Source organism: Palaemon carinicauda, chromosome 20 (assembly GCF_036898095.1).
Source record: "Palaemon carinicauda isolate YSFRI2023 chromosome 20, ASM3689809v2, whole genome shotgun sequence".
In the NCBI taxonomy this organism is placed as follows: Eukaryota; Metazoa; Arthropoda; class Malacostraca; order Decapoda; family Palaemonidae; genus Palaemon; species Palaemon carinicauda.
Genome location: NC_090744.1, coordinates 121,848,397 through 121,911,283, shown reverse-complemented (window position 1 = coordinate 121,911,283; position 62,887 = coordinate 121,848,397). Strand labels below are relative to the sequence as shown.

At 41.0% G+C, this 62,887-nt stretch overlaps 1 long non-coding RNA gene across 1 annotated transcript; it reads left to right on the top strand.

Moving 5' to 3' along the window:
• The first annotated feature begins 2,441 nt into the window (after positions 1–2,441).
• LOC137614433 (uncharacterized) lies at positions 2,442–30,295 on the top strand. Its single transcript, XR_011039085.1, has 3 exons — positions 2,442–2,537; positions 22,745–22,823; positions 28,194–30,295. It is a non-coding gene; the product is annotated as an uncharacterized lncRNA (long non-coding RNA).
• The last annotated feature ends 32,592 nt before the right edge of the window (positions 30,296–62,887 follow it).

Sequence of the window (62,887 nt, the reverse complement as noted above, 5' to 3'; positions counted from 1 at the left end):
AATGATAATAATAATAATAATAATAATAATAATAATAATAATAATAATAATAATAATAATAATAACTTGGAATCCAATTAGGTGATTATTTTAGCCATTGGATCGTTTATAGTGTTTAGAATCAAAGTTCACAGCAAATGGGGTATTAAGAAAAATGTATTACATGAATTTATTATAGGATGCACATAGCTGAGAAGTAATTGGTTGTTCTTAAGATACAGGAATATTACATGATATGTATTGTCAACTAAAACATGCAGTAGCACGTGAACTAAATAATTTCACAAAGCTGGAATAGTACACCAATCACCTCATATGTAGAAAATTTGTATAAGACTTTCAAAAAAAAAAGAAAAAAAATGGTAGGCCTATAGCTCGTAAGATAAGTTCATCTTGAAAACAAATGAGTTTCAGGAACTGTCACTATGATCATCGTCATTGTTCAGATTGTTGTCATATTAATTTGTCTTTCTTGTTTTCTCTGTTGAATTTTCTTTCACACTGAAGGGTTTCCACAGAAAGGACCACCACCAAAGGTAACCAAAGGTACAGTATATTTCACAGGATAACTGTCGTCCTATACTATCAGTGTTTCCACTTTCCCCTGGTTGCTCTTCGGTAAGTCACAATTGATAAGTTTAAAAGTAACTGGTGCATAAGGAATTCCATCATTCATGTTTCTTAGGATAAGACATTTTTGTTCATGACATCTCGTTCCCATCCATATTCTTCTGGATCCAGAAGATGCAAGTCTCCAGTCAGGGCATTATATCAGTGCCACACTTAATAATGAAGTCTGCATGCATTCTGTTCCAATGCCTCAGTTGTCGGTGGTAGATTGCAGAGTTGTGGTACTGACGTTAATTTTTCAATCTTCTATGCCATGAAATGGTGACAGATTTCTGTCCTAGAAGATGATTTTATTGTAATGGCAAATTCGTCTCCTGATGCAATACTTTGTCAACATTTACTGACTGTTGGCTGAGCTAATCAAGTTTGTAGACTTTTTGTGCCACAGTGATACCTTTTGTTTATCCAACTCCATAGGTTAATGCAACCGTATCACAGCCACTCAGAGCATATAGAGCCAAAGTTTCAGGGACGATTTTCGGATGTCCGAGAACAGTATCCTTTAGGTCAATGCTACATCGATCTTTGATTGGAGACTGCTATGTCAGGGAGGTCTCGAGTTCCTCGTTTAAGCTGAAGTATATAAGAAGTGCATCAATGTTCTCACATATAAATCGAATATGTGACTTTGAGTGTATACCATTGTCAGATGGATTATTTGCTGAGTAATGTTGAAGTATGATTCTTCGTGCGTTGTTTGGAGATCAAACATCTCGTCTAGCAACCCCTTAAGACTTGTGTGAGTGCTGTCTGATCCTAGGAAACCACAAGCCTATGTTTGTTTCTCTCATTCTGCAAACAGCTGTTATCACTCGAGATTTATCCACAGGTAAGCGAGTTCAACTGTTTCTTGTTATCTGGGTTTTTAGGATAACATCTTGTGCACGCAGTTAGTCCTGCAAAAATCAGTCCTCCTATAACATACAAACAATCTTTTTTCTTACCTTTCGCCTTTGCTCCTATATCTTCAGTAATCTCTCTATCTCTCTCTCTCTCTCTCTCTCTCTCTCTCTCTCTCTCTCTCTCTCTCTCTCATGCTAGGAAAGGTATATATCCACCCCTCCTCTCTCTCTCTCTCTCTCTCTCTCTCTCTCTCTCTCTCTCTCTCTCTCTCTCTCTCTCTCTCTCTCTATCTATCTATATATATATATATATATATATATATATATACAGAGAGAGAGAGAGAGAGAGAGAGAGAGAGAGAGAGAGAGAGAGAGAGAGAGAGAGAGTGGGGGTTATATAACTTTCCTAGTACAAAGTAGTCAACTGTATGATATTTTCTAGGAGATATTACAGGAGAAATGGAAAATTTATTTCTTTGCTTTTTTTATATACTGTAGATATTGATGGGTCTGTGTAGTATCCTTACCTTCAATGGACGGGTAAATTATATATGTATTTGTTTGTATATATATATATATATATATATATATATATATATATATATATATATATATATATATATATATACAGTATATAAACGGTGTATAAGAGTGTGATCTGTGCGTGCACTAGGGATTATAAATGTGTGCATTATTTATGCTGGTACCCATGCATTTGCCGGCTAACTTGGCCCGCTTAAAAATTCGAAAAATTCTGGAAAAAAAATGTCAGAAAAGTAGTTCATGATGTCTCTACCGTCTGATCATAAAAATAATGGAATTAAGAATGAATCTACTGTATCTTGTTCTATCTTTATATCATAGTATTCAAAACAGACAGGATTAAATAATGATTGGATAAGGAAAATAAGTTTTTTACATTCCAATAATATTCTTGTCAAATGTATTCTTCCGCAATCTTGTACGTCATTACACTACCGGTTGCTGTTGAAGGAACATTGGACCAGAAATACGTCTTGATTCCGACATTTTTGATAATCAAAAGTTACTCATTTTTCCCCAAAGGTTGGTACCGTTAATTCAGATACCAGGTCATGTATATTGAAGTGTCTTCCGAGTTATTTTCAAGTAAAAAGTGCAAAGTTATGTAAGTGTAGTGTTGGTAGGCCTACTCCGTTTGAGTCGCCATAGGCCAAGGCATTTTACCAATGGTGTAACTTTGTTCAAAACTTATCTACGGCGCAGATGCAAGGTTAATTTCAATGAATATTTGTTTTATTAGGCTATAGAATTTTTAATCTTTTTAAGACTTCTTCAATTATGTGTTTTCCCTTCTGTCTTGGTGAAATTATATTTTGTTTTCGGATTATGAAACGAAATTTTGACAACTAGGATATTGAAGTATTTGACCAAATCTCCGTTAATTGTATGGTACCTATAACTTGAAAAAAAAATTGACAGGCCATGTCTATATTATTTATCCTATTTAAGTTATATGTCACCTTGATTAAACTCGAGTTGCTTGGCCTTTTGAATATTTAAATTTTTTTCCTTCCATTATGTGACGATAACAATTGTTTATGGGTAGTAGGTTGGCCAGGGCACCAGCCACCCGTTGAGATACTACCGCTAGAGAGTTATGGGGTCTTTTGACTGGCCAGACAGTACTACATTGGATCCTCCTCTCTGGTTACGGTTCATTTTCCCTTTGCCTACATACACACTGAATAGTCTGGCATATTCTTTACATATTCTCCTCTATCCTCATACACCTGACAACACAGATTACCAAACAATTCTTCACCACCCAAGGGGTTACTGCACTGTAATTGTTCAGTGCCACTTTCCTCTTGGTAAGGGTAGAAGAGACTCTTTAGCTATGGTAAGCAGCTCTTCTAGGAGAAGGACACTCCAAAATCAAACCACTGTTCTCTAGTCTTGGGTAGTGCCATAGCCTCTGTACCATGGCCTTTCACTGTCTTGGGTTAGAGTTCTCTTGCTTGAGGGTACACTCGAGCACACTCTCCTATCTTATTTCTCTTCCTCTTGTTTTGTTAAAGTTTTTATAGTTTTTATAGGAGATATTTATTGTTGTTACTCTTCTTAGAATATTTTATTTTCCTTTTTTCCTTTCCGCACTGAGCTATTTTCCCTGTTGGAGCCCCTGGGCTTATAGCATACTGCTTTTCCAACTAGGGTTGTAGCTTAGTAATTAATAATAATAATAATAATAATAATAATAAAACTTATTTTTTTTCTTGCCATTACCCTATTAAACTAAGTAGGTGATCGAATAATATTTGTGATGGACTATATTTTTCAAATCTGATAATTCTGGTATTTGGTGATTGTGTACATCTAATTGTCACAGGTTGGGTCATTTTCCAGATCCCTGAAAATATTAGAATAGGTATAAATCATTTAGGTAGCCCAAACACCCCAATAGGGCTTAAGTATGACATCAAAATTCCCAAATTATGGGGGACCCTGGTGGGAAGTCGGGATTGTAGGGTAAAGTAGAACCCTTCTTAAATACAGTGCACTAATAAGGAAAGGAAGAGGGCAATAAATCTTGTCACAGTCTTGACATAATTTATTGCTCATAATGTAGTATTAAGAAAACATGCAGTGTATATGAACACAGAACAATAAGGATGTCTTAGCACCAGGTCCTGACTTAGCTAACCTGAACTCTCCCACTTAGAGTAGAGAAAATGTAAAGTGAATCAAGTTTAATGGGTGCATCCTAACATGGCCTTCCATAATGTACTGTATAGCCTACAATGCTATATACTTCAACCAAAATCTTGGTCCATTTATATATTTGAAGACAACCCTTTCATAGCAATACTGCACAATGCTACCTTTTATGAAAAGACAAAAAGGGAGCTGCCTCGTATGTTTAAACAGATTCTATTCCTTCCGCTACCTAAAAGTTACTAGAATGTGTGCAAACCTTAACCTAATCTAGGGTGCTGAATTCTTACCTAGCTAGACTAAAGGCAGGTTTACACTGTCGAACGCAGTTTGACAGACAAGTCATGGAAGTGATGTTTGAACATGTCAACAGGATACTGTATTTGGTTGTCAAACATGTTCGTCGAGCGGTTCAAAGAAAGTCCTTTCTCTCCTGACTTTTTAGGAGAGGGCTTCATTGTCCACAAACCTTATGCATTTGTGACTGACTCCACCTCTTCGAACCATTTGACAAGCAGGCTCAACAAACGTTCGACCATGTAGACACCTTCCTTCCCACCTCATGTGACTTAATTTTTCCAGGAGATAAAACAAAATTATCAGGATATATCCCACCTTGACATATATTTAAATTATTGAGCTATATTGTAGCTTAACCTACTAAACACATTCCTGTTCAAAACAGAACTCTAACAGCTATCGAAGTTTTACTGTACATTGCTAAAGTTATACAGCTTTGCTTGTCAATAAATAAGGCACAATTAACAGATATACAATATAACACTTGGTAACTATATAATTGTTTAATATGTTGTATATACTGGATTTGTAAGAAGTTGCAGATTGCTGTCTGTTTCTGCATATTTTGTTCTAGATTTAAGGAGGCAACAGAATAATAATAACTTGTATATAATAGACAAATGTGAAAAGAATTGTATTCCCAATCTTTTTATTTTATAAATCTCTGGTGTAAAATTGTGCCTTGCCTGGTGTAAAATTGTGCCTTACCTGTGCTATTGTCATATGGGTTTAGGACCTTTTAATGTGGTAGAATTATAGAACACCACGGGGCAACATTTTGAATAGGCAAAACAGCTTTTCCTACAGTAAATAGTGTGTTTTCAAGGAATTTGACCTTTATTTCCATTGCAAATAGGCCGTTCGATCGTTGTGGACCCCCCCCCCCACTTCCCAACGGACAAAGGTGGGAACCTGAGACTTTGGTTGTGTGAAGACCGGACAAAACGTTATTATAACACTTTTGAGATTTGTAAAAGGCCACAGAACCTAAGAAACCCACCTAACCTAACTTGGTAGTTCTCAGGTCACAGACCTAGCCGGGGGGGGGGGGGGGCAAGCTTCCGGACCCCCTTTCCCAGGTCATAGACCTAGCCAGGGGCCCCTTTCGCAGGTCACCTACCTTCCTAGGTCACATATCAAGTCAGAGGGCTTCCAGACCCCCCTTCCCAGGTCACAAACTAAAGGTAAATCACAAATAAATCCTTACATTATGATAAAGTAAACCCCAAATAAATCCTTACTATAATTGCAGCTGGGACAGTAACCTTTAAAGGATAACACAATGAGCTTTTGAATAATTATGCACTACACCAGCAGCCATTACACTTTGTTACGTTGGGCTCCATAAGGCACACTCAACACGTAACCCATCTACAAAGGAACTGAGGAGTAGTCGTAAGAAAACTGGGTGTGTCACAGAACTGCCTACGTCACACTCAAGCATACGTACCGTACAGGCCCAAATATGGTAAACTTTCTCATATGGTAGGCAAAGGGAGGAGGAGCTACTTACAAATGAACAAACAGGAGGAATTCCATTGGTAGAAAGAAAGTGTAAGTATGGCTTTGTGCCCAGGAAGTATAAAGCCGTTATTGCACAACAAGCTATGCACAAACGTACGAAGAGGAGCAGATACCTCTGACTTGTAAAATTAAACTGAAGAGTGAAATAAATATTTCAGGTGAAGAGTATCCCCATATTTTGTGTTTATATTATACGTCCCAGAGAATAATGTATAGAGAATAAAACGTTAGTTTTTAAATATTAAACTTAGCCGGTGAATATATAATAGCTGACGTTTCGGACGGCTCGACAGAAAAACACAAAAACTCGCGAGCGATCGCCAAGAAGGTTGCGGGTGTGCCCACCAGCGCCAACTATCGGCCAGATACTCGCTGTTGACCTGGAGTTTTTCGTCATTCTTGGTGAAGTACTTCTTTTTGGTTTTGAGCTTTCGCAGTGCAGGTGTTTTTATCTTCAATTAAAACTCTTGAACTCTTTTTTGGATAGATTTTATTGTTGATGACTTTGGATTGTTTTTGGATTTTCTTTGACTTTTCAAAATGGCTGACCCTTCTCCAATTCCTAAATTTCGTAAATGTAATGCTAGGGATTGTAACAAACGTCTTCCAAAGGCCTCTCTCGACCCACATACCGTGTGTTCTAATTGCCGGGGTAAAACCTGTCAATTAGGAGATCGGTGTGATGAGTGCGTGGTACTTTCGGAATTCGACTGGCTAGAGTTTGATAAGTATTCTCGTAAGCTAGAGAGAGATAGGGTGAGGAGAAGTTCCTCTAGATCATTAGAATTTTCCTCCTCCCATGCCCCTGAACCTAATCCTTCCCCAGTAGTAGTTGTGCCTGAACCCTCTACTAGCACTCATGAACCATCAATGCGGGATATGTTGCGTGCCATTCAAGCGTTGGGCGAGAGAGTTGAATCTTTGGCTACGGACCGTAATCAACTCATGGCGGATGTAAAAGTGTTAAAGTGTCAGAGTGCCACATTAGAAAATCGTGGGGATAAAGTGATTAGTGCGCAAAGTGTTATCAGTGTTGCGACCGAGGGTTCGTCTGTTCGTGCTTGTCGTTCGCCTAGTCCGAGACCTCTTGCAAGCTCCCATGCACCAGGGAGAAGTAATGTCGTAGGACTTATGGGGACGAGAGGCTTTAACCAACAAACAGACGTTCCCTCTGTGGTTTCGGGCGTGTCTCGTCAAGACCGCCCCTACCATAAGACGAGCGAGGCGGTTTTCTCCTCGTCATCCGAAGGCTTCTCGCGTAAGAAACCGTGGAGCAAGGTTTCGAGACCCTTAAAGCGGAAGTCAGTCCCTTCAGGACAGGTCCAGCGTCCTGGTTGTAGCCATTGGGACAGCTCTGACCCTGTGCAGTCATCGGAAGACTGCTCGCCGCCTAAACAGAAGCGTAACACGGGCTCCGAGAGTCTTAGTTTAGGCAATGTTTTGCAGTCACAGACGTTACCATCGTCTCGACCCGTACCCACTCCCGTTGATCCTAAATGGGTTGTCCTGCAGGATATGCAGAATAAGCTTGCCTCCCTTATGGAGGAGTATACTGCTGAGCAGGTTCACGATGATCCTCGCCGTTACGCTGATCGAGATCCTGGCCGTCAGCCGCCCAAACGAGCCTTTGCTCGTCCTGTTGACGTTGACATTACAAAGTCACGTCAGTCACGTGACTTAGAGCCTCACTCGATGCAGTCCCGTGTTGACTTTCAGCCGCTTGTGGACGTTCAGCCGCTGCCGCATGCTCGTGTTGACGTTCAGGACGTTCGCCAACCAGCTAAGTTGACTTGTTTTGACGTTGAGCGTCAAGCACCGCAGTCTAGAGTTGTTTTAACTGCTCAATCTAGGCAGTCAAGGCAGTCTCGAGTTGACGTCGAGCGTCCTCCCGCTCCTGTTGTTGTTGCTAGTCAGTCCGTTAAGCAGTTACATGACGTAGCGTCTTGGACTGCTACTGATGCTCCTTTGCGTGTGGACTCTGCTTGTCAAGCATTGCCACCAAGGCAGGTCTCTCCCTTGCTTGAGACTCATCAGTTGTCGGACGAGGTTCCTTCAGATGAGGACGTTGCTGATCCTCCTCCTAATGATAATCCTTTGGACGTTTTATCTGATGTAGAAGAACCTAAGGCTGTACAACCTTCGATGGATTTTAAGAAAATCATGATGATTTTCAAGGATCTTTTCCCAGATCATTTTGTTACTGTTGCTCCTCGTTCACCTCCGTCTGAGTTTGCGCTAGGCTTAGCTGCTACCAAGCCTGCCTTTACTAAGCTAGTGCTTTCTCGCTCTTCTAAGAGGGCTTTACGTCTTCTAGGCGACTGGTTGGTTACCAGGAGGAGTTTGGGGAAGACGGCCTTTGCCTTCCCACCTTTTAAGCTAGCTTCTAGATCGAGCGTCTGGTATGACACGGGAGAAGTTCTCGGCTTGGGAGTCCCTGCCTCTGCCCAGGGTGACTTCTCAAGCCTCGTAGACTCTCCCCGTCGCCTAGCCATGAGACGCTCGAAAATTTGTTGGTCCTCCTCGGACCTTGACCATCTCCTTAAAGGCGTATACAGGGCCTTTGAAGTTTTTAACTTTCTAGATTGGTCTTTAGGAGCATTAAGTAGGAAGATCTCGTCTGCTGACCAAGATGTATCCTTACTTATTGTCTTGTATGGACAAAGCCATCCGCGATGGCTCCAATGAGCTCGCCTCCACCTTTACGTCGGGAGTCTTGAAGAAGAGAGAAACCCTTTGCTCTTTCCTTTCAGCAGGAGTTACTCCCTGTCAAAGATCGGAACTGCTCTTTGCTCCCTTATCAGCTGCCTTGTTTCCACAACAGCTGATTAAGGACATTGCTGCTTCGCTTGTGCAGAAGGACACACATGACCTGATGGCTTCTGCTTGCAAGGGAGCTCCTTCTTCATCCTTTGTTGTGAGACCCAGAATCGAGACTCTTGCGTCTAGGTTTATCCCGCCCTTTCGTGGCAGAGCTCCCAGCAGGGGAGGCTCTCGTGCCGAGGGAAAGAGAGGTAAGAGGAGAGGAGCCAAGTCCTCCCGTGGCAGAGTCTGACTGCCCACGTCCTCAGACAGCGGTAGGGGCCAGACTGAACAACTTCTGGCAGGCCTGGGAGAAGAGGGGTGCAGACCAAGAGTCTGTTCTGTTGCTCAAGGAGGGATACAAAATACCTTTTGTACGCAGACCTCCTCTAGTAACAGTTCCCATAGACCTCTCTTCCAGGTATCGAGAGGAGTCAAAGAGACAAGCTCTACATCACGAAGTGTGTCTGTTGCTAGAGAAGGGAGCGGTGGTGAAAGTCTCGGACCTTCAATCACCGGGGTTTTACAACCGTCTCTTCCTAGTCCCAAAGCATACAGGAGGTTGGAGGCCAGTGCTAGACGTCAGTGCGCTCAACGTTTTTGTTACGAAAACAAAATTTACGATGGAGACCACGAAGTCCGTCTTAGCAGCGGTCAGAGAGGGAGACTGGATGGTCTCTCTCGACCTGCGAGATGCGTACTTCCACATTCCTATACACCCGGATTCCCAACCGTTTCTGAGGTTTGTTTACAGGAATGTGGTGTACCAGTTTCGAGCACTGTGCTTCGGCCTCAGTCCTGCTCCTCTCGTGTTTACGAGGCTCATGAGGAATGTGGCAAAATTCCTTCATTTATCGCGAATTCGAGCCTCCCTGTACTTGGACGACTGGCTTCTCAGAGCATCGTCCAGTCATCGCTGTCTGCAGGATCTACACTGGACGTTGGGTCTGGCAAAGGAGTTGGGACTTTTGGTCAACTTAGAAAAGTCCCAACTGATTCCATCCCAGACGATTCTCTATTTGGGGATGGAGATTCGCAGTCTAGTTTTTCGGGCTTTTCCGTCTGCCACCCGAATAGAACAAGCCCTGCTCAAAGTCCGACTCATGCTGAAAAGAGAACGTTGTTCAGTAAGAAGTTTGATGAGTCTCGTAGGGACTCTGTCATCCCTGGAGCAGTTTGTCTCGCTAGGGAGATTTCACCTTCGCCCTCTCCAGTTCCATCTAGACTCTCACTGGAACAAGAGCAAGACTTTAGAGGCCGTTTCAATCCCGGTCTCCGAACCAGTAAAAGCATGCCTGAACTGGTGGGACAGCAACATCAGTCTGAGAGAGGGTCTGTCCCTAGCAGTCAAGAACCCAAACCACGTGTTGTTCTCAGACGCGTCGGATTTGGGTTGGGGTGCGACTCTGGACGGTCGGGAATGCTCGGGTCTTTGGACCTCAGTTCAGAAGAGCATGCACATCAACGGCAAGGAGCTATTAGCAGTCCACTTGGCCTTGATGAATTTCGAGAGCATTCTTCGAAACAAAGTGGTAGAGGTCAAATCAGACAACACCACAGCTTTGGCATACATCTCCAAGCAAGGAGGCACTCACTCCCACACGCTGTACGTGATCGCAAGGGACCTCCTCATATGGTCAAAAAATCGAGGCATCTCCCTGTTGACAAGATTCATCCAGGGGGACTTGAACGTCTTGGCAGACTGTCTCAGTCGGAGAGGTCAGGTGATCCCCACGGAATGGACCCTCCACAAGGACGTGTGCAAGAGTCTTTGGGCGACTTGGGGTCAACCCACCATAGACCTCTTTGCCACCTCGTTGACCAAAAGGCTCCCTATCTATTGCTCGCCAGTCCCAGATCCGGAGGCGATCTACATAGACGCGTTTCTACTGGACTGGTCTCACCTGGACTTGTATGCATTCCCACCATTCAAGATAGTCAACAAGGTACTGCAGATGTTCGCCTCTCACGAAGGGACAAGGTTGACGTTGGTTGCTCCCCTCTGGCCCGCGAGAGAGTAGTTCACAGAGGTACTTCAATGGCTGGTAGACATTCCAAGGAGTCTTCCTCTAAGGGTAGATCTCTTACGACAGCCCCACGTAAAGGATCTTCATCAAAGCCTCCCCGCGCTTCGTCTGACTGCCTTCAGACTATCGAAAGACTCTCAAGAGCTTGAGGCTTTTCGAAGGAGGCAGCCAGAGCGATTGCGAGAGCTAGGAGAGCTTCTACCATCAAAGTATACCAGTCGAAGTGGGAAGTCTTTCGAGACTGGTGCAAGTCAGCATCTGTGTCCTCTTCCAGTACCTCTGTAGCCCAAATCGCAGATTTTCTCTTACATCTGAGAAATGTTCGCTCCCTCTCAGCACCCACTATTAAGGGCTACAGGAGCATGTTGGCTTCGGTCTTTCGACATAGAGGCTTAGATCTTTCCAATAATAAAGATCTCCAAGATCTCCTTAAGTCTTTCGAGACCTCTAAGGAACGTCGTATGGCAACTCCTGGATGGAACTTAGACGTGGTCCTAAGGTTCCTCATGTCAGACAGGTTTGAGCCATTACATTCAGCCTCCCTGAAGGATCTCACCCTCAAGACACTTTTCTTAGTGTGCTTGGCTTCGGCTAAAAGGGTCAGTGAGATTCATGCCTTCAGTAAGAACATCGGCTTTTCCACAGATAAAGCCACATGTTCACTTCAGCTTGGTTTCCTGGCCAAAAAATGAACTGCCTTCTCGTCCTTGGCCTAAGTCATTTGATATACCTTGCCTGTCAGAGATCGTAGGCAACGAACTTGAAAGAGTACTGTGTCCAGTTAGAGCTCTTAAGTTCTACTTAGCTCGTACTAAGTCCTTACGAGGTGGATCTGAGGCCTTATGGTGCTCAGTTAAGAAGCCATCATTACCTATGTCAAAGAATGCTTTGTCATATTTTATCAGATTTTTAATCCGAGAGGCTCATTCTCACTTGAGTGAAAAAGACCGTTGCTTGCTTAAGGTTAAGACGCACGAAGTAAGAGCTATAGCAACTTCCGTGGCCTTTAAGCAAAATAGATCTCTGCAAAGTATTATGGACGCGACCTTTTGGAGAAGCAAGTCGGTATTCGCGTCATTTTACTTAAAAGATATCCAGACTCTTTATGAGGACTGCTACACACTGGGTCCATTCGTTGCAGCGAGTGCAGTAGTGGGTGAGGGTTCTACCACTACATTCCCTTAATTCCAATATCCTTTTAATCTGTCTCTTGAAATGTTTTTAATCTTGTTTTTGGGTTGTACGGAAGGCTAAGAAGCCTTTCGCATCCTGGTTGATTTGGCGGGTGGTCAAATGTCATTTCTTGAAAGCGCCCAGATTAGGGGTTTGATGAGGTCCTGTTGTATGGGTTGCCGCCCTTGATACTTCAGCTCCTGGGAGTCTTTCAGCATCCTAAGAGGATGGCTGGGCTTCGCGAGGAAAGCAGACTAACAAGGCAGAGTAATCGTCAAAGTCAGCTTCCTTACCAGGTACCTATATTTATTTGGGTTTTGTTATAATATAACTGTCAAAAACTCTAAGCATATACGCCGTAAACTGTATTAATACTGGTCTCTACCCACCACCATGGGTGTGAATCAGCTATTATATATTCACCGGCTAAGTTTAATATTTAAAAATGATATTTTGATTATAAAATAAATTTTTGAATATACTTACCCGGTGAATATATAAATTAAAGGCCCCCCCTTCCTCCCCGATAGAGACCCAGCGGGATGAGAAGAACTGGAGCTGTTTACATGTATATGCGGTATCTGGCCGATAGTTGGCGCTGGTGGGCACACCCGCAACCTTCATGGCGATCGCTCGCGAGTTTTTGTGTTTTTCTGTCGAGCCGTCCGAGACGTCAGCTATTATATATTCACCGGGTAAGTATATTCAAAAATTTATTTTATAATCAAAATATCATTTTACCACTATTTATTGATTTGCCAGTAAATTTTCTCCACCCAAAATCCCCAGTTCCCACTTTGGGCCCCCCATTACCGTAGGATATATTAGGGTATATCTTTTAATTATTAATTGTTCCGTAACTGGAATCCAAACCACGCTATTTATCAGGGGTTTTACTTTCGGCGGAGCTGAAATGACGAGCCATTAAAATTTAGCGAGGGTTAACTACCCACACCACTAGTTAGCGGGGGTAGGGGGGATAGCTTGCTACCACTCGCGTTCACACACTTGTGATTTCGTCACTCTACTTTTGGCTCGGATCGAGAGCGGTTGTTTCCTCTCTCCCTCCTCGCCTATTCTGGACTGCCATTAATTTTTGTCTTTTAACTTTATATTTGTATATATATGAAAACATTCTTCATGTTTATGTATATATTTGTATAGAAATGTGATAAGTTTCCTTGTCAGTGTTTGTGCTGTGTGTGTGATACATATACGACAACGACACTTGCATACATTAGCAAGGCCAGCACAGTTCATCTTCGTGGGGAACGACCTCTCCCTCTCTGGTCCTTCGGTCTTCCTGTCGGCATATAACCGTTAACTTGGCCGCCGCAGGGGAATCGTCATTACCTGGACCCCCTTCATTCAACTATTGTCTTCGCCTTTTCCTTTTTTCTACGGGAAACATGGATTTCTGAGCGAAGGGAATGTGGCCTCTTAAAGATTGACTACGTTCTTTCTCTTCTCGAGGTCGTTCACCTTTACAACATCAGTGTACTATTGGGGAAGCTCCTTTCCCTTGCGCAGGTTAGGTTGCTCTTCCGATTGTTTGTCTCAATTATTTTTAGTGAAAATATAATTGTATTTTAACTTTTCAGCTTTTCTGCGTGGGGAACACTTCCCTTCGAAGGATCAGTGGTTCTCACTATTTGTGAATATTTTTAGCTGATTTAAATAATTGTAATTCTGTTTTTATTACAGTTACTCCTCTCCCCCCTTCTCCCGTGGATGTCGACTGGGGAAGGAAGGGCGCAATACTTAATTTTGTTGTTCCCTCGAGGTTCCTCCCTAGGGAATTTCTGTTAAATAATTATTTTTTCCCAGTTAACTATGCAGTTTTTCTTCGTTCGACTAAGAGTGCCGATGAAGCAGAGCTGTTCTGTTAATGCGTGAGGAATCTGCTGTCACTGCCGTCCCTCAGAGGACGTCGTCATGGGCGTCATCCCTTCTCTTAGAAGTACTCCCGTGACAACATGACTAGCACTTCAGATCATCTTAGAACGCTAAAGGAGGTTCGCCTCCAGGGGTTGGACAACTTCCCTCCCGAGGAAAGTTTCCCCCCAGGTATGAGGTTGTTTCTCCCTTCAGAGGGAGAACTTCCCACATCTTAATAAATTCGTCTCCGACTGCTGTTGCTGCCTTCGCCCAGACTTGTTTCTCTTCCTTCAGGGGCGGAGCACGGTCTTGGCAAGTCTCTTCTACGAAATGGTTACCTCTCTCGTTCGCGAGAGAGGCCACTCCTAGAGACTCCTCTTCGGAGGATCGCTACCATTAAAGGCCAGCTTGCTGATCCACCGGCCCTCAATGGACGTGTTCTAGTCTCTTCTACGAAGTGTTCACCTCTCTCGTGCGTGAGAGAGGCTATTCATAGAGACTCCTCTTCGGAGGATCGCTACTGTTAAAGGTCAGCTTGCTGATCCACCTGCCCTCAATGGGCGCCATCATGGGCGCCTTCTAGTCTCTTCTACGAAGTATTCATCTCTCTCATTCGCGAGAGAGGCCACTCTTCGGAGGATCAAGCAGACTTACCAGCGCAAAGTTCCTGATCGTCCTGCCAGCTGACCTACCGATATACCAGCGCAAACTTGCGCCGCAACGTAATCCTTTGATCTTCGGTCCTGGACTCTTAACGCGGACCTTTTTACGGTCCCCATCGGTGGATGCTTGCCCTTCCAAAGGGCACATCGCAGTTCCTGATCGTCCTGCCAGCTGACCTACCGATCTACCAGCGCAACCTTGCGCTTCAACGTAGTCCTTTGGACTTTGATCCTGGACTCTTAACGCGGACCTTTTTACGGTCCCCATCAGTGGATGCTCGCCCTTCCAAAGGGCACATCTCAGTTCCTAATTATCCTGCCAACCTACTATCGCTACCTTCGCGCGTGTGCCAACAGTCTCGTGCGTGCGCGCACGCCCTCCGACAGTCTTGCGCACGTGTGCCGATGATCTTACGTGCGCGGGCGCCGATGGTCTCACGCGCGCGCCAATAGTCTTCCGCCGCCAACAGTCTTGCACGTGCGATCTTCAGTGCGCGGGCGCTGATTGTCTCTAGCGCGCATGCCAATACTCTTGCGCGCGCGCCAACAGTCTTCCACACGCGCACGCCAACAGTCTTCCACACGCGCACGCCAACAGTCTTCCGCACGCGCACGCCAACAATCTTCCGCGCGCGCACACCGCCTTTCTTCCGCGCACACACACCGCCTTTCTTCCGCGCGCACACCGCCTTTCTTCCGCGCACGAGCGCCACCAGTCTTCCGCGCTCATGAGCGCGCCAACAGTCTACCACGTACGTGCGCCGATGGCCTTCTGCGCGTGTGTGCGCCGACAGTATTCCACGCGCGAGAGCCAATGGTCTCCCGCGTGAGTGCCCGATGGCCTTCTGCGCACGCGCGCCAATGCATTTGCGCTCCAATTATCTTGCACGCACGCAACCTTCCGCGCACGCCGACGGTCATCTGCGCGCGGGCGCCGATGGTCTTCCGCACACGCTCGCCAGCAGTCTCCACGTAGTACTCACGCACGTGCCAATGCACCCGCCCTTGCACAACCAGTCACACGCTTTGGCGCATTCTAGGGAGAATGCACAAAAATACACAGTGCCTTACTGCATGCCAGCGCTCTTCCGCACTTTCCTGCGCCCTCCTGCGCAGTTACGGTCTCAGATCCAATGCGCCAGCTTTTGCCAAAGAGTCAGTTCTTGCAGATCCAATGCACCAGCTCTTGTCTAAGAGCCAGCGCTTGCCTTCTCTCCAGGCAAATTGAGCACAAGCATCATCCTGTGTGCCATCGTTCCAGTACTCTCCTACACACTCGTGCAATAGGCAGTAAAAACGATTAAAAATTTTTGGACAGGTCACCATTGCCCCATTCCTCCCCACAGACACATAAACATTGCCACCGGGAAAGAGGAATAAGGCTTCACAGAAGGATTCAAGATCCTGAGGATTCCATCCTACAATGGGAATCAAAACGGGGAATCCTTGGTCCCTGTCTCTTCTGAAGTTCTTTTTTCCTTGACAGACCCCCGTCAGCAGACAGGAAAGCATTAATATTCTGATCTCTAGATCACTGTTTGCTGATGGCTAGTTCACAGTTTACTGATCGCTAGGTCGCCGATCACCAGATTGCCAATTGCTAGCTCAATGCTGATCTCTGACCTCTAGTCCCTCCAATGACTAACGATCTCCAATTGCTAGCGTTTTCAATCATCGATTGCTAGTCAATAACCAGTCATCAGCTTGCTGATCACTAGATTACCGATGGGCAGCTCATCTTTCATCAATCTTTGAACTCGGCTCGCTGATCTCTGACCAGCCCATCTTCAGCTTGCTTATCTCTGACCAACCAGGGCGCACCATAATCAGCTTGCTGATCTCTAACTCACCATCGGCTCACAGACCACCGATTCATTGGTCATCGGCAATTTGCCAGCAGTTCGTGACTCGAACTTATTAGTCAACCTCTTCCTGTAGTTTCCTAGATCAGAAGGTATACAACATACTTCTCGCTACTGGCCGTTTGCCATCACACTAAAGTGATCGGCAAACGTTCGACAACCCTCATCAACGGCTTGTCGACAGGGAACTACTTACGAGCACTCTCCAACTGCACAGTAACCACGATACCCAACGGTTAACCATTGAATATCATAAGCCAGATTGATTCTTTTCTTAGGAATAGCATTAATCCCATCAGGGCGCATGGTAAGGATAAGCGTTGCCTTCCTTCTGTTAGTTAAAGGAATTCTCTCTTAGAGAGGAATTCTTACACAGGGTATCGCCCCTGATCCTTTATGACACGAATCAAGACTCCAGGGTTGATAATCTTCCATGCTGTCCCTTTGAGTCAATGTCCACACCATGTTGGAGTTCAAGCAAGGGCTAAGACCTCAGGTCTTCATTTGCACACTGGCCCTAAAGGACACTTACTCTCAGGTCCAAACCATCCATCTAGGAAGGTTGGAAGATTCAGTCTAGACTAACAAGACACACCAGTTCAAGGCACTGTGTTTCGGTCTTCCCACTACACCCATCCTGTTTTCACAGGATCGGCTTCTGTCTCCTCTGTCTCGGGACGACTGACTGACCTTAGCAGACTTAGTGGCAACCTTGCATTAACACCGGAACTTCTGAAGTCTTTTTACCAAGATCCAGTGATCAGGGTAAACCTACGGAAGTCTTCCCTACTTCCCTCTCAGGACACTGGTGTATCTGGAAAGGATTCTAGACACCAATCTCCACAAAACCTTCTCGAAACGAGAACAACTCTCATTCCAAGAGACTTGAGTCAGAAAAAGAAGAGAGGAGGGACCATAGTGCTGCACCACACGACCTCAGCCCTCTGGACAGAGCCTGAAAGTACCTTCACTTAAATCTCTTAAGAGGTGAAGGCCAACTTTCCGGTCCTTCAGCAGCCTCATCGGTTCCTAACTGACCACTCAGTGATGTGATGGACGAAACATCACACACCACAGAGACTCACATCGACAAGCAAGAAGGAACTTGCTCGTAGCCTCTTCCCATCTAACAGTATAAACACTAAGATGGGCCAAAGTCCGTTCGGTACCACTATCAGCCCGCATCATTCCAGACTGGAAGAACGTGCTCGCTGACAATCTGTGCACAGCATCTCGGATAAGGTATACCGAATGGTCTTTGGATCGCCATGTAGCCGACAAAGTCCCGACTTTACGAGGTCCTCCAACTAGGGGTCTGTTCGCACCACTCCTGAATCTCAGGCTGCCGTTACTCCTCAGCCCTAGACCCCAAGGCTCTCTGACAACAACGGTGGGTACAACAATGACGTTTACGTCTCGTCCCTGTTTTATCTGGAGAAGGGCACTCAAGAAGGCTAGAACATTGGTCAACCTCTCAAGGACTCACCTAGCTCCGCTATGGCATTATGTAGAACGGTATCCAAACCTTTTTCAGCTCCTGATAGTCTCTCCAACAGAACCCTCTCCACATCACAGACAACCCACTACGACACCAACCACAAGCTATAGCTTTGCTATGATTGTATGCCTGGAGACTACCTGTTTGCGAAAAGGTTGTCTAGATATCTGAGGAATTCCTCAGCATCAGTCTATCAGGCAGTATAACGTCTTGTGTGGTTGGTGTCATGTGAAAGTCTCTCTCTTCACTTGATACCTCGATTCCAGCAATAGTGGAATCCTTGAGTATATACAAGAAGAAAAGACCCCCTATTTAGTTCTGCAGGTAAAGATGATCACTCAACCTTGATCCTTCACCTTCAAACTGAAAGAAAGTGACAGCCTCTCATCGATAGACTTTTCCTAACTCATACGGACTTACAACTTGCCTTTCCCCAGTCAGAATTGAGACCTTCCTCTCGGAACATGGTTCAAATTCTCCAATCCCTAAAGGGACCTCCTTATGTTCCACTTCACCAGGCAACAATTTTTTTCCTGATTTAAGAACACAATGTTCCTACACACTCGTACAGCAACCATACGAGTCAAGGAACTTCGTGGTCTCTCTTTTGACATTGCCCATTATTGAGAAGGGCGAAAGACATTGTTCAGTTTTGTCGCTGAGTATGTCGCCAGACAGTCTCTCCAGAGGTGACAGATCCTACACAAATCTAAATTCGGTAATGGATGATCCAGATCATCTGTTACTGTACCCAGGGTAAGCTATGAGACTTTACTTAAAGAAAATGGCAACAGCCCACCCGGGTCCCTTTTCTTGTCATCAGCACTGGAAGAGACTAGAGGAGGATCACCGAAACATCATCTCGACATGACGACTCACAGTGTCAGAGGCATAACTATGCCCCTGGTCCTTCTGCAGTTTCCTAGGCCAGAAGGTATACAACATACTTCTCGCTCTTGGCCGTTCGCCATCACACTAAAGTGATCGGCAAACGTTCGACAACCCTCATCAACGGCTTGTCGACAGGGAACTACTCGCGAGCACTCTCCAACTGCACGGTAACCACAATACCCAATGGTTAACCATTGAATATCATAAGCCAGATTGATTCTTTTCTTAGGAATAGCATCAATCCCATCAGGGCGCATGGTAAGGATAAGCGTTGCCTTCCTTTTGTTAGTTCAAGGAATTCACTCTTAGAGAAGAATTCTTACACTGGGTATCGCCCCTGATCCTTTACGACCCGAATCACGACTCCAGCATTGACAATCTTCCATGCAAAAGGATCCGCAAGGAGCTGTCCCTTTGGGTCAATGTCCACACCATGTTGGAGTTCGAACAAGGGCTAAGACCTCAGGTCTTCATTTGCACACTGGACCTACCGGACACTTACTCCCAGGTCCAAACCATCCATCTAGGAAAGTTGGAAGATTCATTCTAGACAAACAAGAAACACCAGTTCAAGGCACTGTGTTTTGGTCTTTCCACTACACCCTTCCTGTTCTCACAGGATCGGCTTCTGTCTCCTCTTGTCTCGGGACGACTGACTGACCTTAGCAGACTCAGTGGCAACCTTGCATTAACACCGGAACTTCTGAAAGCTTTTTACCAAGATCCAGTGATCAGGGTAAACTTACGGAAGTCTTCCCTACTTCCCTCTCAGAAGACTGGTGTATCTGGAAAGGATTCTAGACACCAATCTCCACAAAACCTTCTCGAAACGAGAACGACTCCTATTCCAAGAGACGAGTTGGAAAAAGAAGAGAGGAGGGACCATAGTGCTTCACCACACGACCTCAGGCCTCTGGACAGAGCCTGAAAGTACCTTCACTTAAATCTCTTAAGAGGTGAAGACCAACTTTCCGGTCCTTCAGCAGCCTCATCGGTTCCTAACTGACCACTCAGTGATGTGATGAACGACACACCACACACCACATAGAGACTCGCATCGACAAGCAAGAAGGAACTTGCTCGTAGCCTCTTCCCATCTAACAGTATAAACACTAAAATGGGCTAAAGTCTGTTCGGTACCACTATCAGCCCGCTTCATTCCAGACTAGAAGAACGTGCTCGCCGACAATATGTGCACAGCATCTCGGATAAGGTATACCGAATGGTCTTTGGATCGCCATGTAGCCGACAAAGTCCCGACTTTACGAGGTCCTCCAACTAGGGGTCTGTTCGCACCACTCCTGAATCTCAGGCTGCCGTTACTCCTCAGCCCTAGACCCCAAGGATCTCTGGCAACAACTGTGGGTACAACAATGACGTTTACGTCTCGTCCCTGTTTTATCTGGAGAAGGGCACTCAAGAAGGCTAGAACATCGGTCAACCTCTCAAGGACTCTCTTAGCTCCGCTATGGCATTATGCAGAACGGTATCCAAACCTTTTTCAGCTCCTGATAGTCTCTCCAGCATAACCCTCTCCACTTCACAGACAACCCACTTCGACACCAACCACAAGCTATAGCTTTGCTATGATTGTACGCCTGGAGACTACCTGTTTGCGAAAAGGTTTTCTAAATATCAGAGGAATTCCTCAGCATCAGTCTACCAGGCAATATAAAGTCTTTTGTGGTTGGTGTCATGTGAAAGTGTGTCTTCACTCGATACCTCTATTCCAGCAATAGCGGAATCCTTGAGTATATACAAGAGGAAAAGACCCCCTATTCAGTTCCGACAGGTAAAGATGATCACTCAACCTTGATCCTTCGCCTTCAAACTGAAAGAAAGTGACAGCCTCTTATCGATAGACTTTTCCTAACTCATACGGACTTACAACTTGCCTTTCCCCAGTCAGAATTGAGACCTTCCTCTCGGAACATGGTTCAAATTCTCCGATCCCTAAAGGGACCTCCTTATGTTCCACTTTACCAGGCAACAAATTTTTTCCTGATTTAAGAACACAATGTTCCTACACACTCGGACAGCAACCATACAAGTCAAGGAACTTCGTGGTCTCTCTTTTGTCATCGCCCATTATTGAGAAGGGCGAAAGACAATGTTCAGTTTCGTCCCTGAGTATGTCTCCAGAGGTGACGGATCCTACACAAGTCTAAACACGGTAACGGACGATTCAGATCATCTGTTACTGTACCCAGGGTAAGGTATGAGACTTTACCTAAAGAAAACGGAAACAGCCCGCGCTGGTCCCTTTTCTTGTCATCTGCACTGGGATAGACTAGAGGAGGATCACCGAAAATCATCTCGACATGACGACTCGGTGTCAGAGGCATAGCTATGCCCCTGGTCCTTCTTAGCAGATTACTTGAGATGCAGGTTTTACAAGAAAGGATGTGAATGCTCTAGGTGACTTTCACAACCTTTCTCCTGCAAGATGTGACCCACAGGAACTCGATACGATCTCTATCGGTCCGCTGGTGGCTCCACACCAGCTGGTTGTACACCTCAAGCTCCCTATTGGACAAGTAGCAGAAGGTTGAGGGCACTGTTACCCGGTTTTAGTCCGCGTGAATGAAAAGATTTGACTGGCTCTTATTTTCTTCATCCTACCCTCTCGTGGGGAAAGCAGCATCCTGGGTTCTCTGCATAAGCTGACCTCAAACCACTGCAGGTAAACCATGCTCCCTTGTGTACCTAGTATTAAGCTAATACTGTTGCATCCCCTTACCCTGGCGAGGTGGTATTGGGAAGTCTTGGTTACATCAAGTTTTTCCTACATAGACTCGGAATAACTTTACCTAGACAGTCACATTTCTGCATGTCTCAACACACAGCTTGCGTAGTCCGCGGACCTTGCGTAGCAAAGTTTAGCAAGGACAGGGGCTCCTTATTTTTTAGTACTAACATACTCATATAAGGAGCCCCCGGGCAAAGCCAAAAGCCAGATTGGCAGGGACGTCCACCCTTCACAATGGGTGAGTCACCCCTAATAAATAGCTTGGTTTGTATTCCAGTTACGGAACAAATGACAAATTCGTAGATAATTAGTATTTTTCCTAACTATACAAACCTTAGCTATTTATACAAACTTACCCGCCATCCCTATCCCCCTTGAAGTCCTACCTCCAAGCAAAGTGACTAAATCACAGGTGTGTGAACGAGAGTGGTAGCAAGCTACCCCTCCCTACCCCGCTAACTAGCGGCGTGGGTAGTTAACCCTCGCTAAATTTTAATGGCTTGTCATTTCAGCTCCGCCGAAAGTATAACCCCTAATAAATAGCTAAGGTTTGTATACTTAGGAAAAATACAAATTATCTACGAATTTGTCATTTTGCAATGGAAATAAATTTCATTATGGATGAAAATAGGAGTTTTTATAGACATAACCCTATTTCTTTATTAGTAAAGCTTTTCCCGTGTTGTTCTATAATTAATACCTTTGGTTCACCCACATATTTACTAACTGACCTTTTGAATTAAATGAAACTTCCAAAGGTTTTATACTACACATATTAGAATTTTTTTAACCATTTTTTATAGCCTGTGGAGGTAGTTAATGGCTGCTCTATTTGTAGAATGTGCTTGAATGGAAAAATGTATTAATATAAGGTCCTTTTCGTTTACTCACGGGCCGCTACATTTGCATAAGTGCTATTGGGGGAATATGAAGTTTATAATGACAATTAAGTGTGATAGGCAGTGCATGATTATTTTTTAGTATTGTTCTTAGAAAAAGTCTGTCAATAGGTTAATTGATATTTTCTAAACTAAACTTATGATAGTTAACCCATTAATACTACTGAATAGGCAACAGTGCTTTTTGAGAGATCCTTTTTTAGATAATTATAATAGCAAAAAAGTCATGTTCAATTCAATTATATGATTATAGAAAACTGTGGGAGAATTTGAAAATATATATTCTAATGTTTTCTTTTATCTTTTATCTCAGGTGCATCTTAAGCAATGCTCTTCAATAACAGCATAGAATCAATAAAACCCAACTAGGTGCAATAACTGGAGTTTCAAAGGTAAGGTTCATGAAGAGAATTGTTTGTTTGATTTGAATGGTATTATAAAAAGTGGCGGCTTGCTATTAGATCGAGGTCAATATGACTTTTAAGTAAATTAAAATTGGATGAGATCTCTTATGCCTTCTGAGGATTATAGATTGTCAATTGATTACATTACGATGGATTAGTACTTTTCTGGATAATAATGTTGATAGATTTTTAATGGATTGCATTAGGATATGTGAGATTAATATTGCATAAGGTTCAATTTCGATGATAATTTTATTATCATTTATTGAATGCAAAATTTAATTTTTAGATTTGTTGGATTTTCTTTTGTCTGTACTGTACTGCATTGACAATTGTTAGTATGACTAATTCTAGATTTTAAACGATGTAGGGAGTTGAAATTTTTCAATGCTTTTGTCAGAAGACTAATGTAGTAGCCTACACTATTTGATTAATAATGAATTAAGGGTGGATTTCATTGCCAATAGATGGGATAGAATTGGATTTCCAATTTGATCCGACACTACATACAAATCCTTTCGCTCTTCGCTATGGATAAATTATCCGGCTTGCTGGGAAACTATCCATAAACTTTTATGCAAGGTATAACACTCCACGGCTAGTTAGCGATGGAAGACTAGCTACTCTGCTCACACTCACCGAGTGTATTACATCGCCTTTTGTTTTTGGTTAGGAGGAGGACATGTGTTGTCTCTTTCCACTGCTAAGAAGGAACCTGGCTGTAAATTTTACCATAAAGTTAATAGGCGATGGAAGAATAAGTCCGAAAGGGATTTGCCTCCCTCTGGGTTTCCCCATGGCCAAAGTACTCACGACTTTTTATCCTCCGACACCTCCTTCCCTTCCCGTGGCCTCTGCTCGATCTGTCTTCTTATGAGGATGAACAAGCAAAAGTGTTGATCATTGATCCCTGGATATTCCTAATTTTTGGAGGGCTTGGCTGCTTCCCGTAGCAAAGCGGCAGTACTCATGGGGCCGGGGGGGGGGGGGGGGTTGTTAGTCTTTCTTGCCTTCCTTGGGGCTTTTGGGTCTCCCCGCTAAGGAACAGTTCAAGTAGCTGATTCATGGGACACAGTGGAAGCACACCTCTACCTCTGCTGGGATCTGCCTGGTCTTTCCCCGCTGAGCCTCTGGATGGGTTTTATCCAACAGGTCTCGGGATCAATGCTGGTGTGTTCTACACAAGTTGGCAGTAGAGCAGTTGCTGGCAGGTTCTCTCAAGAGTACCTGTTAGGCCTGTGATACTTTTCGATGGAGCAGGCTAGTTAAGATTGCTCAGCGTGCCGTGGGGAACCAGCAGCCTAAGCTTGCTCAGCATGCTGGGTTCCCTTGGCAGGAGGAACTTTGTTTTTCATCCCTGCCTCCTTTGTGGAGGCATTCTCCGCAACTCCTTGGTGGCAGAGGAGTTGCTGATAGGTTTTCCCAGAGTCCCGGCAATGCTTGCGATCCCCTCGGGGTGAGCATGTTAACTCTTCTCAATCAGTCAAGTGGGCACATTCAACGACCTGAGCTTACTCAGTGTGCTGAGTTCCCCCAGGCAGAAGAAACTCATTCGATCTGTTCCTGCAACCTGCAAGGCAGGTCGCCCTTCTTGCCAGAATGAAAGTGCCTCCAATCTTGAGGGGTATGCCCCCCATTTAAGCAGCCTTTGGATCTGTCTATGCCTTGCTCTAGCTCTTCTGTGCACCTAGATGGTGATGGCAGTCGCCGCCGCCTCATTGTCATGAGACATAACTCTTCAGGGTTATTGCCGCAGATGTCTACTCCCTAGAAGATAGAAAGTTTTTTGGAGCATCCTTATGGTGATGCCTGCCGATCGCTTGTGGTCACTGCCTCTCGCCATCATGCCCTAGGGCACAACAAGTCTCACTAGCATAATTGTTCATGGTTATTGCCTTGGTCCTCTACTCCCTATGGGATAAATAGCTCTTTGCAACTCTCACATGGTGATGCTCTCCAACTGCTTGTGGTTGCTGCTTCTTGCCTTTGCACCACTCAAGCACAAGAAATGTCATGAGAAATAACATTTTGGGGTTATGGCTGCGGATCTTTACTCTCTCTGGGATTGAGGCAGCTTGGTCTGATGTTCATGAGGAATGGCAGGGCACGTCTGCCTTGCTTGATGTCATCCAAGCACGTACGTCCTCCTGCAGATTCCCCAGTTCGCGAAGCTTGAGCTTGTGGATGAACAGATCTTTGTTGCTTGGAAGAGTCTTAACTCGCCCGCGACGGGCTGATGAGCTGCTGATGAAGATTTGGTCACTTCTGTGGCTGTGCGCTACCCAGGTACGCTCACCCAGAGAAGCAGTGGTTCGTCAGTGCGGATGAAAGTATGATCGTTTTGCCAGCTGTATGTGCACACACGCACGCTTGCGAACATGTGCACAATACTACAGTTCTTGAACAATCAATTCCTTTTGGGAAGTGACACTTCGCTTCAACCCTGATGCACTGTCCCGGAAGCGCCTCTGCTTGTTTGCTACCTTGTGGATGCACAAGCGTGTTCATGATGATAAAGCTCGTCAACGAACCCTTCCTTTGGGGCAATAATGTTGCACTTTGACGCGCACACATGCTTTTGTGCGAGCTCCTAATGCTGATGAAGGCTGTTCTCTTTGCTAATTGCATGCACTTCTTTGAGTGCATACATGCTCGTGACGAGTTGCAAGGGCTGGTTACCACTATACTGTACAGAACCTCCTGATATCCCTTTGTTCGCGTAGGACACTCTTGGATTCAGCCTACTGAAGCCATGAATCAGACATGTTTAAACCCTGTTCCAATGCATCAGTGCCACGCTTTCTCAGTTGATGGTTGTAACTCTTTGGGGAAACCAGGTTCTCTAAGCCCTTACCTCCCATAGAACCCAGGCATAGGAGGTTTGCCCTTAAGTGGGCTCCTTCATCCCATCAGGTCCTCATCAAAAGCTGCAGATCGTACTTGTAAGTATCAAGGTACTTAGTCTCTCGAGACTTGCAGATTCCAAGAGTGTTTCACCTCTGGAACAATTGGAGCTTATCTTGGTTAATCCAATCAGGAATGGAGAGATCTAAGATTGGATTTGTCTTTTCTAATTGATACCTGTCACCAGAAAGGAAGGGGTCTCATTTACAAACATTTATTGATGTTCACTGATGGAGTTGTGGCGTAACGAACTATTTGTGCTGCGCCTAGATGTTCGATCTGACCAGGAGGGCCCATGACAAGGAATTCATTCCATAAGACTGGGCTTCCTAGATTGATTTTTCTTTGGGGGATTTGGTCTGCCTGTGAAAACTTGCATCGTGGGCAGTTCTTCCCCTGAGAACGGGAGAGCATATACCTTCTAGAAAAGTAGTTTTTTTTTTTTCTGTCTGTGTTTATTGATCCATGGTTGGACTTATGCACACACCTGCCTTCCTGACAATTGTGATTTAAGATACATTTCAAACTTGTCTTTTGGTAATTGCTTGCAACCAAGAGTCTGCTAGACTGGGATCAACATGGGTAGCTCACTTTGATACTGATCCACTAGAGATATCTCGTTACTCTGGTCTTTACCAGTCTCCCAGACCTGTTAGTAATTGTGCAATTTTTCAACAAGAAGGAACATCTGTTGTTTGTTGCATAAAGTTTTTCTTAGACCACACATTTTTCATTTGATATTTTAACACGTTTAAAAGAAATTATGGTTCAATTTTAATATATTAAATGTAGCAACTGTTTATGTAGCTGGTCTATGTAATTCATTATTTATTTAGTTTAGTTGCATATCCAGGCAACATCACATACATCATTAAATGGTTTCTATTACTGATGGCTTTATATATATATATATATATATATATATATATATATATATATATATATATATATATATATATATATATAATTTATATATATATATATATATATTTATATATATATATATAATTTTAACTTATTTTTCAATCCTACTGATATCCTGATATCAATACAGAATTCTGTGAAAGATGAACAGCCAATCCATCAAGAGAAAAAAATACAAGACTAAGGCCTGATCCTATGAAGATATTCTTATTAATAATTAGGGTTTTAGAATAGATGGCTTAACCTAAGCCATGTTTGTCAATCAATTCATAGATTCATAAAAATGAACACTAGATTCTGGGAGCTTGCAATTGTGAGAAAGTCATGTCGACTCTTGCTAAAGAACCGGTTATGTAAACGCACTATGATTTGCCAGTTTGTGTATAATATGTTTAGTAATTAAATTAGGCACCGATATGTCGACCAAGGGAATAAGCCAGGATATGACAGCCAATGATAAAGGTTGATTATATGATATGTGGGTAAGGTTGAATAGATTTTTTATATATGGTAACATTGGGTAATCATTGGCAAAAGACATATTGTAGTTTTGTGTTTAGTAATGTTAGACATAACTGCAGAAAGACCAGGTTGTTAGATTTATAGTGTTATTTGAGGTATACCCTTTAGGTCAAAACAATAACCCTGAATAAACTCTTCAATTAATAAATTGATACTTGGTTAGTAAATCAGTGTATGTGTGATAAGTTTTTCTGTAGTCCAATGCATAATAAAATGTTAAATCTGGATTGGACTTATGCTGGTTCATTGATTGAAGGATAAACAGAAAATCCACTTAGATAAATGAATTAATAAGGTAGAATAGTTTAGGAAAGATCCATACTACATATAACAACATATAATGAAGTTTTAGTAAGACATTTTAATTACGAGTGGTACGTTTCATTGATAAATTTAGGAAGTTGCAGGTCATTATTTATGTTTCTAGGAGAGTAAAAACACCAATTTCATTTTTCAGTTGCACAGCAGTATACTCTTATATACTAAGCAACATTCGACACCTGAAACTTTGTGTCATAAATTCTATTTTTGCTCAGAATATATTCATACCTTGTTTATAGATATGAGTATTGTTTGTGTGTGACCAGGTGTCCTCTGTGGTGTAAGGTAGAATATTTTATTCATGAAATTATGATTTATTGAGTAGTTCTTGAAAATTGCAGTGATTAATTGAAGGATTAGGGGAGCTCCAGTTTGTCAATGAATTAACAGAGGCCAGTCATTAGATTATTCTAGTGAAGTATTCCATATTTGGGACTTAGTAGTAATACATTTTCACTTTGCAAGATATACTTCGACTGTAATATTTGATATAAATGTCATGGGGATGTCTAGTTTGCCATTATTTCTACTATTTCATATTTAATGAATTAGTGATCTATATTATAGTAATATCATTCATAATGTTTTGATAAAAATATAGTCTGGATATGGATGTGCACAATAATATATGTTAATAAGGCTGATATATCTGTACAATTAACATCATCTATTTATTTTTTTTTTCAGACTAAACTCATCAAAAGAAAAGGAAATTTATAGTCTGCTCAAAACTAGAAACTAAACTGAAAATATGAAGAGTATTAAGAGACATTTCTGATGACATCAAGAGGAAGACCAGCAACGAATTATCTGGGATTTACCACAGAAAAAAATTCTAGAGGGTTTCTGAGGAAGACAAAATTTATTCGTTTTTTATTTAAAAATGAGCACAAAATTATCACGTGTAAAGAACCCACTTTTATCAAATTTTCTAATGGTATAATATCCTTATCAGAGATATTACAGTACTACAGATTCTTCGAAATGCCCAGTTGACTATATTTTCAGATGGTTGTGTTACAATCGTCATAATATTTATATTCCAAAAGTTTAGTAGCAATGAATAACTGAAGATGAAAAAAGTAACGTTAAATTGCTTTTATAATTTTTCACCAACGATATTACCAAATTATTTTAAGTTAAAGTATTTATTCTTCTAAGCCGGAAATTTAATTATTAAAGCTATTTACTTATATTCACACTAGTAGTAAGCATTGCATTCGCTCTTAATCTTTACAAAGTCATTGCATATAAAACAAATGTTTGGTTTTTGAGTTAAAAAAAAAATTCAATACTATATTTTTCTGGTAAATCCCAAGCACTCAAAATTTTACTTGGAAATTAGGTCCAACTCACCATTTAGGAGCTTGTTTAACTTTAAAATTAAAATTCAGATGGCAATTTTCTCATTAATATTAGATAAACAAGAACAATACTTGGTTCAGTTTTCTGAAACTAGTTGGCAAATATGAGTATATTGAATGATAAGGGATTCCTGTTACCCTACCACTTTAATTAATTAGCCTTTATTATTATAAATAATGTTAAATGGATTAGTTTATATGTATTATTGTAAATTCATTTGGAAAAGGAGGAAACTGGACGTTAACAACCAATTAATTCAAGCGGGGCATGACTCGGATCCAGTGAAGGTGTATTTTCGATGTTCAAACTTATTTCATTTGTTTGTTTCACGATAGACTCCTTCAATTTAAGAAATATTTAAAAGATAATTTTATTTGCATAAATTTTGGAAGGGGAAGCTTTATATAGATTAATTTTTTTAATGTGTATCATTCAAACTATGTAGTGACGAACCTTTTGATTGTGACTTTCATGTAAAGTTTTTAGATAAAAGAAAAAAGTTTTAAGATTTTAGGTAATGAAATTTCAATATCTTTTCAAGATTAAATAAAAAACGGTCAATATTAAAAAAGATAAATGCATTTTCGAAAATTTCAATTGTTGAGAAAACGGTCTTTGAAAGTTTTTCTTTAGATTTATTGAATAGTCTTTATGTATAAGTAAGGGTTTTTAGCAGTAATTTTCTTCAACATCGGGATCATAAGGACGTAATCTTCATATTTCAGGGTTAATTACTAATTAATGGATCGTGTCTTGTGTCAAATACACACAACAATGTACTCTGCACTTGTCAAATCCGCGTATAGGGCCTACATCCAATACGTTGCTAATAGGTTAAATGTCATCTGACGTCTTGTGTATATTTTCAGCAAAGTTTGTTCTTGACCTTTTTTATTTTTGTTTCTGACACTTAATGCATCTTTTATCATAAGCATAACATAAAAATATAAACAAACATGTAAGCAAGTCGTCGGTAATTTTGTTGTCAAAGAAATAAGAACAATATTATACCAGCAAAGTTATATTCAAGTAGTCCCATATAATAGAATAGAAAACGGATAATCAGTTTTGTCTCTTCTTAGAAAATGGTAGTGTTACTGTATATGGGCTACTTGCGTAAATGTGGAATTTCTGGAAGTACTAAAGGAAAATACGTAATTTGGTCAGAAAATGTTTCCGCAAGGGACCAGACACGATTGTGTGAATTTAAATTCAAAGGCTATTCAGCAATACCAATGTTTTAATTTAGAAATCCATTTAAAACATGAATTATGGACGTACTCCTAGCCAAAATTGTAATAATCTGAATTTCCAAAATTCCATCCAGTTAGTTTGTCGCGCTCCTTAACTAGCTGTTAAATGAAATGCCAGTTTCCTCCGAGCCAATTTATATATTTCTAGAACGTATTATTTTTAGAATTGTGTTAAGTGCTGTAAACAAGTTATTTAGAAGTGTGACTGAAGCGTAATTAACTTTATTTATCTTTTTAGTAATTTATTCAAATTCATTCTACAAGCTGTGTATTAAAGCACGTTAATTGCATGTGAATATAACTTCCTCATTATTTTAACAATATAAATATCCTTCTCATCTTTGCCTATGTAGGCCTATACCCCTCTTAGACTATCATCTAATTATTACCAACTATCAGAATTTTCTAATACACAACGTCAAATATAGGCTTACGTTCTTGAATTGTATAATTAGATTTTTTATAATAGAAGCTATTGGGCAAAAAAAAAAAAAGTCTGATTCACTAATTAACCACATATTGTATTGTTAAGTCCAATATTTTTCTTCGGTTTTTTTTTTTTTTGGGGGGGGGGGGTGGGCGGCAGAAGAATAGCTTATCATATTCTACCAATCAACATATGTACAGATATTTGTGTTATACTACAACTAAAAATATAGTAATATTTTAATTGATAATTTTTGTTTGATATTTCAAAATAACCGTCGTATTTCCTTCATTTTTTTGCAATGTCAGAAATTTGCCTAACTGGAAATATCATATAAAGGCCCAGTGCTAGCTTATTTTTTATACAGTTAAACGAAAGGAGAACCGAGTATGCTCTGTAAAGATTGCTTTTTTCATTTGCTGAATTGGTTAACATATTGTGCGAGCAATTAAATCGTTTATATTCGTAACGGGAAGCAAGGGAAGTCATATAAAGAACCATTTTGAATATTTGTGAAGGGAATTGCTTTATTTAAGGTCTTAAATAAGATTGCTATGCATTAGAAGGCTATTATAACTCACTCTCTCTCTCTCTCTCTCTCTCTCTCTCTCTCTCTCTCTCTCTCTCTCTCTCTCTCTCTCTCTCTCTCTCTCTCTCTCTCTCTCCTTCCTTTAGAATCAAGGTTATATCCACAAGAGAAAAAAGAGCAGTTTCAAAATAAGTTTAGATTGTTTGGAAACCTTTTCCCCAAGGTGTTTGCAAGTTGAATGTTAAAACTTTAAATTAACAATTTTACAAAAATTTCAAAATTTTTATTATTCTGGTCACCGGTCACGTATAACAATCCCAAAGCTTGTTTGCAGTAGCATATCTTAGTCATATATGCTTTTCAATCCAGTTAAGTCATTTGTGTCTGAAAACGTTGACAAAATTGCTATTCAAAGGATAAAATTTCGTCTACTGGTTTTAAGCTTTGCATATTCTTTATACAAAAGAAGAAATTAACAGCTTAGTACTCTCGTCTAGATTATGGTCTATATAATTAATAACGGTTGTAGTTTACAACATTTTGTTAACAGGTTATGTGAAGGGAAGAGTTATTTTAGTTTCAGGGAAGCATTAGTTTTTCCATGATAGTCTTAGGAGAATCAAGCCACCAATGAGGTAGTTGTAAATCAACATTTACGTAATCTTTCTCAAATTGGATGTTTTAAGGTTTTTTTAATGTAGAATTTCAAGATTATATCTGAAAGGCCTAAGAGAGTTGTTATATCTAAAGATAAGGTGAAGATTTTTTTGTATAGACATTGCTGACATTTTGTTGTTGATACATATGCTAAACTTAAAGGGATATAATTGGGAAGGAATTTCATATAGGGCACGCCTTTAGAGTAAAAGTATCAGATCAAGACCAATTTTTTAGGCCATTGAGAAACTTTAAAAAAAGAGAAAAAAAAGCAATTTAGTCGACGTTTGCTAGATTCATTTCAAAGTAAAATCTTGAAGGATTTTTTAAAGGTTAGCATTGTTAAGGCATTAATATTTAGAGATATTGGAGGGTAGCGCAGTTGCTGAAAAATTTCCTGAAAATTTCATTGTAATATATATATATATACAGGTATATATAGATTGTATATTTTATACCTATCAAAAGTGGTTTTATAGGAAAAATGCCTTGGAAATCTAATCAAAATAACTTCATATAAATAGTAAGGGAATTGAATTTGGTGGATATCGTTTTTTTTTCACATTTATGTAGCAAAGTTGATAACATATGCTTAAAACCAGTTGCTTTTTATATACAATAAAATAGTTTTGTCATTTACGATTTATTAGATTCAATTATTAATCATTAAACTTTGAGATGCTTGTATAATTCATTGTGTATTGGTTAGAATGTTTATTTCAAATTTATTATTGTAATTAATAGGCACTTCTTGATAAGGTGTATTACATCTGAATAATTGGTATGATCGAAAATTCTCCAAGATACGAGAGCTATCATCCTGGTTGTTATTTTATGGGAAGAAAGTGACATACCATTGCTAATACTATAAGTATAAAAATAAGTGAAGGTAAATGGCCCAACATTATCACTTCATTGGTTATAAATATGGGCAATACTGACTACAGTACTTTATTAATGTCCCAGGTTCATTATAGCAACAGAGCTGGGAAGGAATTGTTCATGACATTGAGTACAAGAAATAGGAATAGCTAACAAAAAATTGGTTTCTTCCTCCATAGTGAAAATGAGATTTCTTAAGTGAAACAATGGAGGGGGTTAGCAATGGAGCTTATTTTTTAATATCTCCCATAAGCAGTGTTAGAAGCCTAAGATATTGTTCATTCTCAAAACGGAAATAGAAAGACAAAACTAATCTTATATGAAAGATTGACATTGAGCAACATTTGTTCAGTAAACTATTTTCTAGAAAATTGAATTTGAATTGCACAGGCTCAAGTTGTTAGCGATATTGATACTAATGGCAGTGATAGAGAGACTGCATGTCTTTGTGGATCAAATGAGGCATTTCTAGTAGTAGTTTGCTGAACAGAAGTTTTCAGAGTCGAGCTCTTATCACATAAGACTGGTCTTCCCTACCTTATTTCAATTTTGAAAATGAGAAAAATGTTAGGATTCACCACTGATTATGGATGATATTAAGAAATAATTTCCCCCCCCCTAAACCCCAGGATTGCTCAACTTAGACCTCTCATTTCCGATGTGGAGTAAGAAATTTATTCGAATTAGCTATTCATATTTCTTGTACTCAATATCATAAACAAATCCTTCTCAGCTGTGTTGCTGTAAAGAACCTGGGACATAGATATAGTAGTCAGTATTGTCCATATTACTAACTAATGAAGTAAAAATACTGGGCCATCTATTTTTAATTATGTAGTTATTTAATAGTGTTAAGTCACTTTCTTGCCATAAAATAACAACCAGGATCAATGCTCCCGTATCTTGGATAGTTTTCGTCCATACCATTTATGTAATAGACCTTATCAAGAAGTGCCTATTACTTGCAACAAAATGTTTGTAATCATATCTTGAATATTGTTTTGCTGATGTTTATAGTGTTTAATATTTTTACCGTATACATTGTAACTTTGAGAAAATGGAAATAAAATGCTTATGAAAGGTATTACACTTTTTAATTTAGTTTCCCCGGTATATAGATAAAAACCTGTATGGTATACAAAAGAGAAAATGGGATGAAAATTAAGATAAAAAAAAAGAAAAGAAAAAAAAAACGTAACTTGGAGTATTCTCCTTATATTAAGCCTCATATGGCGGAGTGTTCTCCCTAAACGGCCCCCTGCCCCTTGCAGCACCAGCAAATGCCTTATTCCCCAGGAAAAAAAGGGCTGAAAGGCTCATGAAATAGTCCTTGCTCTTAACTAGTCACTTGTCCGTTTGGACTGTTGTTGATCCCCCATATACAGAGTTTGTTCACCCTCCACTGGAGTATGAGAGCAGCAGTACCAGTGTCTTATGAATATAAAGTACGAATTCAAGATGGCCGACTGCCTCAGTATTTCATTTTGGATAAAAGTCCACTTCTTGATCTAGCTGTTTATTAAGTAGGTTTTTCCTGACTAAAGTCGTGATGAAAATTACCTTGTTATTTCCATTAGTTAATATTTCTCAAAAGCCTCATTCAATTCAGACGATATTAGAATTATAGGTACAAAAATATACCTAAGTATGTAATAGAGCTTCCAATTATCACAATATGGATGAAGAAATTCATAAATTTGTTAAAAAAACTTTTATTGTAGAAGATTGAATGTCAAACAGACAGGTTTCAGTATAATCCGTTTAGTTATATAATGGTAATAAAAACACTAAGAAGCCAATGACATATATATCAATCTAATGAAATCCCATTTTCTGAAAGCTTTAAACACTATAGATTCAAAGAAAACTGACGCTTGTCAAGCACTAAGCTCACGATTTGACAAAGAAAGGCTCTAGGTGAGTTACCCTTCATCTAATATTATGCAGTAAATGACAACCACTCGTTTTCTTTGTCTATCCGCCAGTGTCCGTTTTCTTTTATTGAACCACTGACGTGAGTTTAACGCTAAGCATTTGAGGTAACATTTCAAGACTGTGTAGTTAAGTAGTGCTTTCTCTAATTGAAAGATAAAATTATTAATAAAAAGGAGGAAAAGGAAAGCCCACCAAGGCCATCCCCTGTCCCACCTAGTAACCAGAAACTTAATGCAAAGTTTTTTTTTCTGACGAAGCAATGTTACTAGGCCCTTGAATGCTTTCCTTTTCCTTCTTTTTTTCGTTTTTTTTTTTTATTAATAATTTTACAAACAATGATAACAGGATTGTAATTTAAAGACTTCAGGAATAGTTTGAAGCTCTTCTGAAGTTAAATGGCAAAACATTTATAAAATTAATTACATCACTATAAAGCTAGATTCCAGAGATTATAGAGTTACGTTATACACTTGGACCAAATCTCCTTCTAGAACAGAAAACAAATAGAATATCTAAAATAAGCAACAAATCACTTCCAAGCCTTATTGTGCAATTTCAGAACGATCCATTACTACAGACACCTGAAGCTCTGTGAAAAGCAGACAAGAATCACAAATGCCAAGGTGCCTCCCTGTCTCGCCCCTTTTAATGCACATAATTGAGTCGGGTAAAAGAGAAGAGCCGTGCAAGACTACTGCCCTGACCATCCTTGCTACTCCTCCCAGCAGACAGTCAGATCGGACCGAAGTACGCATTCATCTTACACGTGGACACCTGAATCATTTTAATAAAATGCTGTGTAATAAAGTTCTCAAATGCAAACCCTTGAAAAAGCAACGATGGAAAGCGAGTTTAACCTGAAATACTTTATAAAGCTAATTCAACAATTCTAAACAAAATAATATAGATTCTATATAACCATGACTAAAAGGATAACACTAAGATTACTTAATTTTTACACTCTGATAGACATTAAGAAATATAGGATTTTGATTGAATATTTGTCTATAATTTGTAATTGATGAAGTTTCATTTCAAAGTTAATATAACTCCTAATAACAAACATAGGCCCACAACTAATACCCCAAAAATGTATAGTACTCCTAGAAATATGATTATGCCAAATACGAGTCTAGAATTAAATAAAATCAAACCCACTATATACTATGCTTGGCTAATCATCTTTTAATTCACTATCTTCAGCTTTCAACCCCTTAATATAATTTACCATCTTCAGCATATAAACCCTTAATATACTATCATTATCATATAACTATATATAATACACTCTTTATATCGTAATCTCATAGTAAACCATCTTCTACTCACAATCCCTTATAATACTATCACGAGCATATATTGCCTGACTAAGGGTATCCTCGGCAACTAATCAAAAATTATTATTACGAATTTTACTCAGATCCTGTGTAACTTAATACATTACTTCGTTACGGTCAAAATAGTTATGATCAAGTTATGTTAATTAAAATTATTTTATACTTTCTAGATTTTTATCTTTATTAACCTAATGTGAAATGAAGTTTGAAATACCTCTTTTAAAGTTACCAGTTTAAGTTCGAACACAAGAGACAGACTTAAGTACGGAAATGAGGTTTGAGCAGTACTGAAAACTGACACAAAATGAACAGATAATAAATGATATTTATAATTTTAGTATTGTTAGGAACACTAATGTCTCAAGCTCATAAATACCTTTCAACGTAAGATAGCTTAAGAAATAATATCAACGAAGATAAATATATCTTTAACACTTAATTTTCTATAACATCCAACAGTTCCACAAAGATAATGACGTTTAATGATAATGAATTTATTACGTATTTCAATTCTAAAAAAATACTAAAACGTTTTCGCATTAGAGAAACACAGGACCAACAATAAAAACTCTACACAAGTTAATTATTGTTTGGAAAATATATACTAATAAAGAGCGAAGCATCAAACTCAAATTTCTAAAGAACGTAAGACAAATTATAATCATCTGTCATCTATTTCTTGGTGACTTTATGAAGACTTAAATTTTCTTATTAGATACATCAGTAAATCGCATAATCAATAGTTGAAAACTCTAAAATCTTTATATAATTTGCAAATCACATAATACTTCAAAACTCTAAAATCGAAAAAAGAACGCGTTCTTAAAGGAAATAAACTCATAAGTAAAAAATATAGTTATCTCAGAAAATCCATATTTTTTAGGCATATACTAAAATTTAGTGATCTTCTTTCTCTTGATACATTTCAAAGATTATAACACGAGCTATTTAATAAAAAAAAAACCTAGAATGGCATTTTTTTTAATTTCATCGGCTTCACGAAGCTGAGGATTCTACTCTCTTAAAAAATACTTCTTTTGAAGAAACTTGAGTTTGAAGCTTACTAATTAGCTGACCGACTGGGTGTTGTACTTACTAAATGGATAGAGGACTTTCTTCATAATCAAATGAACTTTCTTCAAAAGCTACACTACGCAATTCAAAACCCACCATATTTTTTTTTTTTTCAAAATAAAAATCCTAATTCATTACCACCTACATGAAAAATCTGTAACTAAAACTTTTATGTCTAACTTCTTTAATGGAACTGACAAAAAATCCATTTCCCATTTCCCCCTTGGGACATGATCTATTGAAGGGAAATGAGCAAAATAACGACCTAACTTCTCCATAGGAATCTCACACCAATCTTTCAATACTACCACAACAATCCATCATTCCTTGCAGTGGAATTCATAACACGTCCATAGCACAAAGTCCCAATGTTCAATATTGACAAATTCTCATCAAAATTAGATTAGACACTGATAGTGAGGATCAAAATATACTGGATTTTAATGCGTTTGCTATACTGATGTGCGATTAATAACCATTTTGGAGAGTCAAAGTGACTTAGAAAAATTGATCTCGTTACCAATAAGAAATTAGAAGAGTACACGACGGGAATATTGCAATTATCGTTCTTTACATTGGAAGATTATATAGAATTTAGGGATAAATTCCAGCGCTTGGTCCAATGAGGCAATTCAGCACCCAAGTGCAACCGAGGGAAACCTTACAACAGGGTTGCCAAGTTTTCCAAATGAGAAAAGGCCAACGTCTGATCAACTGCAGATTTAAAGGGTTAACCTAATAGTAGAAAAAGGCCGAAAATATAGCATTTAAGGCTAACCAACTTCAAAAAGGCCAAATTTAGGTATCTAGCACGAAAAAAGGCCAAAATTGATTTTTTTGGCCCGAAAAAGGCCAACCTGGCAGCCCTGGCTTGCAAGTACAATTTGAAAATGAATTCATAAGAGTTTTCACAGAAAGATAGAAGAATGAAGGCAGGTAAGAAGGTGAAGTTTAAAGCTTTATAAAGCTATTGCAGGTACAGGAAGGCCAGAATGAACGCTAAGTAACGCCTACAGAGAATCCTGTGTGTGAGGTGCACTGGTCGCACTACCCCATCTCGTTTTTGAGAGAGAGAGAGAGAGAGAGAGAGAGAGAGAGAGAGAGAGAGAGAGTATATTGCCTTACTTTGTGTAAGACACGGGCTCTTGGAGAGAGAGAGAGAGAGAGAGAGAGAGAGAGTGTATATTGCCTTACTTTGTGTAAGACACGGGCTCTTGGAGAGAGAGAGAGAGAGAGAGAGAGAGAGAGAGAGAGTAGATTGCCTTACCTTGTGTAAGACACGGCCTCTTGGGGAGAGAGAGAGAGAGAGAGAGAGAGAGAGAGAGAGAGAGAGAGTGTATATTGCCTTACTTTGTGTAAGACACGGGCTCTTGGAGAGAGAGAGAGAGAGAGAGAGAGAGAGAGAGAGAGAGTGTGTGTATATTGCCTTACTTTGTGTAAGACACGGGCTCTTGGAGAGAGAGAGAGAGAGAGAGAGAGAGAGAGAGTGTGTGTGTGTGTAGATTGGATTGCCTTACCTTGTGTTAGACACGGACTCTTGGGGGGGGAGAGAGAGAGAGAGAGAGAGAGAGAGAGAGAGAGAGAGAGAAACTATTTCACTGCGTTTTGAACACAAAACTAACAATTGGGTAACTATGATATGCAGTATCCAATTTCCATTATTTTATTTTCATTATTTTCAAAGCGCCATCAATTATTTTTTTATTTAATGTTATAATTTTAAATTTAATACTGAAACCACTTCCGCCCCAGTGAGCTCAGATGATTACTTAAGGCCAACAACTGAACCAATTGTATCTTCAAAGGTTGTGGGTAAAAAAATTATTACTTTCAAGATCAATGGGGTTTTGTTTATAGCAAAATTATAACCTTAAGAGGCATCGAAAGACATAACCTTTAATACTGTGCTCTAACATTTTAAATTGTACCCTCTTTCAATACGAGTTTGTAAATTTCTCATTTCATTAGTTTCGTAGAAACATTCATAAGTATTTTCCTTCTTTTACATAATGTATTCTTTAAAAACAAATTAGTTAATTTTTTAATAATATTCTATTGAATTAAAACAAAAACTGGCCAAATGTCCAGGCAATCTAACAAGCAAACGAAAGATAAAATCGTTATACAGAAAATTGCCAAATATGAAACTGCACAAGAACCAATATAATCTAACAATCTTACAATTTCTATATATTGACAAGATATTTAACTATAAAAATAGTTAATTGATTAAAACATTAGTAGATTATATTATAAATCATCTATAATCAGGCCAATAACGAACTTTTGAATACGATATTCCAATTATTGTGAATTATGTGGCGTAAATACCTAATATGTCTCTTACAACGTTATGAATTTTCCCCAGAGAAAATTATTGTTTATAGTCAGGGATATTTCTGCACACCAGTATTGCATTAACTGAAAAAGTTACAAAGAAATCAATACATCTTAAAAAAAAAATGTATTAGGATACTTGAACAATTTTATGGAAACAAAACTTTCATACTTTGACCAATGTAACGAAAAAAAATATATTTGCTAAAAATCCATGAAACTTTGCACTTGAAATACAAACCTGACGAGATTCTTGTCAACAAATCATAAACCTATGCTTCATACCTAATTAGTTTTCCCATTTCTTAAACACACACACACACACACACACACACACAAACACACACACACACGTGCGCGCGCGCGCACATCTGGACAGTTTTTGAGTCAACGACAACTTATTCAAGAACTTATTACACATTTCATCTAAATATAATTAAAGTGTTATTTATTCCTCCTTTATTTCATGGGCACAAACGACACGAGACAAGAAACAAAATGGAATTTATGAACCGAGCTGTGCACCTTTTCAGAGAGCCCAAGTATCTCGCCATAATAGAAAGCTCTGAAATGCAAGACTTCAAAATGACCCTCTTACCAGATTACTTGAAACACTTACGTTAAGTATTTATCATTAATCTCTAACATTTTTATTATACTTTAAGTTTAAGATTTAATGAAATATTTGGAAATAAGTTACCACTGATTACACATTAACTTCTAAAAGAGCATAAACATGTCTGGAGCACATTAAATCACAATCCTTTTACATTAGATAGATTTTCCACTACTTACATTACACAGTTCATAACATTGATATATTTGTCATTGATATAAGTGCATGCAACTTTACTAGAAATGAAAATGATAGTAATAAAACCTGTACATTTGACATTATAAACTCCTACAATAGAAGCTTCTTAAAAATTATGAGATACTTGATTTAGATAAGATCATTAATACAAAATTCTAAAATGTGATAAACTATTACAGCCTTGAAAGAATTTGAGGCTTTTGAAAAGTTAATAATGGCAGAAACGCCATAATTTTCATGACTTTAGCTGTCAGGATAAAACCTACACTGACAAGACAGCTGGATAAATAAGTAAACTTAAATCCAACATGTTAACCAATACAGGCTGTCAGCCTTTGACAAGTACAATATATTCAAGCAAACACATTGAGCTACAGCTCTCAAAACACCAGTAAAAGAATGAACAACCTTTGTACACAGGGAATAAAATAACAGTCTAAAAGAACAAGTGATTACTCTAGTTAAGAGCAGGATCTACCTCATAAACCCTTTAGCCATTTTTATCTTGAGGAATAGATTGGCAAATGCTGACACTCAAAGAGGAGGGGGCCAGTGGGAGACTCATCAGCCATATGAGGCGAGAGTATTAGCTTTTTATAACATTTCCAATTTTGGGATAAGGAAGGATCAAGGATGGGGAGTGAGAGATCTGAAATTGGAGTTGAACATTAGATTACAATAAAAGAGAACTTCTTAATAATTCCGCCCTATTGAAAAATGTTTACAAAGTTTCTCATTACTTTTACCAATTAGCATATCATTCTTCAAGGTATATTCATGTAGAGAGAGAGAGAGAGAGAGAGGAGAGAGAGAGAGAGAGAGAGAGAGAGAGAGAGAGAGAGAGAGGAGAGAGAGAGAGAGAGAGAGAATTACTTAAAGGAGGTTCCTTATACTGGAGTGGTTATTGAGATGCATCAAATATATTTCCTATCTATCTTAAACATGATTATAAAACCACTTTTACTTACACATCCATATAATTCCCAATTATTTTCCCCACTTTTAGCTAAACAGAAACACTTTACACCACAGTAAGGTTTCATTTACCAAAGAAATTAAAATTTCCATCTAACTATGCAATTCACTACGGAAGTTTTTCAGTAATCAGCTGCTTGCTGACGTTGCCTTCTAAAATTCATAATTACCAGGATTTTCTTTCTAATATCAGTCTACGGTCACACCCATTAGAATGTTTTATTTCTTTGCAATAGGACTATAGTTAGTGAACTATAAAACTCAACACTGGGGTCATTCCGTATACATCTGCAACTGGGGGATATCCCAGCAGTTACACTTTAGTAAGAGATAAAAGGCTGAAGATTAGAATTAAAAAAGGATGAGGGAGGGGAGTTCAAGTGGAAGCATATGAAGAAGTGTAGGTAGGTCAGAAAGAACGAGCAAATGCAGGTAGAGTCAGAAGGAATGAGCAAGTGCAGGTAGAGTCAGAAAGAACGAGCAAGTGCAAGTAGAGTCAGAAAGAAAGAGCGAATGCAGGTAGAGTCAAAATGAATGAGCAAGTGCAGGTAGAGTCAGAAGGAACGAGCAAGTGCAGGTAGAGTCAGAAGGAACGAGCAAGTGCAGGTACAGTCAAAATGAATGAGCAAGTGCAGGTAGAGTCAGAAGGAACGAGCAAGTGCAGGTAGAGTCAGAAGGAACGAGCAAGTGCAGGTAGAGTCAAAATGAATGAGCAAGTGCAGGTAGAGTCAGAAAGAACGAGCAAGTGCAGGTAGAGTCAGAAGGAACGAGCAAGTGCAGGTAGAGTCAAAATGAATGAGCAAGTGCAGGTAGAGTCAGAAGGAACGAGCAAGTGCAGGTAGAGTCAGAAGGAATGAGCAAGTGCAGGTAGAGTCATAAGGAAAGAGCAAGTGCAGGTAGAGTCAAAATGAATGAGCAAGTGCAGGTAGAGTCAGAAGGAACGAGCAAGTGCAGGTAGAGTCAGAAGGAACGAGCAAGTGCAGGTAGAGTCAGAAGGAACGAGCAAGTGCAGGTAGAGTCAGAAGGAAAGAGCAAGTGCAGGTAGAGTCAGAAGGAATGAGCAAGTGCAGGTAGAGTCAAAATGAATGAGCAAGTGCAGGTAGGGTCAGAAGGAACGAGCAAGTGCAGGTAGAGTCAGAAGGAATGAGCAAGTGCAGGTAGAGTCAGAAGGAACGAGCAAGTGCAGGTAGAGTCAGAAGGAACGAGCAAGTGCAGGTAGAGTCAGAAGGAACGAGCAAGTGCAGGTAGAGTCAGAAGGAACGAGCAAGTGCAGGTAGAGTCAGAGCAAGTGCAGGTAGAGTCAAAATGAATGAGCAAGTGCAGGTAGAGTCAGAAGGAACGAGCAAGTGCAGGTAGAGTCAGAAGGAATGAGCAAGTGCAGGTAGAGTCAAAATGAATGAGCAAGTGCAGGTAGAGTCAGAAGGAACGAGAAAGTGCAGGTAGAGTCAGAAGGAATGAGCAAGTGCAGGTAGAGTCAGAAGGAATGAGCAAGTGCAGGTAGAGTCAAAATGAATGAGCAAGTGCAGGTAGAGTCAGAAGGAACGAGCAAGTGCAGGTAGAGTCAGAAGGAACGAGCAAGTGCAGGTAGAGTCAGAAGGAACGAGCAAGTGCAGGTAGAGTCAGAAGGAACGAGCAAGTGCAGGTAGAGTCAGAAGGAATGAGCAAGTGCAGGTAGAGTCAAAATGAATGAGCAAGTGCAGGTAGAGTCAGAAGGAACGAGCAAGTGCAGGTAGAGTCAGAAGGAATGAGCAAGTGCAGGTACAGTCAAAATGAATGAGCAAGTGCAGGTAGAGTCAGAAGGAACGAGCAAGTGCAGGTAGAGTCAAAATGAATGAGCAAGTGCAGGTAGAGTCAGAAGGAACGAGCAAGTGCAGGTAGAGTCAGAAGGAACGAGCAAGTGCAGGTAGAGTCAAAATGAACGAGCAAGTGCAGGTAGAGTCAGAAGGAACGAGCAAGTGCAGGTAGAGTCAGAAGGAACGAGCAAGTGCAGGTAGAGTCAGAAGGAATGAGTAAGTGCAGGTAGAGTCAGAAGGAACGAGCAAGTGCAGGTAGAGTCAGAAGGAACGAGCAAGTGCAGGTAGAGTCAGAAGGAACGAGCAAGTGCAGGTAGAGTCAGAAGGAATGAGCAAGTGCAGGTAGAGTCAGAAGGAACGAGCAAGTGCAGGTAGAGTCAGAAGGAACGAGCAAGTGCAGGTAGAGTCAAAATGAATGAGCAAGTGCAGGTAGAGTCAGAAGGAACGAGCAAGTGCAGGTAGAGTCAGAAGGAATGAGCAAGTGCAGGTAGAGTCAGAAGGAACGAGCAAGTGCAGGTAGAGTCAAAATGAATGAGCAAGTGCAGGTAGAGTCAGAAGGAACGAGCAAGTGCAGGTAGAGTCAGAAGGAACGAGCAAGTGCAGGTAGAGTCAGAAGGAATGAGCAAGTGCAGGTAGAGTCAAAATGAATGAGCAAGTGCAGGTAGAGTCAGAAGGAACGAGCAAGTGCATTTAGAGTCAGAAGGAATGAGCAAGTGCAGGTAGAGTCAAAATGAATGAGCAAGTGCAGGTAGAGTCAGAAGGAACGAGTAAGTGCAGGTAAAGTCAGAAGGAATGAGCAAGTGCAGGTAGAGTCAAAATGAATGAGCAAGTGCAGGTAGAGTCAGAAGGAACGAGCAAGTGCAGGTAGAGTCAGAAGGAACGAGCAAGTGCAGGTAGAGTCAGAAGGAACGAGCAAGTGCAGGTAGAGTCAGAAGGAATGAGCAAGTGCAGGTAGAGTCAGAAGGAACGAGCAAGTGCAGGTAGAGTCAGAAGGAACGAGCAAGTGCAGGTAGAGTCAGAAGGAATGAGCAAGTGCAGGTAGAGTCAGAAGGAACGAGCAAGTGCAGGTAGAGTCAGAAGGAACGAGCAAGTGCAGGTAGAGTCAGAAGGAATGAGCAAGTGCAGGTAGAGTCAGAAGGAACGAGCAAGTGCAGGTAGAGTCAGAAGGAATGAGCAAGTGCAGGTAGAGTCAAAATGAATGAGGAAGTGCAGGTAGAGTCAGAAGGAACGAGTAAGTGCAGGTAGAGTCAGAAGGAATGAGCAAGTGCAGGTAGAGTCAGAAGGAATGAGAGAGTGCAGGTAGAGTTAGAAGGAATGAGCAAGTGCAGGTAAGGTCAGAAGAAACGTGCAGGTAGGGTCAGAAGGAACGTCCAGGTAAGGTCAGAAGGAACGTCCAGGTAGGGTCAGAAGGAAAGTACAAGTAAGATCAGAAGGAACACGCAGTTAGAGTCAGAAGGAATGTGCAGGTAGGATCAGAAAGAAAGGGCAACTGCAAGTAAGGTTCGAAGGAAAGTACAAGTACAGGTATGGTCAGAAGGAACATGAAGGTAGGATCAAAAGGAAAGTGCAAGTGCAGATAAGGTCAGGATAAAAAGGAAAGTGCAAGTGCAGGTAAGGTTAGAAGCAGTGTGCAGGTAGGGTCCGAGAGAAAGAGCAAGTGCAGGTGGGGTCAGAAAGAAAGTGCAAGTGCAGGTAGAGTCAGAAGGAATGCGGAATGTGCAGGTAGGGTCAGAAAGAAAGCAGAATGTGTAGGTATGGTCAGAAGGAAAGCATAAGTGCAGGTATGGTCAGAAGGAAAGCATAAGTGCAGGTAGGGTCAGAAGGAAAGCAGAAATGCAGGTAGAGTCAGAAGGTAAGGAAAAGGGCAGGTAGGGTCAAAAGGAAAGAGGAAATGGAGGTAGGGTCAAAATGACCGGGCAGGTAGGGTCAGAAGGAACATGCAAGTAGGGTCAGAAGGAAAGTGCAAGTGGAGCTAGGGTTAGAAGGAACGTGAAAGTGCAAGTAGGAGCATAAGAAACGTGCAGGTATGATTAGAAGGAAAGTGCAAGTGCAGGTAAGGTCAAAAGGAACGTGCAGATAGGGTCTGAAGGAAAATGGATGTGAAGGTAGGGTCTGAAGGAAAATGGATGTGAAGGTAGGGTCTGAAGGAAAATGGATGTGAAGGTAGGGTCTGAAAGAAAATAGATGTGAAGGTAGGGTCTGAAGGAAAATGGATGTGAAGGTAGGGTCCGAAGGAAAGCCCAAATGCAGGAATGGAGAGAAGGAACGTGCAGATAGGATCAGAAAGAAAGTGCAAGTGCATGTGCAGGTAAGGTCAGAAGGAACGTGCAGGTAGGGTTAAAAGGAAAGTTTAAGTGTAGGTCGGGTCAGAAAAAAAGTGGAAGTGTAGGTAGGGTCAGAAGGAAAATGCAAGTGCAGATAAGGTTAGAAGGAAACTGCAAGTGCAAGTAAGGTCAGAAGGAAAGTGCAGGTAGGGTTAGAAGGAACGTGGAAGCGCAGATATGGTCAGAAGGTAAGTGCAAGTGCATATAGGGGCAAAAGAAAAGTTTCAAAGACCTTTAAGCAATGCCTACGATACACATCCGTAGGTACACTGATGGCACTATGTCCCTGCAGAGATAATATATTTGCTTTCATATCAATACCTTTCAGTAACTTAAATCAAATGACCTTTAGTCTAACCGACCAATGTTTCATAATTTTCTAGTTCACCTGATCTTATTGCCCTATATTTCATTATATTTTTTAAACATTAAATCTACTAAGTTTCTTTAGCTAGCCTCTCCATTATATGTTCCTGAATTTCTCGCAAAAGAGAGAGAGAGAGAGAGAGAGAGAGAGAGAGAGAGAGAGAGAGAGAGAGAGAGAGAGAGAGAGAGAGAGAGAGAGAGAGAGAGTGTTGCTGTCCATACAAAAGGTGAAATAGATCATAGGGACGGAATTTAACTAAAATTAAAAAAAATATTAACAAATTAGAGAATAAGAAATACAAGAATCTACACTATTCTTGATCTGTAACATGAGTCAAAACAAGTACTCTAGTTTGCTTTCATCCTTAGAAAATATAGAATTGCATAAGGGGATTACTTTGTTTTTGATAAAAGGAAAGCAAATGTTACTTATAATTCACGATTTTCTCTAAGCAATATACAAGAATTGACAGAATATTAAGCTTTCAATATTTTCTTATTTAAAAACAAAAGGAGATGGAGCAAATCTCACCCAAGTTTTTATAATCGTTTGGCAGATAGCATAGGAAGAAAATTTTAAGGTGCTACATATGAGTAACATACCTTGAAGTATATTGATAGAGAAGTTCTATTTCAAATATCCCAGTTAAATAAAGGTAAAATTATTAGGAATATGTTGAAACTTATATCCAACAATTACAAAGATTTTGCCAATTAGACCTTAATTCACAGAGCAATGCCAGATAACTCTGGAGCCGGATGATTGACTAGACATCTGTAGAGGAAATAAATGACAAATCAACTCTCTTGAAAACAAGAGTTATTGAAAAAAAAAAGAATGAAATATGGAATTTCTTGAGTAAAAACCAGAAAACAATGAGTGGCATTATGTAATCAACTCAAATAACTTGGGATCAAGGAATACCCCATTTAACTTCATTATCTGTTGAGTACCCAAGATAACCCCATATAAGCATTCTAAATAACCCTAAAGACGAAAGTGTCCAGAGTAACTTCAAAGGCAGATAAATTTCATGAATAACTGAATAAACCAGTGTGCTACAAAAATTCTGCACACGAGGGAATACTAAACTCTGTTAAATCAAGTAAGTGCCCCAGATAGCTTATTGAACCAAGAAACTCCTCAAGTAACTCCATACATAAAGGATTCCATGATGAATGCCCAAAATAGCCTAAAACCATAGACCAATGAGTGCTAATAAAGAAGTTTTAATTAAATCTGAACTAAGGAGTATTGTCACGAGAGCTTGGTAAATCATGGCATTATCCAATATCTTTGTTCTGAGAAAATTCATAAAACAAGCAGAACTTTACAAGAAGTTTTCAAACAGAAAGTGTCCCCAAATAACTGAATTCTAACAAAAGCCATTTATACCTTAAATGGATTGAAAAATATTTCTTTAAGACATAATTACCTGAAAGAATGTGTAAGCAAGAATTACTCACAAACTCCATAGAGCATGAATGCCCAAAGGAACTGAACAGACTCAAGAAGAAACACACGCAATATCAGAATTTATTCTAGGAGGTACTTAAAGCAAATCGAGAAAAATTTTAAAATCTCTTGAAACCAAACTGGCCCTTCAAGAACTTTCAGCTAGAATGGCCTGAAAATTCCCTAAGGCAATTATAATCCTGAAACTTAACTCCTTGAAATATTCTTAAGGCAATTATAATCCTGAAATTTAAACCCCTTAAAAACGATATCATTTCCAACTCGTCAAACTATCAACAATTACCCAACGATGAAATTTCAGCCTTCAACAAGATCCATGAAAAGAGAGTACAGGAGACTTTTGTTAAAAGTACCCGATTGTAGATTCTGAGATAATTACTTTGTGGACAGAACCTTCGTATATAATCATTACTAAAAAGAGACCTCATAGTTTAGCAAAGTTTGCCATTGTACGTTCAAAGCAGTCAATCAACATATAATAAGAATTGTGATCTAACCAAATAGAATATATTATCCGCAATTCTCCAGATTAATTACCATCATGAGCAAGCTTCACATCAAAGAGAGCAAGAAAAATGAAATCAAATTACAGCTGCCAAACCTTGGTTGTTTACAGAAATGCAGCCTCTATTGTAGGCAGAAAACTCCTAAAAAAACATAAAAATAGTTATAGGTTTTATGCCATCAAAGTGCATATGATGTGTTCTAATAAAGGAAAAGGATAATGACCAACACATAAAGACAGAATAGGAAGGCCTAACGGAAGCTAATGATGGAAACAAAACCTTATAATATCATAAGATAAAACACAAGATTAAACCCCTAGAACTGTTTAAGTAGTTTTCCAATCTATCAGCCTTAGTCCAATATCCAAAGGTGCCACCAAAACCATGGAATCATAGAAATATAATGAACAATAAAATCAATGTATAAAAAAGATCACCACCCAGTAAGACTTTATCCGATTGAAAAACTGGTGATCAGCTGACCTTTGGGTTACAAGACTGTTAAGTAAAGTTAAGGTAAAATATCTTAACTTGTGGTAATATAGCGTTTTAAAAACATACATTATGTCATATGCAGTAATCGAATTGAATATTTTCTACATTTTCTAAAAATTAGAAAATACCTAAAGATACCACAATGCTTGTTTGTGAAAAAACTTATTTAGTATCAGTAACAGAAGTAGTTAAATTTTTTTTAATGATTTATAACAGTACTATAATCAGGTGTTTGTATTACGTTAAATGCTAAATAAAAATCATAGCTATCAATTATGGAAAAGTATAAATTCAGGTATCATGAAAAAAAAAATATATCCCAAATGTGTTTAGAAGATTGACAAATATACAAACAGTGTAGTCTAATAAAGTTAGAATTAAGCGGCACAACTGGAAAGTATGTAACCTTTTTCTGTAGTCCTGAAAAACTGGGCATTACCAATATTTTATCCCCTTACGAATACGAAATAAACTTCATAATTAAAGTTTTTCAACTGAAGCTTCTAGTAAAACCAGTATGACCTAAGATGGCTAAAGGCAGAGTATTTGAAGTGGTGATTCAGTGATTTTTGGAGTTGCAAAGAGAGTATAACTGAATTTTGCAGTTTGTTCTCCGTTGAAAATTTCAAATAAACACCTAGAGTAGCATTACGATAGTTTAAACTTAAGTATAATAATGTAAAAAGAAAACCGCATGACATAGACAGCAACAGATATAAGAATTTGTCGAAAAATAAGTTTTGCAGTTAAATTTTAACTTAGATAGATTAGGCAATATCAAGATGCTTAGAGCCTCACTTTAAACAGATTTACACAATAATTTTTGAAATTGATAATTCTCCCCACACCTAAAACCATGTTATGTGTTTTCTTTCTTGAAGTCTCAGATCACAAATTCCACTAGCACAGTAGAATAGGAGTTTTCTTGTGATTAATGGTCATCGTCATTTTATCTACCGTCACTCATTTGTTAATCGCAAACAAGCAACCAACTTTATCCTGGAAAAAAAAAAATTATGAATTAATTTTCTTATTACTTAAGAAAAATAAAATGCCTTGATAGGCAAACTCAAACATATAATAAAATACTGTATAAAACTGCTATTAGATGAGATTATAGCAAAAAGTAACTTTGCTTTTCATAGCTATTCTTTCATGAAAATCAATAGAAACAAGCACACGCGAGTTCAATTAATTCAAGTTTATAAAAATGTGATATGTATTCTAAGTAAATAAATAAATAATCTAGATTTTATACAAACAAAACATTTGATTTCAGAGTTTGCTAAACTAACATTCTTAAATTGGAATTAGCTTTAAAATGCAAATTAGGGTAACAATTTGTATGCACAAAATTATGTAGAAATTATAAGGAACGTTTCCAGTACTTGAAGGAGCAACATTTTGAATATAAGAAAACTCAAGACTTCTCAATATGGAAGTAATTAACTCAGAGTAGTTGTAAAAAAGTACCCTCTTGCTTATTTAGGTATGGCACTACCATTGTTTTTAACTCAAAAGTATCATGGATTGACCTAAAAGTACCTATTGGAAGTGCATGTGTGCTAGAAAGGCTGCTGACATCTCTAGGGGGTTTATGTGGCACTGCCAGTCGGCTTCAGACCACAGCCCGGAGGCCTTGTGCTGCAGCAGGATAGCCTCTACCTTCTTTTGATGTATCCATAAAGAGCATAAAATCCGAAGGGAAGGAGAGAAGTTTTAAACCCCTGAAAAGATTGGTATCTGCTACCCCACCAACTTACGTCTCTCTTCTGCTCCAGTCCTATCAGAGCTTGGAGGTAGGGAGGATCCCTGTGTTGCTACCAAAACGATTTTAGTTGCCACTGGAGAGATAGAATGAGCAGACAGCTATTTGGCACTGGACGTTTCAGAGAGGCCAAATGTCCCAACAGGCAATGCCACTGATGTGCCAGCAGCAAGTCTTGTGAGAGGAAGAGAGGGGTCTGTTTCCTTGAATCTCTCTATTCCACTTTAGGACAGAAAAACCATGCCTTTTTGGTGCGTATTCTCACCTTAAGGTATACCAGTTCTTATGATGGTTGAAGAAAATACTTTTTGAAGTTTAAAATAATCCTCAGGTCTCGGTGTAAGAGAATGGTCTCCATCAAGTCTGCGAGAATCATCTAGATAGCAAAGGAGACAAATGCTGTTGGTATGGGCCTAGGTTGATACTAGGGTGAATATATTATTGAATACCTGTGGGGCTGTGGACAAGCTGAAGTAAAGCACCTGGAAGAGGTATATTCTCTCGTGAAGGATGAAACATAGTTACGTCCTTGAGACAGGGGATCCAGTGTGATCATTTAGTCCTTCTGACCATTTCAGGTGTTTCCAAATTTGTTCAAAGTGGAAAGATCGATGACTAGTCTCCAGCCTCCAGGTGGCTTCTCTACAAGAGAGTCAACTTTAGGAGCCTTGGGACCTGTTGAGTATCTCTTGGAGAGTGCCCTTCTCCAACTTGCTCTGGACTTCTGCCCAAAAGGCGAGATCCTTCGTTGATCCCTTCACGAAGGATTACATCAACACTGGATGTTGTGTCAAGGGAGGGACAGAGAGTGTGAACGAGATGCAGTATCCTGCTTGGAGACTGAGACCATCCATGGTTCAACCCTAAAGAACTCCAATCCCTGCCACCTTTGGTTTAGGCATCCTCTCTATGGTGGTCAGGCAAGAGGAATGACCTCCCTAGCAGGAATGGCCACCTCTTCCACCAAGAAACGGTTGCTTAGGAAATTGCTTCTTGGCACTGCTCTTCTATGTGCCTGGCTATACATAGGGAATGTCCTTGGCACGGGTGGTGCTGAAGAGTGAGGATGAAATGTCACCACCCAAAGTTGGAGGGATTCGTTACTCAGCTTACTCCAGTACTCTGCGACTGTGTCAAAGTCCTTCGAGTTAAATAAGGAAGGATCTTTCACTGGTGAGTTGCGTAGCTTGAGCACCTCTCTCTTTGGCACCTGCCTCTGGAATTGTGAAATGACTGAGTCTCATCTTTTCAGAATCCAGTTTGCCCACTGGTTAGCTACGTTGTGAGTGAGAAACTCAACAGCTCTTGACCCTGAAAGCAAAATGTGTTCATTGCCTTCTTCTGGTGTGGATCATGCAAGTTCTCAGTGGCGATCAGGTACCCAAAGGAGCGAGAATAGAAATCGATCCATGAATCAGCTTGTAAGGAGGCTTTGCAACCAGTTCCATGAACGTGGCATCAGCAGTCAAGAGTGTCACCTATTGTGCCATTAACTTGTCTAAGGAGATATTGTGTGTCAGTGTCAGAACCACTGGGTTCAGGGGCAATTTAGAGTTGTTTTCATCAAAGATCCTGCAATCTGGGATATGAACTACTTCCTGGCTCCCTCCACTATCCTAGACAAGTTTACCTCGATCCTGATCTTCCCAATTTGGGGCCCTGGCAGAAACTGTCATCGGTCGTATCCTTTCCTTCGAGGGGAGAGTAAGATGGTTCACCCAGTACATTGATTTTCCTTAAGCCAAGACTTGCATGAAGAAATGATCCAACTCTCTCTGATCAGCAGCAGAGGTCATACGGCTAGCAGATAAAGGCAGCATACCAACAGTATTGTCAATTTCCTCATCCTTAGACTCGTCTAACTCCAACCATAGGAACCTGAATTGTGTCGAGTTTGTTAATAGGTGACCTAAAAGGGCCATGATACCTGGATAGCAGGTTCTGCATTGTAGGCAACGATGGGTCTGGAACCAAACCAAGAGCGCCCTTCCGTTGGACTGGGGCATCAAGAGCCTTTGAAGCCCCGTTTTTTTTGTAAGAGTTTTGTATCCTTCCTTTCCCGGGATTCAGCTGCGAAGGAGGGAAGGAGAGAGGAAGTCTCCTTTCAAGGCTCTGCTGCTGAGTGTGAAGCTTGTTGGGGGCTATGGCATCTGGTTTAGGCTCTGGGGTTGGAACAGATGGTTCAGTTCGAATGAACTCCCTGGGGACAACCAATAGTTGTCAGTAAATGACACCTCCATTGGAGATCTCGAACCCCTGCTCATTCTTGGGTGCAAAGTATCCCCTGGAGGAGACATATACTGCCTCAATCTCTTTTGCTTTCTTGTTGGCTTAAGTGGGATGATACCCAATTACATCCAAATGAGTTTAGGCTGGTCATGAGAAGCTGTAGAGTGTAAGTACCTCTAGTACCTAGATGAGTGATGGAACAGCAAAGGAAAAACCACAGGAGGTGCATACCTGGAGGCAGTACTCCTACTGCTAATATCCAAGGGTATATTGGTATTTCCTGGAGATCTAGACACCGTGAGAGGAATAGTGATTGGTTGAGAAGAGATCCCTTGTTGTGGCACTGGAACAGCGTCAACAACAACCTGTTTCACTGCCTGAGCAAGCTGTAGGATCCATATCACATCGTTCATGAAAAAAAATAAAACTGCAGGGTCTCACAACGGATAGTGGTCATGTTTACTCTGATCATAAGTAACTCTTTCACTTGGCGAACATACTGAGGTAGCGAGTGTTGGGAAAGAAGCGACCAGACCTTTGTCATCAGTACGTGCTTGCCTGGCCAACCTGCTTGTGTGTGGTTGGCTAATGCACTGTGACAAGTATGACTCTACCACCTTGAAAAGGGACTGGCAAGAGAACTCGTCAGAGAACCTGCAGGAGGTTCACAAGTAGCCTTGTATTTGCCTGTAAGGCACATATGTTCAAATGGAGAGGAGCAAGGCAAAGGTTGCTTGTTCTTGACCGCAGGGCTGCCATTTCTTACAAATGCCAGAACTTTCAGGCACTTGCCCCTGAAGGGTAGGTTCCCAAGGCGGGACCCCAAAGGGAGTCACACTCGCGAAACACAAAAGACTTGCGGTACCTGAGAATCACTGTGGGAAAGGACTGTGGCTATAAGGTATAGACGGCCATGATCACCAGAGATCTAGAACGAGACATCGAGTCGAATACTTGATTCTGAAGCACCCAAGGAGGAGACCACTTTAGTGAGGAAGCCCTCTCACATTGGTGAGAAGTTAGATTAACCTTGGATGGGTTCTCCTGCTCGGTGATCCCCGTATGCTGAACAAGCTCAGCATGCTTAGCAAATCCGGCCGGCTGAGCAAGCTCTGCATGCTCGCTCACACTAGGCAATCGCAGGTATGGCTGAGAATCTGTAGAGAACCTGCCACCAACTCCTCAGGTGGGAAAGGAGTTGGAGAGGATATCTCAGCAAGGGGCACAAAACCTACTGTAGGGAACACCACTCCAGAGGTTTGGTGGGTGGAAGGTCGAGGCCAAACCACGAGGAGGCAGTGAACTACTGCTGTGCCCTAAGCTTAGGCACCTAGCAAAACTGTTCCTTACAGGGGGTACCCAAAAGCCCTAAGGAAGGCAAAAGGTGACACAGAGCGTCAAGCTTTGCTAGAAGTGATGGGGCCTTCCACACCAGAGGATTGTCCGGGGTCAATCAGTCATCACTCTTACTCGACCACCCTCCAGGTTACGTGTTCTTGACCGCCAGCTGCCATTTCTTACAAACGCTAGAACTTTCAGGCACTTACCCCTGAAGGGTAGGTTCTCAAGGCGGGACCCCGAAGGGAGTCACACTTGCAAGACACATAAAGACTTGTGGTACCTGAGAATCACTGTGGGAAGGGACTGTGGCTATAAGGTATAGATGGCCATGATCACCAGAGATCTAGAGCGAGACATCAACGAGTCCAATACTTGATTCCGAAGTACCCAAGGACGAGACCACTTTAGTGAGGAAGCCCTCTCACATTAATGAGAAGGTAGATTAACCTTGGATGGGTTCTCCTGCTCGGTGAGCCCAGTGTGCTGAACAAGCTCAGCATGCTTAGCAACTTCGGCCAGCTGAGCAAGCTCTGCATACACCCTCACACTAGGCAATCGCAGGTATGGCTTAGACTCTGTAGAGAACCTGCCACCAACTTCTCAGGTGGGTAAGGAGTTGGAGAGGATATCTCAGCAAGGGGCACAAAATCTACTGTAGGGAACACCACTCCAGAGGTTTGGTGGGTGGAAGGTCGAGGCCAAACCACGAGGAGGCAGTGAGCTCCTGCTGTGCCCTAAGCTTAAGCACCTAGCAAAACTGTTCCTTACAGGGGGTACCCAAAGGCCCCAAGGAAGGCAAAAGGTGACACAGAGAGTCAAGCTTTGTTAGGAGAAGTGATGGGGCCTTCCACACCAGAGGATTGTCCGGGGGTCAATCAGTCATCACTTACTCGACCACCCTCCAGAGGAGGCCGAAAGGGCAGAGATAGTGGGGAGGAAATGAGACCGCATCACCAGAGAAAGAAGTCTGGATTTATTCAACTTCATGGAAGACCTCGAAGGTTCTGAATCCCTTTAAGACTTGTTTCGTCACCTATCATTACACTCCCACTGGGAAGATGACCACTCATAACACTTTAAAGCCTGAGTGCAAGAGTGTTATCTACATGCAGGACAAAAGATGTGAGGATCAGTCTCCCTTCCCAGTATAAACGTGCTGCAAGAGCGGCCAGGTATACCAGGACAAAGCTGCATATTAACAGTTGTGAAAGAATAAAGCACACAGGTAAATATAAAAAAGGGGCGTTTACAGACAGAGAAAAGTGGGTTTACGAGTCAAAAAAAAAAAAAAAAAAAAAAAAAAACTCAATGTTCTGGGCGAGTGTACTCCCTGCTACGGGGAGTAGCAGGGAGTAGACTCATAACTAGCGGAGGGTTGCTAACATCTCGTTTTAAAAAGTTTATGGCTAGATTCTAGCTATGCTGGAAATAATATCCATAGTATAGGGTGAAAGATTTTTATGTGTGTAGGAACAAATTTGTATATCAAGAATGACCCAATGGTATAGAGACATGAAACTAATAATGTATAGTGATGACAAAATATATGACCATCTCACCTAAAATTCATTTGGGAACAGTCTCACTTTCAAGAGAATTTCTGCTATAATGGGCGTTTTCAGATAAGAGTATGTTCAACAATATAGTGTACACTGTACATAAGCGACTTTCCATAAAAAAAAAAAACACTTAAAAATGAGATTTTAAACTTATCTTTAAAGAGATGTCAGCGAATCTCACAGCCTCCATCCCTGTGACATCTTTGATATAGATATTAATTTCATATTGTACCACCAACGTTCCTTTAGCTTCCATCTCTTTCCCAGGTTATTACGGGAATAAGGATGCCCACTTGAAATGTTTTGTTTACTGGCTTCGTCTTCTGTATTTCAAATGTGCGGGTAAATACACGCATCTGAAAGAAAAGTAAAATATTTTTACTTCAAATATTCTTCACCTTCAAATCATAACCTGACTTTTGATAATTAATTTGATACATTGAGTCACTTTTTTTACGATTATCCTCTAGTAGCTGGCATAGTCGACTTGTAAGTTAAGAGATCAATATAACTGACATTTTTTTGAAACTTAAGATCTGACTATGCCATGATGTTCTTCAACAATATCATCTGAAGAAAGAACAGTGATAACAACCAGAGTTCGTGAAGATCACAGAGTTTAACTTAGATAATTATCTGAAACTACAGCCATGTATAATATGAGATTTGGGCTTTCGTATGAACCTTATTCTTTAAACAGTGGTTTTATGAGTACTCTTCTTGATAAGGTTAACAGTCTAGTCACTGTATTGGTAATATTGCATTTTAGATATCCAGGAGTGAATAAGATTAAAATCCAACAATTGGATAGGTGAATAGATAATTAGGCATACTTATATTTTGTTCTGGCAAAGTCTCTATTGCAATTATAAGCGAAAGAGGACATTATAATCTTTTTAATTACTTGAGCTACCTGAAAAGATACCAATGAACTCACACTTTTAATACTTAGATTCAAAGCCACTGAGTTATAATTTTCTGAAGGATTGCAGTAAGCTAATTATAGATAACTTGGCCCTCTTAGCTACTCTCAGACCTTGCCTAGTCCTTGCTGTTAATGTGTTATCAACTAATCGTTTCATGGCACAGCCCAAAATGGGAGATGGTAGATAAGGGGTACATAACTTTTAATTTCTACTTGGAAAGCTATTTTTGTTTTCATTGATATCTAACGGCAGGTGAGTGCTGTATCAGTATGATTTACTGATAGTAGTCACATGGCACGTTGCTAGGGTCAGGGACGCCATGCAACTCCGAAATGAAACTAGGGGAAATACCCCCAGATATATAAAAAGTAAAAGTTGTTATATGTTGGTCAGAAGATTACAAGAAAGGTATTTGGAACGAAAGAAATGTAGAAGGATGAAACGATGATGTATGTAGGGGCCACGGGTGACAGTGAAAACTCTTAGTTCTTACTTTTAATATACTGCATGAGGGGCATTGTTGGTAGTGTCCCTCGGACAGAGAATGAATGACAGAGCAAACATTACAGTAAATAGGAAATAACAATGCAGCAGTGATGTAGAAATCTGTCGCATAATCCATTCTTTTTATGAATGAAAAGGGAAACGCTGAAATTTAGAGTAATTCAATCTCACTAACATTTCTTTGTATCATGATACTACTATCTTTTTCTAAAGGTACCAGGTGTGAAATTGGCAATATTTGTCAAAAATTTACATTTATTCCCCTTGAATAAAAATATTCTTAGTTTTTAAGAGTATTCGTTTTCTAAGGTATTTCCCAGTTTCTATGAATATATGTTTAAAATGTGATTATTTTACTCCACAGAAGTAGTTTTATTATATTAACTATATCAATGAGTTTGTATGAATTAGTATAATAATATTTAAAGTAATAAGCTAACTTTCTTGCAAATTTTATCCATCTAGATCAGATAAAATGATGTATCATCCCATTGGTGTCAAACTTCTTCCTGTGGAGATTATATATATTGTTTGATTATTGTAAGGGCACATGCCAGTAATTTAAACTTGCCTTCTGGACGAAACCCCTTTTCTTTGTATGTTGGGTTACAATTAAATCACTTGATGTTTGTTACGTAATCCTTGCAAATTTGTAAATGTGACAACATTGTACTCCTCCTGAGTTCTCTTCCAGGGTGGAAATGTGACGCGGGCGGGTTTCTACCAGCGGACTCCTAAAGGCAAGTACTTAGAAGATATTCTCATGAATCCGACCACCATCATCACCTCGTGAACCATCGCATCATTGCAGCAATGTTCTTATAAGAATACTCTGTAACCCCGTTTGATATTTGTTTAATTTTTATCAAGTAACGTAAATTTTGTTCATTTGTGGTAATGTTAATGTTCGCTCTTTAACGTAACTCTGATGATTTTAGTTTGTGTGCTCTAAATATTAAATATATGTCAAACATTTTAATTGAGTCTTTGTGAACCCGTGTGGCATCACCCCCAAAAGAATTAGTGCAAGAAATATAGTTTTGAATCAAAGGTAAAGTAAACGGCAGTTGTATCCTAAGTAAGTGTGTTTCTCAGTTATGTAACTTGGCCTCGTGCGAAGTTGGTGCACGGGGGTTTACAGTTTAAAGAAAGTAATCATATGTGGTTGTAAATTCCCCAGTGTTTCACCACATTTTCGTTTAACACTTTTTATGTAAACGTAAATATAGCATTAACATTGTAATAACAGGCAGTTGTAATTTTACATCATTTAAGAGTCTGATATTCTGAGACCAGCATGTTTGAATTAAACGGCTTTGAAAAAACTTTGTAATTTGAATTTAAGCTTTAGATAATTGGTAGCTTTTCAAATTCCAACTATCAAAGCGTTGCTGGTTAATTAGTGTGACGACTGAATACCTCTATGTAATTTCTTTTTTTACTTCCGACTGTTTTTGAAAGCATAATAAATATTTGAACAAGAATAGAACAAAAAGAATCACAAAATGTCCCTTCCATAACAAGTTCTGAGTAAAATATATCGTATACATAATTCAATGTTTCCCATCCTACAAACACTTGACTTGGTAACTACCACTGTATTATATAGCACCAATCACTTGAAAATGGCTGAATTCATATATTAATGAAACTGTCTTTACATTAATAGAACTACGGCAAAATACTGTATACCGAAATATTTTATATCTAACAGTTAATATGTTTACTCAGACAGAGAGTCACCAAAAGATGACAAATTCGGAGATAATTTGTATTTTTCCTAACTATACAAACCTTAACTATTTAAAGTGGGTATTATTTTCGGCGTAGCTGAAAGGACGAGCAATTAAAATTTTAACGAGGGTTTACTACCCCACCGCTAGTTAGAGAGGGGGGGAGGAGAACCTCCCCCCTCACACACCTGCGTGGTAAGCTCACTCTGCTTAGAGGTAGGACTTCATGGGGGATAGGGCTGGCGGGCAAGTTTGATTAAATAGCTAAGGTTTGTATAGTTAGGAAAAATACAAATTATCTCCGAATTTGTCATTTGTTCCGTAACTGGAATACAAACCACGCTATTTAAAGTGGGTGACTTAACCCTTAGGAAGGGTGGAATAAGTCCCAGCCATACTGGCTTTTGGCTTTGCCCGGGGACTTATAATCTGAGTGTGTCAGCACTCAACAATAAAGAGTCCCTGCACCTCGCTCGCACCTTGCTATGCAAGGGCTGCGGCCTACATAAGCTGTGTGTGAAGGATTATGTGTGACTCGTCCTAGGAAGTTGACCTGAAGTTCTTTAGATGGAAAACTTTAGGCTAGGACTTTCCCAATACCACCTCGTCAGGGTATGGGGACGTGACAGTAATAACTTAATACTAGGAACACAAGGAAGCATGGTTTACCCACAATGGTTTGAGGTCAGCTGTGCAGAGAACCCAGGATGCTGCTTTCCCCAAGAGAAGGGAGGATGAAGAAAAGAATATGGGCTAGACATAACTTTTCTTTCATGCAGACTAAAACCGGTAACAATGCCCTCAACCCTCTGCTACTTGTCCATTAAGGAGCCTGAGGTTTAAACCAGCTGTTGTGCAGCCACCACAGAGCCGATAGAGAACGTATCGAGCATCCTGTGGGTCACGTCTTGCAGGTAGTGGGCTGTGAAGGTCGTCTGACGCTTTCGCACTCCTGCTTGTAGAACCTGCGTCACTGAGAAGTTCTTCTTGAAGGCCTGGGGCGTAGCTACACCCCTGATATCATGCGCTCTAAGGCGACATGACGGAGGGGGGTAGGATTCAGGGACAGATGGATCGCCCTACGAATCCATGCCGAGATGGTATTCTTGGTGACCCTCCTCTTTGTTCTCCCAGTGCTCACAAACAAAGCTTGCACTTGGGGACAATTGCAGTCATTGTTTGGGATAACCTCGGACTCCTTACTGGACACAGTAGGGGAAGGTCTGGGTCATCTGTAACAGAACGAAGACTCGAAATCCGGAAAGAGTCGAATCGAAGATCCGGCACTCCCGGATTCTGTGTCTTAGCCACAAACTCAGAGATGAATATGAACGTTACCTCCCCTCATCCCCTTGCGTGGGTGATGTCATACGAGAGACCATGAAGTTCACTGACTCGCTTGGCTGAGGCCAATGCTAGTAGGAACACCGCCTTCCAAGTTAGGTGGCGATCTGAAGCCTGGCGAAATGGTTCGTAGGGAGGTCTCTTTAAGAGACCTGAGAGCTCGAACCATATTCCATGGAGGAGGTCTCACTTCCGACTGAGGGCAGATAAGATCATATCTTCGTCTGAGTAGGGAAATTTCCAGCGAGGGAGAAATATTCACTCCTTTGAGCCTGAAGGCTAGACTTAAGGCTGAGCGATAGCCTTTCATTGCTGAGACTCAAAGGCGCATTCTTCCCACAAATATACGAAGAACTCCGATATTGCTGGAATAGTGGTATCAAGTGGAGAGATACCCCTCACGACTCCAACCACAGGAACTCGCCACTTTGCCTGGTAAACCCCTGCGGATGATCTACGCAGGTGTCCAGACATCCCGTTCGCAACTCGTTGCGACAATCCTCTCTTAGCGAGGAGAAGCTGGATAGTCTCCAGGCTCGAAGTAGAAGCGAAGCTATGGCTTTGTGAAAGATGTTGGCATGTGGCTGTTTGAGTAGGTTGTGCCGTAGAGGGAGTTCTCTCGGAAGTTCCGTTAGGAATTACGAAAGGTCCGGAAACCATTCCGCGTGATGAGGCACAAAAGGGTCATCGAGAGATTGACCGATATTCTGGTCTTGTTGAGCATCCTCCTCATCAGACAGAACGACGGAAAAGCTTACACATCGGTGCTGTCCCATCGTTGTTGGGAGGCATCTTGCCAGAGTGCCTTGGGATCTGGGACTTGGGGGGAAATTCAGCGTGAGCTTGAAGGTCAGTGCTGTAGCGAACCGATCCACAGTCAGGTAACCCCACAAAGTCCTGACTTTGTTGGCTATTGGATGATCCGAGGACCACCTGGTCCTCATTATCTGAGAAGCTCTGCTTCGACCGTCGGCGAGTACATTCCCTTTGTCTGGGATGAAGTGAGCCGATACAGGAATCGAGTGGACCTCGGTCATCTGAGTATCTCTACTGAGAGATGGGATAGCTGCTTGAAAAGGTACCTCCTTGCTTGTTGATGTAAGCCACTACTGTGGTGAAGTAGCTCATCACATCACAGAATGATCCACCAGGTCCTTGTTGGAACTGTTGAAGGGCCAGGAAGACGGCCTTCATCTCTAGCAGATTTATATGGAGGCACTTTTCCGATTCTGACCACAGGCGTGAGGTCCTGTGGTACAGAACGTGGGCCCCCCCCCTTCCTTTGAGGTGTCCGAAAACAGGATCCAAACCGGAGGAAGGAACAAGAAGATCCACTTTCCTTCGTAGGTTCTCGCTTGTCACCCACCACTGCCGATTCGTCCATAGGGATCATGGTGTCTGGGGAATCGCAGCCTTGATTCCACCAGGACCTGAGTCGCCCCTGGAGAGACCTCATGCTGAGGCGACCGTAGAGAACTACACGAGCCAAGGGTGAAAGGTGACCGAGGAGACGTAACCATGATTGGGTTGGAAGCTCTTCTCGTCTGAGGAAAGGGCTTGCGACTCTTCTCAGCCTTGCTATCCTGTCGTCTGATGGAAAGGCGTTATGGAGATTGGTGTCTATAATCATGCCTAGGTGAACCAGTCATTGATTGGGCAGCAGACTTCTCGAGACTTACCATGATCCTTAGATCCTGGTAAAGTTGTAGAAGTTTGTCTAGGTGTCAAAGAGGGAATTACTCCGAGTCTGCTAGGATCAGGCAGTCATCCAGGTAATGGAGGAGACGGAAGCTGATCCTGAGTGCCCATGATGAAATTAGGGTGAACAGTGCGGTGAAACCCTGTAGTGCTGTGGAGAGACCGAAACACGGCACCTTGAACTGGTACTCCTTGTAGTCTATGCTGAATCCTAAGTACTTCCTTGAAGACAGATGGACTGTGATCTGGAAGTACACGGTCTTCAGGTCCAGAATACACAAGAAGTCTAGTGGTTTACTGCCAGACTGACTGTGTCTGCGGTCTCCATGCTGACTGAAGTATGCTTTAATCTGGACCTCTGCCCACAGAATTCGCCGCCTTGCTGATCCCATGACAAGGGTATTAAATGACACCGGATTCATCATCAGAGGAGGTAGAGGTGTTGTGAACAGGACGCGATATCCCTGACTGATTGCGGAAATCATCCAGGAAACGGCCCTGAGTTGCCGCAACCTGTCTCCGCAACCTTGTAGGTATCCCGCCACTGGCGGACATGCAGAGGAACTGGCAATCCTAGCGTTTGCGGCCTTGGCTGCTCCTTCTAGGATTCTTCCCTCCCCTGAGGGACTAATTGCCTTTCTTGTCCTTGACCGGAAAGGGCTTAGACCCCACTGTCTTAGCTGCCGTTGTTTTGGTGGGACGTGGTTGGTGAAGTGCTGGAGGTTTATAGGGCTTGAATGTCAAAGCCCCATATAGGAGGGAGTCTTGGTGACTTCCTACACCTATCAGCCGCCTGCTTCATGTCCTTAGGCACAAACAGGTTTGTTCTCATAGCGAAAGAATGTCTGAACCTGAAGATTTTGGTGCTAGGGGACTCCTGTTACTGTCTTGGAGTCCTTTGACTCCCTCCCGGGAGGGATGCAGAACTCCAAGCACGACGGAGGCAGACTCTTCTCCACCCTTATTCGAGGAGAGTTTACCACGCGGGGTGGGGTTTCCCTTAATGGTGTGATTGGGGAACGTCTCACCTCCCGTGACTCTGCTGAAGGCGGGAAAACTTTGTCCGAAGATGAGGGAGGAAAGTCTGAGGGGAGAGAGTGCCTGCCTCAAAGACTTACGAGGAGACAGCTACGACCTCGTAGAAGTTACCTCGTCTGAAACTCCTCTTTTCCTCATCGGGGAAGTGGATTTAGCCAAGGATTTGTGGCTCAACTCAGAGAGAACGGCTTAAAAGCCTGTGCTACCGCTCTGATTAGAGCCCCAAACCTGGCTGCCGGCTGACAGCTGCGCTGTCAAACACTCCCTCTGGAGAGGAAATCGCCTGTAAAAAGATAAGGAAGGCATGTCCCTGGGCCTTTCTGGAACTTCCCCCCCCCCCACCAGCAAGCGCGCTGTTCTGTGCTTGGGGGGGGGGGGGGAATGTGGCGATGGCGCCCTTACCGCGCGATGCCCGGCAGCCTCGCGCGGGGGAAGGTATTGGTGATTGCGCTAGGGAGCGCGCTGGCGCTAGGGAGCGCGCTGGCGCTCGCACAATGGGGAATACCCGGGGGTCGTGCGCGAGAGACTGTCAAAGCGCTGATGCGGGCGTGCGGGAATACCCTGGGCTCGCGCGCGGGAGACTGCTGAAAACGCGTGCACGCGCAGGAGCGCGAGCGAGACTTCATAGAGTGCACAGGAATCATATTGATGTGCAGGATCAGAATAAAGAGCCCATGTGGACCAGAATGTTGGAG